This window comes from Homarus americanus, unplaced genomic scaffold (genome assembly GCF_018991925.1).
Source record: "Homarus americanus isolate GMGI-L3 unplaced genomic scaffold, GMGI_Hamer_2.0 scaffold50281, whole genome shotgun sequence".
Taxonomy (NCBI): domain Eukaryota; kingdom Metazoa; phylum Arthropoda; class Malacostraca; order Decapoda; family Nephropidae; genus Homarus; species Homarus americanus.
In genome coordinates, this window is record NW_024742338.1 from 5010663 (window position 1) to 5082751 (window position 72089).

General features: G+C 43.9%; 1 protein-coding gene across 2 annotated transcripts; it reads right to left on the bottom strand.

Annotated features, from left to right (window-relative positions):
• Nucleotides 1-768: 768 nt before the first annotated feature.
• Nucleotides 769-46277, bottom strand: LOC121876865 (proline-rich receptor-like protein kinase PERK2). 2 transcript variants are annotated; one of them, XM_042382364.1, is made up of 3 exons: nt 46193-46277; nt 42644-42956; nt 769-2516 (listed from the first exon to the last, which is right to left on the bottom strand). In XM_042382364.1, exons 2-3 carry the CDS (start codon nt 42646-42648, stop codon nt 1646-1648), a joined length of 876 nt encoding a protein of 291 aa, XP_042238298.1. In that variant the 5' UTR covers nt 42649-42956; nt 46193-46277; the 3' UTR covers nt 769-1645. The 2 variants fall into 2 exon arrangements, with proteins under 2 accessions (XP_042238298.1, XP_042238299.1); XM_042382365.1 differs by lacking the exons at nt 42644-42956; nt 46193-46277 and adding an exon at nt 21173-21484.
• Nucleotides 46278-72089: the final 25812 nt, after the last annotated feature.

A 72089-nucleotide genomic window follows, 5' to 3' on the forward strand; every position in this document is an offset into this window, starting at 1 on the left:
GAGAGTTTGGCTCTCTCATACCACCTACTGTCTCCACCACCCAGCTGACTTTCACACATCACGACCACCAAGCTGGCTCTCGCACACCACGACCACCCAGCTGGCTCTCTCACACCACGACCACCCATCTGGCTCTCGCACACCACAACCACCCATCTGGCTCTCTCACATCACGACCACCCAGCTGGCTCTCACGCCACGACCACCCAGCTGGCTCTCTCACATCACGACCACCCAGCTGGCTCTCGCACACCACAAACCACCCATCTGGCTCTCTCACATCACGACCACCCAGCTGGCTCTCGCACATCACGACCACCCAGCTGGTGGCTCACGACCACCAGCTGGCTCTCACACCACGACCACCCATCTGGCTCTCGCACACCACAACCACCCATCTGGCTCTCGCACACCACGACCACTCCAGCTGCCTCTCGCACAACCACCCAGCTGGCTCTCGCACACCACCACCACCCATCTGGCTCTCGCACACCACCACCACCCATCTGGCTCTCGCACACCACAACCACCCATCTGGCTCTTGCACACCACAACCACCCAGCTGGCTCTGCACACCACCACCACCATCTGGCTCTCGCACACCACCACCACCCATCTGGCTCTCGCACACCACAACCACCCATCTGGCTCTCTCGCACACCACAACCACCCAGCTGGCTCTCGCACACCACAACCACCCAGCTGGCTCTCGCACACCACAACCACCCATCTGGCTCTCGCACACCACAACCACCCAGCTGGCTCTCGCACACCACAACCACCCATCTGGCTCTCGCACACCACCACCACCCATCTGGCTCTCGCACACCACCACCACCCATCTGGCTCTTAATAGAGTTGTCATCATATGTGGTGCTATATCTCCCCTTCTGTGACGCCTCTGAAGTGTCGGGTGGTACAACACTGGCACTGACTCTCATGACACCGTAACCAAAGAGACCCCTCACATCTGCAACACCTCAATCATCAGTATTCCAGAATATCAGCCTGTAAACTTAAAAAAATAAATATTACTATCACTAGTTATTGTCACAGCTTGTCATTTCAGTTCAGAGATAATAATTTACATATATGCCAGCACATAAAACCATAACGCAAATAAAGTCATGATAAATACTAGTCACTTGATTGAGACCTTGGTAGGTGGCAAGTGGCAACACTACTTGGTAACATTGTGGCACTGTACAGTAGTTCGAAAACATTGGTTGGGTTATGTCCTTACAGATTACATTCTCCTATACTTTTCTGGTGTCTGGTACACTAGCGAGGCAGGAGTTGGTGTGGGGCCTACTAGACCCTTATGCCACCAGCTGGCAGCGTGTGTTGTAGCACCACCAGCAGGCAGCGTGTGTTGTAGCACCATCAGCAGGCAGCGTGTGTTGTAGCACCATCAGCAGGCAGCACACGTCATAGCACCATCAGGAAGATATGTGTACATTATTATCACACAGAGTAAGAGCGGGTCCCGACTGACCACAGTGTCTCCAGAGATGTCCCGGGCGAGACTTCCCTCAGGTGGCCGTGAGGCGGGGGCTCGTTTCCTCTTGTCTTTTAGTAACATGACTTAGTAAGATGAGGACGCTATATTTGCAATGCCCAAAGTTTTATAAGAGATTCGCCAGTTTTAATCACTGTCCTCAGGCACAAGAATAGTGCTATGGGGCGGCAGGTCATCAGCAGGTTCTACCCTGATGACGGGAGGAGGGTAGAGCGAGAGGCTGGTTTGTGTGCCGCTGCTGGTGTAGGTGTTGGCTGGGCTTGTTGTAGAAGACGTGGAGGGGAGAGGACCAGTGGTGTCGGTCTGACTGGTGGTGGGAGTATGGCTGATTGTGTCAGTGGTGTAAGCAGGGTGAGAGGAGTCAGGGGAGCTGGTACTGTCGTCAGGGGTAATGACGTTGTCTGGGTTGGTGGATGGAATAGGAATACTGGTGTCAGCAGAGCAGGTGGTGGGAGTGTTGCTGGTGGTGGGAACAGGGCAGCTGCTGTCACTAGGGCTGGTAAGGGCTGGTGGCTTTGTTGTGTAGGACGCATAAGAGGGAGGAGCGGATGATGAGTGCTGGAGGTGGTGGAGGGAGGCGGGGGAGAGGCAGTTGTCAACTTTGCAGGGGGTACAGTTTGGTAGAGGGAAGAGGTCCTCGTACTTGGGCGGTACGTCAGAGAGCATGGAGTACTTAGGTGGTGGTGTGATGCGGCGTGCCCTCTCTTGTTCCGGTGTAGACTGCTGAGAGAATGTATATATGGTAAAAACTTCACTACCTCGAGTCACCAGGGGAGAGTCAGTGATATTGTGAGGCAGCTGCGGGGTACGTTGCTGTCGGCTGGCGTGTGCTGGCATGATGACGGGTGTGGTGTTCCTGGGCAGCATGGACTGGTCATCACGGGTGAGCAGCTGGCGGGCGCACGCCAGGCGATAGCACACGAAGCGGATGACCACCGCTGCCACGATACACACCGCCAGGAACATTGACAAGAAGAACCCGTCCATTGGGGAGAACCTGCAACACATGACACTTATTAGTATTTATTAGACTGACATGTTTACATTGTTACAATATGTATAAAGTAGCATAGCTCAGGCATCATGTCTTCTAAGATTTGATGTTAGTATTTAAAAGGAAAAATGTCTGTACAGTACTCATAACATGAATTAGTGCCACTAGAAGACAATGAATGGGTCCCATAGGCCTGCTTGCCTGGTATGGGCACAGCAGCCGCATACAGCATACTAAGCCTTTGATGCACAAGGAGGCAGTGTACCCGGTAATGCACTCTATTGCTTAAGGGCGGTGTCACACTAGCACCTTTTCCGCCATATAACTGCAGCAATTTTCTAAAAAAAAAAAAAAAATCTTGAGCTTTTGCCATCACAGGCGCATAGAGAACTAGGGCGTCAGTTTTTCCGCGTTCGTCAATTGTAAACAAAGAAGATGGCGTTGTATGCCTTCCTCTTCATTTTTTTTTACTGTATCTATCGTCCCTTGAATCCCACAGGCAACGATGAGATTTAATGTTTTCTGTCATGTATTCTTGAGACAGGCGTGTCCACACAGGACTAGAGAGGCCGTGAAAAAAGTTGAACACATGGTTCAATGTAAACAAATGGGGGGCCGGTGGCAGAAGCGGTATCGCTCTTGCCTTGCAAGCAAGATGTCACGGGTTCGATTCCCGGGCCGGTGGTTGTTGTTTGGACATACTTCCTAACCCCCATTAGTCCCTGTTCACCTAGCAGTAAAGTAGGTACCTGTTGTAAGTCGAAAGTTGCGAATTCGTATTCAGGGAGTTGTTGGAGCTTCCAATAACTTGATGACATAAAACCATTGACTCTTCAGGCTTCTACGCCCTTGACTCGTGAGACATAAAGGCAAGCATGCTTCCCTGTTGGGCACTGTAAACACTTCTGCGCGTCACCTTACACAATGATGTAGGGGGGTGCCCAATAAAAAAAAAATGTAAACAAACGTATCAGATGCACAGTACAGTACAGTATTTACAAATATCAACATCAATAAAAATTTGACACCTAAGCAATTTATTAAAAATGCTGTACTGAATACTTTTAAAATTAAATTAAGTTAATTTACGTTGTATATTTGATATAAATACCCTCATTGTCGAGTATAGATCTTGACTTGACCGCAAAAATTGGCTCAAGCCAGTCACGCGGAAACGATACGTTTCGTCTGAGCGAGACGCCCCCCCCCCCCAAAAAGCCAATTCGTGGAACAAGTGACGGAAACCAGGAAAGTTGACGGAATAGAGTGCTAGTGTGACGCCGCCTTTAAATGCCCCGATTGGGTGGACTTGGGGTGCCCCAGGTGCTGACCCCTAGCAAGGGGCGAGTGCTAAAAGATTCATTATATTGTAATGTACAAACAGGCATTTATGTGGATTTTTGCATTGATTTTTAGTCTTATTGTATTATTAAAGTCCAGGAAAAGACAATAATTGATGGTTGATGGCTGCTGTACTGTGGTATGAAAGGGAAGATAGATTACGTAAAAATTATTAAACTTTTGAAACGCAACTACTGTAATCCTTACTCTGTTGTAATACACTCACAGTGGTGAGTCTATGTTCAGACTTATGGAGAAAGTATTGATGATAATGAATAAATATATCCATGCCGATGCACATGCATCGCGCAAAAAATTATGACCGTACGCATCGGTCACATTTGAGGTCTGGATCGGCCCTGATGTGATGAGAACCTGTAATATGGATATGCTGCCTGACTACCAACCATGGTGGTCCGGGTTTGAAACTCGGCACCCAGAGGTGAATTGTTTACGTAAGGGATACAAGATAAAGGCGACATTTATATTCTTCTAGTAACATTTTTAATATTTCAAGGTCAAGACCGGTTCTCCACACCTTTTGTCAACACTACAAACACGAAATGTTCAAAGCGGGTGTATAAGACATCCTTGATGTTCCCGTCACTTCTAAGTTTGTCTTATTGTTAATGCTCTAAATGTTGGCGTATAATGATATGGGTGACATAATTCAGCGACATCACCAAAAAACAACTGTACTACAGTAAAGTTCACTGGCATGAATCACAAGCTAATAATTAAGTACAATGAACAATGTTTTGGTTTGTAAACATATTGTGTGAAGCTTTTGTCCTCCACTATGACGGTGATCTGGTTGGTGCTGGGGGTGAGAGGGAGACGGTAATTCCCCGCCACACCCGCGCGCGTGTGCGTGTGTGTGTGTTACTCACCACAAGTAGATTAACTATTTCTTTTCCATTACGATCTTTTGATTAAAACCTCGTTCATCTCAATTTTTCCCTCTATTATGTTTACTGTGGCAAATATGGGCGGTTCTCCTTGTGCACTTATTAGTCACTCCTTTATTTCTGATCGGAGTCCAGCCAAGAGCAGTTTTATTCAGAGTAAGTTTGAGGATTTGACATCCTCATCAGAAATCTTTTTGGCCTACTGCCTCATCCACTCACACTGTAACTCCTCATGTTCCACCCCACAGGTAGTAGGAACACAGTGAGAGAGGCACAGGTAGTGAGAACACAGTGAGAGAGGCACAGGTAGTGGGAACACAATGAGAGCGGCACAGGTAGTGGGAACACAGTGAGAGAGGCACAGGTAGTGGGAACACAATGAGAGCGGCACAGGTAGTGGGAACACAGTGAGAGAGGCACAGGTAGTGGGAACACAATGAGAGCGGCACAGGTAGTGGGAACACAATGAGAGCGGCACAGGTGGGAACACAATGAGAGGCACAGGTAGTGGGAACACAATGAGAGGCACAGGTAGTGGGAACACAATGAGAGGCACAGGTAGTGAGAACACAGTGAGGCACAGGTATTGGGAACACAGTGAGAGGCACAGGTAGTGAGAACACAGTGAGGCACAGGTATTGGGAACACAGTGAGAGAGGCACAGGTAGTGGGAACACAGTGAGGCACAGGTAGTGGGAACACAGTGAAAGGCACAGGTAGTGAGAACACAGTGAGGCACAGGTAGTGGGAACACAGTGAGAGGCACAGGTAGTGGGAACACAATGTGAGGCCAAAGTATTACCTCCTGCTGGCCTCCCCAATTCCCCCAAGATTCAAGTCTCATTAATTAAGCGTTCACTTCCTTGGATTGAGCACTGCAACTCTGGTGAAATTATCTCCGGTGAGGCGGGGAAAAACTCACCAGACCTCTTGGATAGGTCAGGATAAGCTCTATTGATGACCCAACCTGCTATAATAATTACAGTACCTGTGTGAGTCATGTACTGTCCGGGCCAGCCCCCTGAGGCAACATAACCATATTACAGTGTTTTGTCCGCCCATGTGATCACACCTTGTGTTTTCCTTGTTTTCTTTTCCCGTTTTTTTTTTCAAATTACTGCCGTTCGTAATAACCATGTTTCTATTGTATGTCGTTTGCCTTGAAATTTGGAGTGTGTTCACCTTGGTCTATTACAGCCAGATGCTTCCGTCATTTTCATTTATTTAGAAGCTCGATCAGATTTTAACAAGTCCGAGGATAAATAAAATAGTCCAAATTTAGCAGAAATATACTGTGCAGTAATCACCTGAGGATTAGACACCCCAGCTTATTTTGCTTTAGATTAGACACCCCAGCTTATTTTGTCTGAAGATTAGACACCCCAGCTTATTTTGTCTGAAGATTAGACACCCCAGCTTATTTTGTCTGAAGATTAGACACCCCAGCTTATTTTGTCTGAAGATTAGACACCCCAGCTTATTTTGTCTGAAGATTAGACACCAGTTCATTTCGACTGAAGATTAGACAGTAACACTCCCTGGGGGGTTAGGTTAGGTTAATCTTAAGTTAAAATAAGCCAGCGTTAGGGATCACATGTGGAATAATGAAAGATAATATCGTTGTGTCTCGCTGTCTAAGTTTTTCGAAGTTTTATGTCAAGGTGATAGTTATTGGGTAATACTATATATTAGGTAAACTGTGATGTGTTTGTGCTTTTCTAGTTGCTGATTCTCCTCCTCCTCTTTTTCTTTTTCGTCTTCTAAGATCACCATCACCATCATCACTGCCATTCACCACCAGGACCTTCACCACCACCACTTCACTCACAAAAAAAAAACCGAATGCGTCGTAAAAAACGGTCGGGGATTTTACCAGGGTGACTCTAATGTCGGGTAAGTGAGACAGCCAAATACCTCTCTCTGTTCTGACTGTTCCCACTAACTTAAACTGACCAAACTTAACCTAAACTAACCTAACCAAACCAAACACACTAACTTCTCAAGGTAGCGTTAGGGTAGTTAATCTTCAGGTGATCCGAAGTGACTTCCACAATGTCAGCATCACAGCAGCTGCAATCTTGGTTTAAATAAAAAACTCATCTCAAGTCATACTTGACTCTGTACTCTGGTAACGCGACGCAACTAAAACCATAATTATAAATTGAAAATAAGAACGACAATGTTTAGGAGGATTGAAACCTATTTGAGGAAGTAGAAGCATTTCAATTTCCTCGTGTATAAGAAATAGGAGGATCATGAGGGTAAATCGTTTATATACTCTACAATAAAACAAAACGTACAGTATATTGAGCTTGGAATTATTAACGGACATAATTAAAGGCGGTTATTGTAAGGCGTTTTCGATGCACGGAATAGCTAACGCGTTAGCTATTCTGTATGCGCAGACGCTGCTTTTGATTTGTGCGCATCACAATTTAGCTAACATCTCGATGAGGCGTTGCTTTCGCAGGGCCCAAGCGGCACAAATAGCTAACAACCAATCAGCGATTTCTCCCGGTGAAAATAACGTGGATCATGGCTGCTTATGGAGAATATTTTTATTAATATTGAAGAGTTGTTGGCATTTAAGGCAGTAGAAAACTGTGATAAAAAATAAAAATAATTATATATACGGTAGTATAATGTATAGGACCTAAACAAAGAGTAAGGCATGAAAGAATTGAAAAGGATTGCGCCCCAAAAAAAATATAGTTGAAACCTGTTTAGGCTCTGCCCTCTTTACGTGGGTGCTGTCCGATTTCATTAGCCGTTGGTGACTTTGGTGTAACAATATTGATAATTACTCAAATATGATTAAAACTTTAATATCATTACTCATAAGATACTTTAAATACGGGTGAAAAGCTTATAACAGTTCTTTAAGTGCAAAAAAATTAAGACATAACGAACCTGAAATTCGTCGTATTGCGTGTTTATGTGCGAACAGCTGTAAACAATGAAGGAGCTAGACGAGAGCGTATGTAGTGTGGTTTAAAAGCTCCCACCTGGAGTCCGGAACCAACCTTTACAACTGGCCCGATTTTTTTTATTCGTATGTTGACTGATTGACTTTTTTTCTTTCTTTTTTTTCTTTCTTTCCATAATTTTCTATACATTTTCTTCACTATTTCTTTCCGTATTGTATCCAAATAACAGTTATCCTTATTTTATTTGTTTTCTGAGGACTGTGTTGTGCAACAGTTATTCCCAAGACGCAGTACATTGAGTACAATGTCGTATTTTTTAATGACAGTCTGGGAAAGCTAACGCGTTAACGATTCCGTGCTTCCTAAAACGCCTTACAATATACGCCTTATGTCTAGCAGGCGTTTACCCGGGAGCTTCACTCATACAAACCAAACTATAAAGACGTTATTGTAACTTCAGTAAATATGTACCATTAACACTCATTTCATTTTTCTTTAATTTTTTGTTCAACAAGTTATCGGCCATAAATAGTTCTGAGGTCAAGTTACGACACACGACTACTTAGTTTAGAGACAAGGTGTCCCACGCTATACCATGAGTAAATTTTTTCCCAGTTTATTTGTCGTAGTTGTTATTGTTGTGGCTGTTTGCTGTTTTTTGTTGTTGTAGTATTCGGTGTTACAACTTTTAAAAGACAGTTGAAAATTCGGTTTGTACAGATGTATAGAAGAGGCACGACCTTCTTGATGCCCCTCGCCCGCACCACGTGATAATAGAAAGTTGGGGAGGTGACAACCTACATACATACATACTGTACATACAGTGTAGGTATCGCACTATTAGATCCATACACTTGTGGTTGAATGAGAGAAAACACATTATGTTCTTTAAATTAATACTGCTCTCTCGTACGACAAATTGTTCTGCATGCAACCCACCTTCAGTGGTTAGAGAGTCGGCCAATCAAACGCCATCGTTTTTTCTATTGGATATGTGTTGTTTTTATATGACACCAGGGGATCAGTTTAAACCTTCTGGTGGTGTGACCAAGGTATTGAGAGTGTGGTGTTAATTCACACCGGATGCAGTTTTACAAGGTGTTGCATTACCAAGACATAATAACATAAGAATGGAGGAAACTGCAGCGAGCCTATTGGCCCATACTGGTCAGTCCCGTTTACACCCAACCCCTATTGCTCATATAAGCATCCAACCTATGTTTGAAGCTATTCAGCGTATTCGAGTTAATGATGATATTTGGTAACTTGTTCCATTCATCCACTACTCTGTTTCCAAACCAGTGTTTACCTATTTCACGCCTAAATCTAAATTTGTCTAATTTAAAACCATTGTTACGAGTTCGCTCCTGGTTGGATAGTTTGAGTACCTTTGTAATGCCCCCTTTGTTTGGCCCTGCCTTCCACTTATACACCTCTATCAGGTCGCCCCTCGCTCTACGTCTCTCGAGGGAGTGCAAATTAAGATGCTTTAACCTGTCTCTATACTCAATGTTCCTAATGCCCGGGATTAGTCTTGTCATTCTCCTCTGAATTCTTTCCAAGGATTCTATATCCATTCTGTAATAAGGTGACCAGAACTGAACTGCGCAATCCAGGTGTGGTCTCACAAGAGCAAGATACAGTTTTAGGATGACCTCGCTAGTCTTGTAACTAACACTCCTTTGTATGAACCCAAGTACTTCATTAGCCTTGTTTAGAGCAAAAACACATTGTTTACTTGGCTTAAGGTTCCTACTTATCATTACTCCTAAATCTCTCTCGCAGTCGGATTTCTCTATGGCATCGTTGTTCATCTGGTATCTGGTTTCCCTGTTTACATCTCCTATACTGCGTACTTTACATTTGTCCACGTTGAATTTCATCTGCCATTTTTTAGACCATTCGAAAAATTTGTTTAGATCTTCCTGTAGTTTTGTGGAGTCCTCGTCAGATTTAATAACACGTCCTATTTTAGTGTCATCAGCAAATTTGCTTATGTTGCTGTCTATGCCGATATCTATGTTGTTTATGTTTATAATAAATAATAATGGTCCAAGTACTGAGCCTTGGGGAACTCCACTTGTGACGTTGCTCCAATGGGACTAAGTGCCATTAATGCTCACTCACTGTTTCCTGTCCTGTAACCACGCCCTAATCCATTTAAGGATATTACCTTTGATGCCATGTGCTTCTACCTGTCTAATTAGTCTTTCGTGGGGGACTCTGTCGAAGGCTTTGCTAAAGTCGAGATATACCACATCATAATTGTGCCCCTCGTCCACCGATTCGAAAACTGATGAAAAGAATGTTAATAGATTAGTTAGACATGAACGTCCGCTTGTGAAGCCATGCTGGGAATCTTTGATCAATCGGTGCTTCTCCAGGTGATTTCGAATAGAGTTTGAAATGATTGCTTCCAGTAATTTGCCTACTATTGATGTTAGACTGATTGGGCGGTAGTTAGAGGATAGTGATCTATCCCCCTTTTTGAAAATCGGTATTACATTTGCTCTCCTCCAGGATTCTGGTACTGCACCTGTTTTTAAGGACATGTTAAACAACTTTGCTAAGGGCATACCAAGCTCTTCCTTACATTCCTTTAATACTCTGGCAAATATCTCATCGGGACCAGGTGACTTATTAGGCTTTAGTTTGTCTATTTGCTTACTAACATCGTTACTAGTCACTACTATCTCGCTTAATTTGTTTTCTTCACTATCTCTGAATAAAGTCGATGCCCCGGGTATCATGTTTAAATTTTCGGTGGTGAAAACTGTTGAAAAATATTTATTTAAATTATTGCTCATTTCTCTGTCGTTATCAGTGAGCTCGCCGGTGTCTGACCGCATTGGTCCAATCTTTTCTCGTGTTTTAGGTTGATACATTTGGTAGAATCGTTTGGGGTTTGTCTTTGCCTCCCTTGCTATCCTTACCTCATTATTCCTCTTGGCTTTCCTTATCTCAGTTTTAACCCTACTCGCCAATACCCTATAATAATCCCGGAGGTGAATTTCGCCACGATTTATCCTTCTACCTATAACCTTCCTTTGGCCAACGACTTTCTTTAAATAATTATTTATCCATTTAGGGTCATTGTTGTCTGATCTGAGTTTTTTGTATGGTATGTTCTGCCTTTGTGCATTAAGTAACTCACTATTTAAATTGTCATGGAACTCGGCAATCTCAGATCTCGTTATCAGGTCGGTGTCATCTGTCAGGTTCATGGCCAAGCGCGACACTCCCTCTCTCAGCTGCCTCTTTAAACTGTCAAAGTTTGCCCTTCTGAAATCTGGTACTTTAGTGGAATTTTCCTTACGTCTGCCCTGAAAATCTAACTGGAATCCAATTTCTTTGTGATCGCTGTTTGCAAGTTCGTTCCCTACCTCGACATTGCTAATTAGGTTTTCTCTGTTTGACAGAACTAAATCGAGTATATTATTACCCCGGGTGGGTTCGGTTATATGTTGACTTAGAAAACAGTCCTGGATCGTCTCGAGAAAATCCTCTGACTCTGAGTTACCTGTAAGGTCAGTCCAATCTATTTGGCCAAGGTTAAAGTCGCCTACTATACAGACTTTGTTGTGTATGGAAGCCCTGCGCATTTCATCCCAGATAAGTCGCTCATTGACTCTATCAAGATTGGGAGGTCTATATATTACTCCTGTGATTAATTTTTCCCTACCGTCGATTAATTCTATCCAAATTGTTTCTGTATTCCTCTCAGTTTTTATTTCCTTATTTATTTCACATTTCAGATTATCCCTAACATAGATTGCTACTCCGCCTCCTTTCCTGGTCTGCCTATCGGTATGGAACAGTTTGTAACCCGCAATTTGGTATTCGACCGGTAACTCAAGTGTGTCTAAGTTGATCCATGTTTCAGTGAATGCTATTATATCGATTTTTTCGGTACATATCAAGGCCCTAATATCATCCATTTTGTTTCTCATACTTCTACTGTTCGCGTCATATACATTTAAGTTTGTCGTGTTCTGAGTCCTCCCCTTACCGCGTTTAGTTTTAAACTCCCTGTCTAATTTAGTTTGGTTAGGTTGTAGAAGCAGCGTCAGCCAGAGCCTAGTATAACGTCAATATTCAGTACGCCTCTACCAGATGGATACACATAACATTATTTATTTGTGATCCCGGTTACTGAAAGTCTTCGTGGATATACGTATGCCGAGGAGGAGTCAATGGGAGAGCACCAACACACACTGCCCAGGTCTTTTTACACGTTGGTCACTTGAGAGGGAAATAGATTCAGCGGGCACGATTTTTTTTACACTACATGATACAACCTGAACTAATAATAGCAGGCTATCTGTTTAAACATTTCAGCACGAAGAGTGGCGAGATAACACGAGAAAATAAGAAGTAAAGATAAATTAGTTTCTTCAGTTTTCGTCTTGTTTTAGTGCGTAATGACATTGCATTACTGTAGTGTTGAAGTAAAAGGAATCATGGTCGAGTATATTTAGGTCCAGAGAGTAAGCTCTTCTGGCGTGTATTGCAGCGGTTCCTCAAGTGTCAAGGTTGACCGTAAAACCAGCAATGCTGTGACTGTTACTTGAGCGTCAAGGGTGACAACACAACCAGCCCTTTGTAACCGCCCTTGAAGAACAACGTCTCTGTACTCACAGTGTGTACAACTTAAATTAGTAATTCAACAATAAGTTGTACAGCTGTGGAGGGGATGACCTTTCTACTGCCCCAGTCCAGTGTGTGGTGGCCCTCGCTGGTACACCTCTACAGTATTCTACCACGCAGCGATTTTTACTTTTTCACACAGTTCCTACAAACGAAAACAATAAGCCTCATGAATTATTAAATAAATGTAATCACGTGAGATACAAATGTTATGAGAGGTAAAGGTTAGAGAAGTGGAGTGAGCAGCATCACTCGTTCCGTCAAACATCACGTGGCTCAGGTAACCCATTCCTCAGCATGTAAAAGAGTTAAATGTGACGGAAAGAAATATGTTGTGTGCAAGAAAGAGCTGGTCAACTGACATAGAGATCCTGTTTCTGCCCGAACCCGAAGCCGGGAGACTCGTTTAATATACTGTAGTGTACAGCTCACCGGAGCCCAGGATCTGGCGCCCGCCAACTGGCTTTATATTAGTCACCAACCAGGGAGATATTGACAATGATGAATCAAAAGATTAGTTAAGTCTTCCCAGTGATAACTGTTTCTCTCAAACAATTTTCTTTTTACAATTTGCCCCCCGAGGGAGCTAGTTTATTGGGCACCTTGTATCCTGTGCAAGACGAAGAGCAAAAAGCATTACAGAGCCCAACAGGGAAGCATGCAAAGTCCATGCTTGCCTAGTCGACTCTTGCATTTAAGAGCGTAAGTGCCTGATGGGCCATGGACTTCACCGGCAAGTTACATATAGTGACAGGATGAGTGTGTGGAGGGAGAATTCCAGAGACAATAGTTCTATTTATGGTAAGGCGTGGCAGGTCCCTAATAAGTCAAATGCCAGGCCTGTCTGCAGGAGAAGGGATATTGGTCAGGAGGAAGGGGTGCTGGTGACGGCTGGGGACTGTGCCGTGGTAGGTGGAGGGAGGCACATAGGCATTGACAGTAGACAAACCTTTTATTGTGAGTGTGTCGGTAGTTGCAGCGACGAGGAGGAGGTCGGGAGGTTGATAGGGTACGTCCTTTTTGGCGGAGATACTTAGTCCAAGTGCATATCATCGGTATGGTCCAAAGGCACTGAGAGCTGGAGAGGGGGGATATCGGATCCCGCGTCCCCTGGTCCAACAGAGAGCCCTGGTGAAGACAGCCCAGAGACAGGAGTAGGCATGGAGTGTGGTTGGAGAACTTGGCTATCAAGGTCACCATTGACATCTGGAGGTGTACCAACAACACGTGTCGTGGCGTCACCCGGACTACTTGCACCTCATCCAGTAGTTATCAGGTTCCGTCATGCTGGACCCATCTTTTTATTCCTAGGAAGGAAGGCAATGGACAACCGGGCTTCAGGCTCAGTCATAAAATGGAATTTCAAGATCACTCTGTCAATTACGAGTACTGTAGTTGTCCTACAGCCAGGGAGGTAGTGTACAGTACAGTACCTCCCACCAACTAAGAGATGGCACGTGGTTGTGTACAGTACAGTCAAAAGTTCCACTTCCAGGAAAGATGACCCAACAACCACTTTAAGTCACACAGGCCTCCACAGTATCATATTACTTCTAAATATCGTCTTAGCTGAGGCTAAGACGCACACCAGACGACTGATGATTGCATCATGAATCACTGGACGAGCGGGTAAATCCAATATCCCAGAAGGCAGGTGATATACCAGTATGGCTCCGAAACCAAGAATCTCCACCTTCAAGTTGGAATCGACACTTACATGAACTAGAACAGGACCAAATAAACCCCTTAAAACGCAACATTAAGAAACCTCCACAAATATATTGAGCCAAAACCTGATCTTTACAATAGTTTATCAACATTTGTCATTAAAAATCACTTGAGTCACAAGAATTATCTATATAACCGAAGCATTAACTCGTAGAACAGAGATCACGGACATAATGAGTCGTACCGTAGTGCAACTCGAGCCAGAGAATATAAGTGCCAGAAAGAACTGCCCTTGCACAATGCAGCAGCAGTCATTGTCAGTCAAGGGAGAGGAAGACAGCGAAAACAATATGTAATCAAGCCATGGATAAACAGATGAGGATCATGATATAGTGACGGTACTATTCATACCTCGTCTGTCCATCTGGCCGTAGGTCAGGACGGAGGACCTTCACCCTCCCTGACGAGGAGGCGCTGTGCAGTAATAATAAAAACTCTACTAAAAACTGACACAGTGAGCGTGTGATGAGAGTCGTCGGCCTGGGGTACAGTGCACATTATTATAATCACAGATGTATAAATCCGTCAGAGTGAAGGCAGATCAAGCGTAATATTATACCCAACATGAGCGCCAGGTGTAGTTATAATTGCAAGAAATAATAAGGGAAATAATACAAAGTGAGAAAAATTTCATAATTATATGATTGAGGCAAGTTCCCCGGATACATAACATTATCCTGGAAGAATTAGCACTCGGGTGGAGGGTCTTATAGGTAACTTTACATGGCTGACACAGTGTACTGGGAGTACCAAGTCGTGGCACGTAGTAATGTGTGTCGTACACTGAATATTAGTCATGATTCATACAGCACCACAACCTGCTTTAAATATCCCCAAACGTTTTTATTTGCTTTATTTTTGTTTCAGTGTTGTCTTAGAGGTGTAACGCTAAAACTAGACACACAGGTACTGTGAAGGTCGACAACATGAGTTAGGTTTCTCCTGGAAACTCCCAGCTGCACATACCTGTATTATAATGTTCACGGAAAGTGCAGTTGTGGACAAAATTCCCGGAGCATTTTTGGCATTATTATTCAGATTATTATTTGCATTACTGAATGATGTTTTTGTGCTATTTCTAACATAATTTGTATTCATTAAAAATAGCGTTCACCATATATATAATAATCACGTACGTAACTCACAATAGGTGCCTGATAACGGTTATAGAATTTTAGTAACAAGAGAATGTTCGGCACGGAATATAACGCTCTTTCGGAAAATCCCGTTGATGGAATTTGTTAGATAAGCATTTCCCGAGCAGTTTACTACAATAAGTAGTCTTTAGTTTCATGTGTTAGAGATTCTTTTCGCATGAGAGTAAGATATGGTGAGTAAGAGTGAGAGAAAGCGGTGATACGAGTGGTTAGCTAGCAGATGACGCTGACTGAACAACGAGAAGAGGCGGGAGAAGGGGCTTAGATATTGCATCTCAATTCTCTGAGTTAATTGTATATCACTAGATCTCTGGCGTCACACTACTCAAACATTTCTGTTGTAGAAAGATATTTTGTGCGTTGATGCATAAAGATGGATAGATTTAATGTTGACTCAGAATAGTGGAAAGAATTCGGAAGACATCTGATTAAAAAAGAAAGAAGATATAGATATAAAACGAAAAGGACAAAATACAGTTTGGTGGAAATTGAATATAAACAGGAGTGTGGTCTGGGGTTGGCATCGTGTAAAGAATCTAAAGGAGAGTCATAGGAATTTATATATGGCAGAGGACGATATATGAGTTGAGGAAAGTTGTTTGTGAATGTGATGGAGACATATGGTGAAATTAAAAAAGGAGAGGAGATGGGAACATTTCGGTCGTTATTCGTCATGGTGTGTAGAGAATGGTAATATTACAAGGCTTCGAGTTATATTCAAACTAATGACGCGGTTATGGGGGACTTAAACAGTGGTATGAGGAGCTGGGGAAAATGGGAGCAGTACACGGTGGGTGAAGACGACAGATGTGTGTGTGTGTCAGACAGTACTGCTCAGCACCCTGGCGTCTTGTGCTGTTCATAGCCCCTGAGATCAACACTAGCACATGTTCAATAGCCTCTACATGTCTAATTCCTGCACGCACTGTACCGCACACACACAACCTGGAAGCTGCCGATCAGAGGAGATGGCAAAGAACGCAGAGGATGAATCGGAAATCGTGAAACTGAAGTAGTGAACAAGTTTAGTTATCTTGGAGCAGAGTGATGAGCTGAAACTTAGAGTTTAATGTGAAGTAGATAGTCACTAAATCTGTCTGACCAAAGTTAACATGCAGTTAGTTTATGTGTGTGTGTGTGTGTGTGTGTGTGTGTGTGTGTGTGTGTGTGTGTGTGTGTGTGAGGTAGTAACAGTCACCAGGAGAGACAACACACAGCCAATATAAATAATCAGTGCTACTATAGTATGCGGTCTACTTAGCTGGAGTTGTGCCTACCGGGATATTTTCACTGTAGCATCCATTAACTTAAGAACATAAGAACATAAGAATGGAGGAAACTGCAGCGGGCCTATTGGCCCATACTGGGCAGTCCCGTTTACACCCAACCCCTATTGCTCATATGAGCATCCAACCTATGTTTGAAGCAATTCAGCGTATTCGAGTTAATGATGATATTTGGTAACTTGTTCCATTCATCCACTACTCTGTTTCCAAACCAGTGTTTACCTATTTCACGCCTAAATCTAAATTTGTCTAATTTAAAACCATTGTTACGAGTTCGCTCCTGGTTGGATAATTTGAGTACCTTTGTAATGTCCCCTTTGTTTAGCCCTGCCTTCCACTTATACACCTCTATCAGGTCGCCCCTCGTTCTACGTCTCTCAAGGGAGTGCAAATTAAGATGCTTTAACCTGTCTCTATACTCAAGGTTCCTAATGCCCGGGATTAGTCTTGTCATTCTCCTCTGAATTCTTTCCAAGGATTCTATATCCATTCTGTAATATGGTGACCAGAACTGAACTGCGTAATCCAGGTGTGGTCTCACAGGAGCAAGATACAGTTTTAGGATGACCTCGCTAGTCTTGTAACTAACACTCCTTTGTATGAACCCAAGTACTTTATTAGCCTTGTTACGAGCAAAAACACATTGTTTACTTGGCTTAAGGTTCCTACTTATCATTACTCCTAAATCTCTCTCTCAGTCGGATTTCTCTATGGCATCGTTGTTCATCTGGTATCTGGTTTCCCTGTTTACATCTATACTGAGTACTTTACATTTGTCCAACGTTGAATTTCATCTGCCATTTTTCAGACCATTCGAAAAATTTGTTTAGATCTTCCTGTAGTTTTCGAGTCCTCGTCAGATTTGATAACACGTCCTATTTTAGTGTCATCAGCAAATTTACTTATGTTGCTGTCTATGCCGATATCTATGTCGTTTATGTATATAATAAACAATAATGGTCCAAGTACTGAGCCTTGGGGAACTCCACTTGTGACGTTGCTCCAATGGGACTTAGTGCCGTTAATGCTCACTCGCTGTTTCCTGTCCTGTAACCACGCCCTAATCCATTTAAGGATGTCACCTTTGATGCCATGAGCTTCTACCTTTCTAATTAGTCTTTCGTGGGGGACTCTGTCGAAGGCTTTGCTAAAGTCGAGATATACCACATCATAATTGTGCCCCTCGTCCACCGATTCGAAAACTGATGAAAAGAATGTTAATAGATTAGTTAGGCAAGAACGTCCGCTTGTGAAGCCATGCTGGGAATCATTGATCAATCCGTGCTTCTCTAGGTGATTTCGAATAGAGTTTGAAATGATTGCTTCCAGAATTTGCCTACTATTGATGTTAGACTGATTGGGCGGTAGTTAGAGGATAGTGATCTATCCCCCTTCTTGAAAATCGATATTACATTCGCTATCCAGGATTCTGGTACTACACCTGTTTTTAAGGACATGTTAAACAACTTTGCTAAGGGCATACTAAGCTCTTCCTTACATTCCTTTAATACTCTGGCAAATATCTCATCGGGACCAGGTGACTTATTAGGCTTTAGTTTGTCTATTTGCTTACTAACATCGTTACTAGTCACTACTATCTCACTTAATTTGCTTTCTTCACTATCTCTGAATAGAGTCGGTGCCTCGGGTATCATGTTTAAATTTTCGGTGGTGAAAACTGTTGAAAAATATTTATTCAAATTATTGCTCATTTCTCCGTCGTTATCAGTGAGCTTTCGCGGGAATCTGACCGTATTGGTCCAATCTTTTCTCGTGTTTTAGTTTGATACATTTGGTAGAATCCTTTGGGGTTTGTCTTCGCCTCCCTTGCTATCCTTACCTCATTATTCCTCTTTGCTTTCCTTATCTCGGTTTTTAACCCTACTACGCCAATACCCTATAATAGTCCCGGAGGTGAATTTCGCCACGATTTATCCTTCTACCTATAGCCTTCCTTTGGCCAATGATGTTCTTTAAATAATTATTTATCCATTTAGGGTCATTGTTGTCTGATCTGAGTTTTTTGTATGGTATGTTCTGCCTTTGTGCATTAAGTAACTCACTATTTAAATTGTCGTGGAACTCGGCAATCTCAGATCTCGTTATCAGGTCGGTGTCATCTGTCAGGTTCACGGCCAAGCGCGACACCCCCTCTCTCAGCTGCCTCTTGAAACTGTCAAAGTTTGCCCTTCTGAAATCTGGTACTTTAGTGGAATTTTCCTTACGTCTGCCCTGAAAATCTAACTGGAATCGAATTTCTTTGTGATCGCTGTTTGCAAGTTCGTTCCCTACCTCGACATTGCTAATGAGGTTTTCTCTGTTCGAAAGAACTAAATCCAGTATATTATTACCCCGTGTGGGTTCGGTTATATGTTGACTTAGGAAACAGTCCTGGATCGTCTCGAGAAAATCCTCTGATTCTGAGTTACCCGTAAGGTCAGTCCAATCTATTTGGCCAAGGTTAAAGTCGCCTACTATACAGACTTTGTTGTGTGTGGAAGCCCTGCGCATTTCATCCCAGATAAGTCGCTCATTGGCTTCTATCAAGATTAGGGGTCTATATATTACTCCTGTGATTAATTTTTCCAGACCGTCGCTTAATTCTATCAAATTGTTTCTGTATTCCTCTCAGTTTTATTTCCTTATTTATTTCACACTTCAGATTATCCCTAACATAGATTGCTACTCCGCCTCCTTTTCCTGGTCTGCCTATCGGTATGGAACAGTTTGTAACCCGCAATTTGGTATTCGACTGGTAATTCACGTGTGTCTAGGTTGATCCATGTTTCAGTGAATGCAATTATATCGATTTCTTCGGTACATACCAAGGCCCTAATATCATCCATTTTGTTTCTCATACTTCTACTGTTCGCGTAGTATACATTTAAGTTAGTTGTGTTCTGAGTCCTCCCCTTACCGCGTTTAGTTTTAAACTCCCTGTCTAATTTAGTTTTGTCATCATTCCTAACACTATTTCCCTGTAATCTTTCGCCTTGTTTACCCGCTCCCACTGCAGTCTCCTCCACCCCCGTGCCCATATGTTCTCTTAGCAGTTTAAAGACTTCGATATCTTTTGAACTGCCCCCTCTAGAGCCCCAGCCAGGGTTGCTACTCCATCCCTAGACAGGTGCACCCCATCCCTAGCATAAAGGTCCCTTCTGCCATAGAAGTTGTCCCAGTTGTCAATGAATGTGACTGATATTGACTTGCAATATCTGTCAAGACGGTCGTTGACACCAACTGCCCTTGACAACCATTCACTGCCAACTCCCCTTCTAGGCAGGACACCGCATATGATAGGGATCCCTCCCTTAGTCCTAATACGATCTATGGCTGCCTTGAACTTATCAAGAAGTTCCTCGCTCCTACACCGGCCAATATCATTGCCTCCTGCACTGAGGCAGATAATGGGTTTGTTCCCATTACCAGACAAGATATTGTCCATCCTGTCAATTATATCCCCCACCCCAGCTCCTGGCAAACACACCCTCATCCTATTTTTGTTTTTACCACAAAAGGCCCTGTCCATGTACCTTACCTGTGAGTCACCAACAATTAAAGTTTTTATACCTTCCTTGTCATCCCTGCCCCTGACTGTACTAACGTCCAATTCGTCTATCAAGGGACTGAACGGGTTGGTACACTTAGCTGTTGTTGTCGTTGTTGTCGTATCCTTCGTGTGCTTCTTCACCACCAGCTTTGTCTTCCCACTACTCACAATTTTCCACTCGCTTGATTTTTCGTCAGACACTGGCTTTACTCGTCCAGCCTCTCCTTTTAACTTCGCCAGCTCTTTCCTTAATTTCAGGTTCTCCAACGTGGCCCTCTCAATTTCTAACTTGGCCCTCGCCAATTCTTCAATGGACCACTCCAGTTTGGTCAACAAACTCTCATACCCAAGACCGCACATAGCACTGGCCATATCTGATAATTATCCCTCCGGAGCTAACCCTGCCGTGACCTTTCCCCTAGTGAGGTCAGAACACAACTTAACCTAACCTAACCTAACTTAGGTTAGGTTCAGATAGGTTAGATTAAGATCGGTTAGGTTAAGTTAGATTGGGTTAAGATATATTAGATTAAGTTAGGTTACGTTAGATTAATAGACGCTAGTGTATAAATATCCCAGTAGACCAACTCCAGCTCAGTAGACCGCATACAAGAGTAGCATCAAATCAATCAGCAGAGCGAGCACCATGTAAGGCTACCTGCGTTGTGTCCTGTTGTATCTGCCACTCTACAGGGGTGTACATAGTCCTCGTTTACAGTAGTTACACTAGTGTGTACCCCATCACCCTCTGCATCTGTGTTGTGACTTATACTTACAAATAGGGTGGTGGACGAGTGGAACAAGCTTAGCAACTTTGTAGTAAGTGCGGGAACTCTGGAAAGTTTCAAAAGGAGGCTAGATAGATTCATGGATGATAGAGAGTGGTAGTAACTCTCGACAGGAGCTGCCATGCACAGGCCAACCGGCCTATTGCAGACTCCTTATTTTCTTATGTTCTTATGTTCTTATGTTACTCAAGGGCCTGTCGACATACAGATAAAGATATTTTTTTGTAAACACCTTGTACATTTGCCACCTTCATACCTTCCAACACTTGCGTGTAAGTTGATCCTCTGTTACCAACACCTGCACACTGTTCATCTCTTTATACATACCTCTTCACTGGCCGCTGCACTGTGTAAACCCGCCCTCGAGTATGGGTGACCAGGTAAAGATGAACAACTGGAGCAGCAACAATGAGTCTCGAGAAACAGCAACAGCTGGAGGAGGAGCTGCAACACTGGTGTGAGGAAGAGCAGGGAGATGCTGGCACAAAGGGGTGCTACAGTACGGGCGGGGTCCCATCATCACTACTAAACGAGCCTAACGACATCAGATGGCTCAAGGCATAATTCCTCTCAATGATCAACTGCAGCAAGATCTGCGCCTCCAGGGTTGGACTCCTTGGTCATCTATGGTGGCATCAGGGGAAGAACACAACTCATCAATCATCTCATCTGGAGCAACGTCGTCATCGACTTTGATGGACTGCCATAAGTAAGCTAAGTGTGTGTGTGTAATAATAATAATAATAATAATAATAATAATAATAATAATAATAATAATAATAATAAACGGTTTATTGAAAAAGTTTGCAGCCCGAAGGCTGAAAATATAAATTGGACATAAATGACTTATTACAGTGAACATACAGATTAATGTTTACACACGTAGATCATGTGAGCTGAGGTGCTGAACAGCAGACACATAGTGTAGTAATTCCCTCACAGATGGCGTTATGAGGGGCATCACGTGGAGTACTAGTTCCCTCACAGGTGGTGTTATGAGGGGCCTGACGTGGTGTAGTAATTCCCTCACAGATGGTGTTACGAAGGGCCTGATGATGTCGTAGTTCCCTCACAGATGGTATATGAGGGGCCTGATGATGTAGTAATTCCCTCACAGATGGTGTTATGAGGGGCCTGATGTGGTGTAGTACTTCCCTCACAGATGGTGTTATGAGGGGCCTGATGTGGTGTAGTAATTCCCTCACAGATGGTGTTATGAGGGGCCTGATGTGGTGTAGTACTTCCCTCACAGATGGTGTTATGAGGGGCCTGATGTGGTGTAGTAATGCCCTCACAGATGGTGTTATGAGGGGCCTGATGTGGTGTAGTAATTCCCTCACAGATGGTGTTATAAGGGGCATCACATGGCGTAGTAATTCCCTCACGGATGGTGTTATAAGGGGCATCACGTGGTGTAGTAATTCCCTCGCAGGTGTTATGAGGAACTTCACATGATGCTGTAGCAACTCATTCACTATGCGGTGTCGTGCATAATGGGGACACCACGTGGTCCGTTGTCACAGGAATTCCCTCACTCAAGTGGGTGAGGTGTGGTCCCAGGCCTCTCTATCGTGGAGTCTCAGGGGAATTATCACTGGGTACCTGGGACCTCACTGTGTGAAGGTTAGCTTGGCTCAGACTCAACTGCCGAATTGTTTTTCACTGACTTAAGCACTGTGTGTGTGTGTGTGTGTGTTTGTGTATTTGGGAGGATATATAGGTTGTCATCTTCCAAGTTATAAAGTTCGTGAAATATATTTCAGTAAATATGGGAAATTTATTTTGTTTTACGATGATCAGAAAATATTCACACATCGAACACCATAAAAATGAACACTGGACATTACTGGAGTACACTGGCGGCAGCCAGTTGGCATCTATTGCACGTAGTATACCCGGTAAATGGCGCAGCTGTCTGTACAGTCGATGTTGTGTTGTATATCCCAACTGTTGTTACACCTTGTACAATGTACAGTATACTGCTCCATGATGCATTGATATACATTGCCCTGTGACTGACCCTGAAGTCGTCACACACAAATGTGAAATACCTTGTTGTAAGAAGTGACGGTAAGCATCATGTTCCTCCCATCCTTCCTTACTACTGAAGGTTTGGTCTGCCTTACACTCTTTAAATATAGTAGCTCAGGATCAAACATACGGGTTATATTCCTTCAGGTGACAAGGAAGGGAGCAGTTAGAGGCAGATCAAGATATACTCGGGGGTGCAGTACTTGGTCCATAGTCGTCGTAGATGAGGTGAAGTATTCAGGAACCGATGTTTGCACTCAAGAAGGTCTGAACACTTAACAAATAATTAGTTCTCACATGATGATGGGCACAAATTGAGCTTCCTTGATTACCTGGCACTGTATAATTATCAAAGTGTAATTAAACTTTTCTGTATATAGTTCTTGGTATATGGTAAGTAATAGTGCGGTTGGGGACGCCCGAGGTATTTGTTTTTTTCATCCTTGTACTGTAATCAGAGGGAGGATCAGTGCCAGATTTAGACCTGTGGAGGCCCATGGGCAGCCTCTTTGTGGAGGCCCCCCCTCATTATAACTACCCAAGAAGGTGGGGTGGCGAGTGAAGCGAGCCTAAACATCTGGGAGTTCCAGGGGGTGCTGTAAGCCCCCCGGGAAAATTTTGAAATTTGAACACTTCTTTGGAGAATTTTGTAGCCATATGCAGTTATATTGAGGAAATTAGAACACAGCGCCCTTATGGCATTCGTAATGGAAGTGATAATGAAAAAAATATTTTATCAGTTTTTTTTAATCTCAATTTCGTTATTCCATGTAGTTCATTTTTAATCAATATATGTTTGTGGAATTCTAAATATATTATTAGCAACACAAACAATAGCATTCATTAAAAATATACTGTTCATTGGAAAACCAGGTATTCATGAATTTCAAGGAGTAGCTAGCCTAATTTCTATCACGCTTCTTGCTTAACATAGTTTTACGTGATGGAATAGATAAACATGAATTTTAAAGAATAAAAATAAAAATAATCCAAATGAATAAACAAATAAATAAAATATTGTAATATGTGGAGGCCCCCAGATTGTGGAGGCCCCTGGGCAGCTGCCCACTTTGCCCACTCCTGAATCCGGCCCTGGGGAGGATAAATGCTTCCTAGTATAGATTGTTTTTTTTCTGAACACGAATATTTAAGGTAACATGTTATTTTTGGAAGTATTGTGTCTGTTTTATATGAAAAAGCCAAGGCGTAAAATTCATTGCTAATTTCTTGAAGACGGAGAAATGTATCTGAACAGATTATATTATTGATGTGTCATATTGTAAGCATTAGTGTGACACTTTTAACGAAATAATTATGAGAACTAACTTGTTAATATCATGACAGCCTTTCTGAATCTTTAAGAAATAAATGAAACATGAGCAGGGTCGCTTACATTCCTACACGGTACCCCCGTCACGAGGGACCGCGCTGAACAGCATAGCCTATATTGTGAGTATTTCACGAGCGTAAAACCCAATTAGAGTGAGGTAACTATTTTTTCCTAGTGAGGTGGGCAGCAGGCTTAGTGACATCCGAGTTACGGATACTGTTGACCACACCCGGAAATACTTCATCACTTTCGTGCCAGCCGTCTGACCAGTTAAGATAACGACGCCAGTTAACTGTTATATTAGTCATGTCTTTCTGTGATAATAATGACTAATGTTTTGTTGTGTAGCGTAACCCACACGCACACACACACGCGCGCGCGAAAGCTAATTAAGTTTACATTCTTAGGTCAAAACTACTGTACTTAATATTTCACGTTATTTTTATATTAGCTGACGTATGACAACAGTGTATCCATGACGGTCAGTGTTAAGTGCAGTCGTCCCTTATGTTGCTACCGTGTGAGCGGAGAGTACCAGGGGCCAGCATCTTAAGGGCATGCCCCAGGCAGTAACGACAAGACCTTGGACACACGGCACAGAGAACACCTATCTGATAACACCAGCCGGTAATACCACTGTAATCGAGAGAGACGCTGTAGTGGTCACTTTATGATTGATCTTTGGTGACTAAAACAAACACACAGGAATAAGTGAAACATATCTGAATTATGTATATTTTATTAGGTTTATATTAATATTTTGTATATAAAGTGTACCGCAAGGGCAGTAGCATCTATATATCTACGAGAGTTGTTGCTGCTAAATCCAAGGTTCATCCAAACTTTGGTAGTACCAGTACCCTTTGCAGCATACTAAAGAAGGATCACGAATAGATCTGTCATTTACTCTAACACTAACCTGGGCATCTGTCATGGTTTCCTTGATATGGTTCACATGCAAAACAACTCGTGTGTCTGCTTCCTCACAGCCAAGTTCCGGTACAATCTGCCGAAACACCGATCCTCTTTCTACGTCAAGTTTATAACATTCTTCTTTTAGTGCTAGATATATTCCATGACCGTCTAACATTTCTTTGTAGGTGTCCTTTTCCCATTCAGTTGCAAGGAATTTGAAGAGCGATGTCTTGAATAGACCGGATGACAGTGTTTTAACTGTTTTTTTTGGGTCGTTTCTGTTCAGGGCCAGCAATAACAATGTTGACCTCAGTTGCACCACGCATGTGTCGTTCAGTGTCTTTGATTGATGGACTTGTACAAGTATCACACACAAAGTCCACACGTCTGGCATGAGCACACAACTTTGACAGCAGAACTTCAGCCACCTCGCCATAAGTAGCAGGGAGATCCGAGAAAGATGTGATGATAAATATATATATATATATATATTTTTTTTTACGGGAATTAGCCCACCCGGGCACAGGTCAAACTACCCACAACGGGCATTAATGACACAAGCATCAACTGTGGAAGGTGGCTGACTGTTTATTTTCGTTTCAAGTTTCTTTAGGAGTACTGTACAGACTTTCCCGGTTTATTGATTAATCCATTAAGATGTGCCAGATGCAGGCACAGGGGTGATGGGGTAATTCAAAACTAGAAAGATCAATATCATTTTTTGTGGCTAGGTATAATAACCTTCCAAATAGGTCTCTTATTGCTTGTAACTTCATATATTTCTCAGTTAACTTGACCTTTACTTCCTCTGTTGCAAAGTTCTTCACTCTACGCCGTGGTAATGGTTTTTCAAATCTACCAGCATCATTAAAACAGCATGTTACGAACTCATCACACCACTCCTGGCCAAGATCAATACACTGTATAAACTCTCCATTCACTTTTTCTGAAACTGCACAGCCAGTTGAAATGCAATTCAGATTTTCATCACTAACAGCTTCATAGTGGTATCTTATAGAAATAAAGAACAGCATTACTGACAAAACCTCATCACTCAGTTATAGTACTGACCACTGAATTATATTTCAATATTAATTATATAGAATGATAAAAATATACGGAAATGGTTAATCTTGACAAGTTATTCCTGTAAACATAGAAAATATAGCTCTCAGACTGGTATGTAATTTTTTTTAACCCTTTGCCATAGGGTTTTGGTCAGGCTGTATCAAACCTTTTGGTCTCAGACGGGTGATTAACACCCCCAGCTCTTGGACTAAACAGTTTTCTTTGTAACCTGTGTAGATTCGTGAAGCTTCAGTTTTTGGTGGCCGAGGAAAAAGACACCCAGGGTTGTGATGTAGTGCGGAGATCAGAGAATAAAATAATTGACTCTTGTCTCCCGACTTCCTGAACACCTTCACCATCAATGTTGTAGTTATTTCCGCTCTGGATTTTGCTGAGGACATACTTGACCTAAACCCCTGTAAAGATAATGCACAGCACTCACCGTCCCACCTGTATATAGTATACCGTTGAAGATATATGGTGGTTGTTGGAGCCACCACACACGTCCACCACCAACCTAGCACATGAACAACCCAAAACATAAGCATGTTCACTCCACCTGACGCATTATCATTATGCCCTTCCACACATAAGAACATAAGAACAAAAGAATGGAGGAAACTGCAGCGGGCCTATTGGCCCATACTGGGCAGTCCCATTTACACCCAACCCCTATTGCTCATATAAGCATCCAACCTATGTTTGAAGCTATCCAGCCTATTCGAGTTAATGATGATATTTGGTAACTTGTTCCAATCACCCACTACTCTGTTTCCAAACCAGTGTTTACCAATTTCACCCCTAAATCTAAATTTGTCTAATTTAAAACCATTGTTACTAGTTCGCTCCTGGTTGGATAGTTTGAGTACCTTTGTAATGTCCCCTTTGTTTAGCCCTGACTTCCATTTACACACCTCTATCATGTCGCCCCTCGCTCTACGTCTCTCGAGGGAGTGCAAATTAAGATGCTTTAACCTGTCTCTATACTAAAGGTTCCTAATGCACGGGATTAGTCTTGTCATTCTCCTCTGAATTCTTTCCAAGGATTCTATATCCATTCTGTAATACGGTGACCAGAACTGCACTGCGTAATCCAGGTGTGGTCTCATAAGAGCAAGATACAGTTTTAGGATGACCTCGCTAGTCTTGTAACTAACACTCCTTTGTATGAACCCAAGTACTTTATTAGCCTTATTACGAGCAAAAACGCATTGTCTACTTGGCTTAAAATTCGGACTTATCATTACTCCTAAATCTCTCTCTCAGTCGGATTTCTCAATGGCATCGTTGTTCATCTGGTAACTGGTTTCCCTGTTTACGTCTCCTATACTGAGTACTTTACATTTGTCCACATTGAATTTCATCTGCCATATTTCAGACCATTCGAAAAATTTGTTTAGATCTTCTTGTAGTTTTGCCGAGTCCTCGTCAGATTTAATTACATGTCCTATTTTAGTGTCATCAGCAAATTTACTTATGTTGCTGTCTATGCCGATATCTATGTCGTTTATGTATATAATAAATAATAATGGTCCAAGTACTGAGCCCTGGGGAACTCCACTAGTGACGTTGCTCCAATGGGATTTAGTGCCGTTAATGCTCACTCGCTGTTTCCTGTCTTGTAACCACGCCCTAATCCATTTTAGAATATTACCTTTAATGCCATGTGCTTCTACCTTTCTTATTAGTCTTTCGTGGGGGACTCTGTCGAAGGTCGCGGCAAGAGTCTGTTAGTCATTTATACAATAGATTAGTTTTCTGTTGATAGCCCTCCCTACCCCTCCTTTCCCTCCCTACCTTATTTCACCAGACTGTACCCTCAGCCACGGCCTCCCGGAAGTACTGTACAGTGATACTCGTGGAAAGTGTGACGTCATTAAGTCACTACGTTCGACATTCAATATTTATCAGTGTCCTCCTGTGTGTGTGTGTGTGTGTGTGTGTGTCCTTGTGTGTGTTTGTGTTTGTACATATGTGTGCACATATGTGTGTACAATGTGTGTGTGTGTGTGTGTGTGTGTGTGTGTGTTGTAGACTACAACTTGCAGTTAAAAATGGGTAAAACACCACGAGTATCCCATTATTGTGTGTGGTGGCGGTGGTGTCGTTGGTAACACTGTCTGGCCACAAGGTCAGTGCTGCCAGCGTCCCCACAACACTTCCCACGCCACGAACAAAATATTTCGCTTATTTGTTAATTGTAAAGGTCCGTTTTTGGTTAATTTTGATGGAACTTAAACATCTTGGAAGAAAAATAAGCTTAAATATTCGGAATTTATTTTAATTATATTTATTTCGCAGAGACAACAGTTGATAGTACCGTACCATTAGACTGAGAGAATGGAGGTACAGGTATATGGTAACACAATAACCCCCAACTTATTTCACCTTAACATTAACCACCCTAACACCAACCTAATTTAACGTAACGTAACCTAACCTAACAACGTAATCTAATCGAACTTAACCAAACCTAATCTAATCTAACCTAACATAGTTTAATCTAACCTAACCTAATAACCTAACCTAATCAAACCTAATCTAATTAACATAACCTAACATAGACTAATCGAACCCAACCTAATCTAATGTAATATAACCTAACCTAACAACCTAACCTAGCTTAATCAATTCTAACCTAACCTAACCTAACCTTTACTCACTTAACCTAATCTCCCAGGTAGCGTTAGGGTGTTTAATCATTAGGTGAAATACTGTAAATGATGGGCTCATCTTGAGGTGATTCATCCAGATAAATAACATGAATTTGTTCTAACTGCTGATGATCTCGAGGCCAAAGTGACTAAGTAATGGCAAGAAACACTATGTCAAAAATCTACCAAGAAAATGTGATTTAATAGAGATACAGTACTGGCGTTTGGGAAGCAGAGCGGCCGTTGGGAAGCAGAGCGGCCGTTGGGAAGCAGAGCGGCCGTTGGGAAGCAGAGCGGCCGTTGGGAAGCAGAGCGGCCGTCGATCTTCCTCCGCGTTACCTGCCGGGGGGGGGGAGGGGGGAGGTTTGGGGCACAGCCTGACCTTGACCAGCCTCAAAGATCACGGATTATTATAGTCACTGCATCAACTCCAAACCCCCTCGACGCCTCTCTCTCAACGTAACTTTAAGATTATTGTGAATTTGAACTCTGTCTCATGTTGACTAAATATCGTGTTCACCACCACAGTCTATACTAGTTCTAACACCACAGTATAATAATGGTTGTCCTTCGTGTAACGAGGATGGCCGGCCCAAGGGCCACTTAGACGTGAGTTTGTTTAAGGTGTAGAAGGTTTCACCAACACAACAGCCACACCCTAAGTTGACAAGCGGCATGACCCAGTGTCAAAGAACAGTCCGAGAAGACCGGACAACTTGCCAACTGCACTGGCTAACCATAATCCCAGAACACGATCCGCAAATCATCCAGGTTCCCAATAATAGTACTGTCGGGTAGACAGAGGCAAATGGCGTAAAGAAACTTGCCCATAGTTTCACCACAGTATACACTAGTTCTAACACCACAATATACACTAGTTCTAACACCACAATATACACTAGTTCTAACACCACAATATACACTAGTTCTAACACCACAATATACACTAGTTCTAACACCACAGTATACACTAGTTCTAACACCACAATATACACTAGTTCAACGTACAGTACAGTTTTGAAGGCTCTCTCCTCGCAACTCCCACAAGACACTGCCAAGTATATCTTAATATAATCGACCTTTATTACTGTATTTGATTTTCTGTTGACATAATTGGTTTGTTTATAAGATTGATAAACTTAATGTTATGAACGACCACTTACAAGACTGAGCTGCAATGCCTAAGAATTATTTACGTTGATTTTTTTTCATAATAATGTAATGTAATTTTTTCCTAGTTATAAACATTCAAGTAGATACCACATGTTGCTAAGTGTCTAGAGAATTTGGGCCACAACACACACACACGCACACACACACGGTGTCTCCATGACCCCGTGAGGTCCTTCATATCAACACCCGAGGACGAGTTACTGAACCACGAGGCCCATATGACCTCACACAGTATGGCAAGAGATCAGTCCGGACCATCAGCTGTAAACTATAATAATTTCTTTGTTCAATTCATGTTCCTTCTCCTTTCAGTAATGAAAGCATTTGTTAAACGACCCACCTACCCCATGTCTTTGGATGTAATATTTCATTTTTGTCTACTGTATATTTTCAGCCTTCGGGCTGCAGAACTTTGTCAATAAACCGTTAATTATTATTATTACACACACACACACACACACACACACACACAGTACAAGGAAGCAGGGCCGGACGAGGAACAAGTTTTTAAAGAGGAAGAGAAGAGCAGGAGTAGGAAGATGTGAGTAAGAGAGACAGGGAAGGAGGACACACACACACACACACACACACACACACACACACACCACACACACACACACACACACACAGTATAAGGAAGCAGGGCCGGACGAGGAACAAGTTTTTTAAAGAGGAAGAGAAGAGCAGGAGTAGGAAGATGTGAGTAAGAGAGACAGGGAAGGAGGACACACACACACACACACACACACACACACACACACACACACACACAGTACAAGGAAGCAGGGCCGGACGAGGAACAAGTTTTTTAAAGAGGAAGAGAAGAGCAGGAGTAGGAAGATGTGAGTAAGAGAGACAGGGAAGGAGGACACACACACACACACACACACACACACTTTTGCTTTCACGTGTGTGTGTGTGTGTGTGTGTGTGTGTGTGTGTGTATGGGGGAGAAAGTGTGTAGAAAGTGTGCGTATGTGTGGATGTGTGATGGCGGCCACAGAAACACGGAAGACAAGTTCAGGTCGGGACCCTCACACCCTCCCCTCCTCCATCCTCCACTCCTCATCCACCCTCTCCCTCCTTCCTCCTCCACCTCCCTCACTCCTCCTCCATCCTCTCCTTTCTTCTCCACCCTTCCCCACCTCCACCACTCCTCCTCCACCCTCTCCGTTCTCCTCCACCCTCTCCTTCCTCCTCCACCCTCTCCTTCCTCCTCCACCCTCTCCTTCCTCCTCCACCCTCCTCCATCCTCTCCTTCCTCCTCCACCCTCTCCTTCCTCCTCCACCCTCCTCCATCCTCTCCTTCCTCCTCCACCCTCTCCTTCCTCCTCCACCATCCCCCACCTCCATCACTCCCTCCCCCACCTCCACCACTCCTCCTCCACCATTCCACCACCACACTGTAACGTTTGTATTATATTCAGATAAGTGACGGACACAACGCTGTACTGCTCCTGCTGGCGCCACCCACCGTGTCATGGTAAAGACCTTTTGAACTGTCTCACCCGGGGCAGGGAGGCTACGTGTTGCCAGATAAATCTTACACACACACACCTTCACGGGCAGTGTTTTTCTGCTGTGTGGGCAAAGTGGGGACACTCCTAGAGGGGGGCAGGGTGGGGGCGCCCTTGATGGGGGTACCTGTGGGTATTGGGCGGGTCATTTTAAATTTGTCTCGCACTATATAAGAACATGAGAAAATAAAGACTCTGCAATAGGCCGGTTGGCCTGTGCATGGCAGCTCCTATCGGGAATTACAACCACTTTCCATCATTCATGAATCTATCTAGCCTCCCTTTAAAACTTTCCAGCGTTCCAGCACTTACTACAAAGTTGTGAACCAGTTTCTTCCTATCTCCCTCCTAAACCCAAACTTATCTAACTTAAATCCGTTGCTACGAGTCCTATCCTGCTCGGATATTAAAAGAACTTTCTCTATATCTCCTTTATTGATTCCTTTCACCCACTTAAATACTTCTATCATATCTCCCCGCACTCTTCGTCATTCTAGGGAATGCAAGTTTAGTTTCTTTGATCTATCTTGATAGGTTGATAGGGAAGGTTTCTAAGTCCCTGAATCATTTTCGTCATTCTTCGCTGCACCGACTCCAGTGAGTTGATATCAATTCTATAATAAGGGCACCGGAACTGAACAGCATAGTCGAGGTGCGGCCTGACTAGCGCAAGATATAATTGCAATATGACCTCCGCACTCTTATTACTTACACTTCTATATATAAAACCTAATACTCTGTTTGCCTTATTTCGAACATTAGCGCACTGTTTTCTAGGCCGAAGGTCCGGGCTTATGAGTACCCCTAGGTCTCTTTCACAAGTCGAATTCTCTAGTTCGATGTTGTTAAGGCTGTATACGTTTACAGTATTTGTTCTTCCAATATTAAGTATGCTGCACTTCCTGGTATTGAATTTCATTTGTCATTTGCCATTACAGAGCAGAGGTTCACAGAGGCTCTTTATTCTGGAGAATGTTCTGTACTGTGTGTGTGCGAGAAGCTTCACATCGGCCAGTGAAACTCTAAGCAAGTTTGTTTACGTCATTTGCCTCTGTCTACCCAGCAGAAATTGGTGGCTTGGATGCTAATCGATTTGTGGATCGAGTCCAGGGTAATTGTTAGCTAGTGCAGTTGACGAGTTGTCCGGTCAACAAGCCATGACAACATCCAGCGGTCCTGTGATCTTATTGTTAGGTTCTGTTTGACCGTCCAGGATGACACTCAACAGTTTCTTTATTAGACGTAAATTTATGTTAGGCCTCAACTATGTCGTGCTCTCAGGGTCCGTGTGTGAAGGAATCCGCAACTACTTGATCCTCATCCCTTGGTCAGCCAGGCGAGCTTATGTCTGTCTTACTGTAGGGAGAAGTTTGTGGCATTTCGAGTTAATATTTTTATGGGGACCTGGGTATGGCCAGATTGGGGCACTACCTAGCGTGGGAAGAGTGGGTGTACCCCCTAGTGTGGGCAGGGTGGAGGTAGCCCTGAGGAGAGGCAAGGTGAGTGGATATAACCTGTAATAGCAGGTACACCAGGTTCACAAGTCAAGGCTAACAAGAGTGGGAGGAAGGGTGGGGCGGGGGTGACTCCTGGCGAGAGAAGGTGGTGGAACAAGAGAATATACGGTAAAAAAGTTGAAGAAATGGAGGGAGTAGTAGTATTAGTAGTTGTTGTTGTCAACTTACTGTAGTGTTTTCTCTGCTATCATTAGGAGAAACACTCTTACACCTTCTCTGCTTGACTACAGACAGGAACACAGGTAAACGACACACCTGACGTAACTTTATATCGTATTATTCCTTACAAGAGTCATTCACCTTTTTCCTCGCAAACGTCGACTCACAGCTCTTTCTCCCAGCACCTATACAGCCACTGAATATTCTTAACACCCACACTATCACCACAACCTCTCCGACAACCAACACTGTGTATCTTAGTTATTCTCTCTATTGTTATTCAAAACGTTAATTATGTTCTCGACAGCTTTAGGGAGATGTTACCAACACTCATAACAAGATGTGACACTAAGGTTTCTCATGTTAGTGTTACCTCTTGTTATCTACCTAATTCTTACGTTTTTTCTGGGTTTAATATTTTTGTTCTCTATTGCTTCATCTATACATCAATGACTGGATTATACCGAGTCTTTTCCTGTGCTTCAAGGTTCAGTGTTGGTCAATCAGGTGTCTCGGCATTACAAGTCTCTTAATCACCAATCTTAACTCAGTAGGAATATCCTATTATATTTAATGACAACAAGACCATGAACGCTTGAAGGAGCTCAATCATGTCGGGTGGTGTTTCTTTACAAGCTGTGACCTTGAACTTTGACATTTAGATGCTAATTTTATCTTAATTTTACTTCATCACGTAATTTGCTAACAAAACCAATGGCTCCTCCATGCTATCTCGCCCACCCACCATTCAAGTCTAAGAAGGCAAGCATGAACTGCGCTGCTGCTTCCCTGCTGGGTGTTGTAAGCTTCACCTTCTACAGGATGTGCAGGAGGAAGCGCTACATGGGGCTAATATGAAATTCTGAAATCTGCTTTCTGTATTGTATCTTCACACACACACACACACACACACACACACACACACACACACACACACACACACACACACACACACACACACACACACACACGATCCATTGGTGTGGGGAATTTTACACTATGCATATTTTCAGTTTTCAGGGAACAGGTTAACTATCAGGTGTGGTTATGCGAGAATATATTATTGTGTATAAAGAATGTGTCAGGTCCTGGTAGCATCTGACCAGAGATTAACGCAACAAGTACAACACAACACAACCATCTCTTCTGAAGGAAAAAGGCAGAAGTTGAATCTGGGATGCAGTTTACATCATAACATATTCTGTGAACACTCAATGACCATTTATTTCATTTATTATCATATTTAAGGCTCAGTTTACTTGGGAAATACTGTAGTGTAATATCATGTACCACTTTACTGAAGGTCTGCTGCTGCTGTATCTCTCAGTATTTCACAGCCTGTATACAGCATCCACTTACAGGCAGCCATGCACCGCCTCAGGTCACTTTACTGACGAGTTCTCTTTGGAAATATTTTGAAAATTTCCTTTTAAATTTGTCAGCGGCTGTATCAAGATTATTTATTTTAATTGTTCAGCAAAATTTGGTGGTGTAATTGGGCGGTGTGTGTGTGTAAACACTGCATGGCGGGAGTGTCAGTCATGGCATAAAACAACACTCTAGGCGTTACCAACTCGACTATCCAGGTTGATTTTAAAAAATGGTTAACACTTAAGAATCCGTTTAAGTCTATTCATTCATATCATTACTCAAATGTAACTAAACGCTGGACGTAGTGGCCCTGTAGTTTACCCTTGCTTTACCTCGTGGCCGTCAACACTACACTTAGGCTGGGAGCCACCATGTAGTTTCTGGACCATCATCACCACCGCCGCCGCCGCCTGAGGCACGGCCACAACATTGCTCGTCTCTTGTTTCTTTGTAATGTTCCAGGGGAAATCATGCTGCGTAGCTGCTATGTTAAGAAAAATGTTTCATAAGCGTATTGGAGTTTCCGGAGTGAGACAATGGCGAGGGAGGTGAGGCGGACGGTTCCTGTGTTCATTGACAAAAATGTTGTACAGTGGTGGGTAAACCGGAAAGCTGCCAGCCAAGCCATTCATCTTATGTTAATACTGCCACCATCACCATCAGTTATAAAGGAGTACATTTACCTCCATCTCCAGGTATATCATCCTAGAGGTGTTGTAAAGTTTTACTATATCTAATTTCAGTGTTGTTAATATAAGTTGTCTTTATTTACTGCACTGCCATCGTTTAGGTATATAACTACTGCGGTAACTGATGATATAGATATAACACTTACTTCTTAAATCACTACACTACACTTTCGTGTGTACAGTATCTCTGACTCGTCGACCAGTGGGCAGTGGACTCACTCTTTGACCCAGAGTAGCAGGTCTTTCCCAGCTGTTTGTGTTGTGTTGTTCTGCCGCAGGGAATATTCTTACGAGACTCTGGACGAAGGGAGGACAAATATCAGAAGGATGAGCACCGGTTTCCCCATCCCTCTGGTCAGGTGTGCCCACCTGGACAGGAACACCAATATCAATGTCAGCAAGTCTTTTGTCTGCCTCACCAGCGGGTGTGATGACGCCAGGAAGTCAAGTGGTCTACTACGGAAGTTAATCAATATTACAAATCTTTAAGTTGCTATTTCCTTGATGATTGCGTTCGCAGGAGTTGAGGTCTATGATGACCAGAGAGGCCACCCATCCTTGAGTTTCGTCATTGCCGCGTACGTACCCAACACCATCCACATATTTGGACTCAAGCCGTCTGTGAATATGCTTGTAGGCTTACTGGGGAAAATCCCTGCTTATTATATTTTTTTTTATTTTTCCCAAACCAGATCCATGTTGTGATGTATTGCACCTTCAGTAGATTCGGGCTACTGCCACCCGCCACCTACCAAATCCTTCACTCACTCACTAACAAGGATTGTTCATTAGGTCAAGGAACGAGGGTAACCGAAATAACTAAGAAACTCATCGTGTCAATATTAGGTTCATGATTGATGGAAGCCGTTTCAAGAAATACTTACTATAATTCCTTTTACCACATAATGTTTCTCGAAAGTTTTACTGAACGAGAACTAGAGCAGACGAGACACACGACTCAGTCAGAAAATCAGTGAACATGTCAGTTGACTACAAGTGTTGATGGGACAGAGACAAGATGCATGAAGGTTCATAAGAAGGTTATTTATCAAAATGAAGATGTAACACTGTACTTAACAGCGTAAAAAAAAAAAATAATAATAATAATAATTAACGGTTTATTGAAAGAGCTTGGCAGCCAGAAGGCTGAAAATATACAGTTACATATTTGGGGAATGGGTTTCGAATTACAAATAATATACAAGTAACATAAGTGATACAAATAAGATATATAATAACTAGATGGGGAAAAGCTCAAACTACAGTGCATTTCAACATAGTGACAGTGCAAGAAGTAGTATTTACTGGGAGTGAATACACTGGTTTATTACGAGTTATTGATAATTTTTACAGTGGTTGGGACTGGGCTGTTCTTATAGCGATCAGTTCGTGTACGTATGGGCTGGATGCGGTTGTGGTGTCGAACAGCAATTCTCGGGCTAGGGATCTCAGGTGGTAGTAGGAGCCGGTGTCGAGGATGGTGTAGATGGTGTGTGTGTGTGTGTGTGTGTGTGTGTATGTGTGTGTGTGTGTGTGTGTGTGTGTGTGTGTGTGTGTGTGTGTGTGTGTGTGTGTGTGTGTGTGTGTTTCATGGCATTCATTATACCCATATGGCCATAAACACTATAATCTCCTACTGTATAAACACACACACACACACCCAAACTTACATATGCGTCACCAGCCTGGTCGTCTTCTCTCAACTCCACCCAACAACGTCAGCTAGAGAAGGTACAGCAAAGAGCCTGCAGAATCATGCTCGGCGCAGAATACTCTGGCTACACCAACGCTCTCTCCACCCTGGAAATGCCATCCCTCAGTGACCTCCACCACCAAACACTGGAAAGGTTTGGCAGTGGACTACTGCACCACCCTCGTCATCGCCACCTCCTGCCACCGGCAGCCCCCCACCCAACTCGCACAGTCCGCCACTACAACAAAATTCAGCCCATAAGAGCCCGCACCGATAGATATAAGAACAGCACCATCCGATCTATTGTTAAAATAATAAACAACTCCTGATTTATGTACTGTACAGCCCTGTAAATGTATTCAATGCATATTATATCATTATGTCTAAATCAAATGTAAGTGTATATTTTCAGCCACCGGCTGCAACTCTATTAATAAACCGTTAATTATTATTATTATTACACACATACACAGGCCAGAACCAGTACCGTGCTATGACCCCGGGAGTGTGTAGCCTATCAGTGTTCATCAATGATACACTGCGTAATAACAAGGTTAGGGACTGTTGTTGTTGTTGTTGTTGTTGTGATAATGGAGGTGGTGACCTTGATATCTGTTATTCGTATTAATATAACCTTGAGCATAAGGACACCGAGGGTAAAACACACAGGAGTAAACAAAGGCACTTACCAGGGGTAAATAAAGACATACCAGGGGTAAGACACACAGGGATAAACAAAGACATACCAGGGGTAAGACACACAGGGATAAACAAAGACATACCAGGGGTAAGACACAGGGGTAAATAAAGACATACCAGGGGTAAGACACAGGGATAAACAAAGACATACCAGGGGTAAGACACAGGGGTAAATAAAGACACAGGTGTAAACAAAGACATACAGGGGTGAACAAAGACATACACCACTTTAACCATTATTACCACCACGTCAACCACCACCAACAGCCACAATTCAACCACTATCACCACCACCTCAACTATCAAACACTATTACCAACACCACATCAGCCACCACCAAGTACAGTTATTCATCTACCACCGCTATCTCAACTACCGCTACCTCAGCTTTCACCATCTCAATTATCAACAACACTACCACCACAATTATCACCACTAACCCCACCACCACCTCATTTACCACCGTCGTAACCAGTTTTTTGTCATCAAGCCTTGAACTTTTCCCGGGAACTCATGTAAATACCAAGAGTTTAATCCTTTCATCTCAAGGAAGATTAATAAGACTAACACAGACGTAAAGAAGGAAATACTGTGACGGCGACTTGTGCTTAGGTAGTGAGCCATCCTCTTGTCACGTGACGGATAACTTTCAAGTTTAGACTGACGAACATTCTGTCAACCTGTCAACACACACACACCCACACACACAAACAAACAAACAAACACACACACACACACACACACACACACACACACACACACTGTCACTATGTTGAAATGAACTGTAGTTTGAGCTGATCCCCATCTAAGTTACTATATGTCTTATTTGTGTCACTTATGTCACTTGTATATTATTTGTAATTCGTAACCCATTCCCCAAATATGTAACTGTATATTTTCAGCCTTCTGGCTGCCAAGCTCTTTCAATAAACCGTTAATTATTATTATTATTATTATTATTACACACACACACACACACACACACACACACACACACACGAACACTGCTTCCATCATAATCTGTGTGGCATACCATCGGCCTCGCTCACCCACCAGAGACACTCTTATTAATCATCTCATTACCACCTCAGACCACCTCAGAGTTAGGTACCCATGTGCCAAGTTAGTATTATGTGGGAATTTTAATGAAATTGACACCGCTGATATCCAGGACCAGCTATCACTATCACAAGTTGTGACCTTCCCCACACACGGTCAAAATACCCTTGACCTTATCTTAACTGACTTAGCGGACCAGTACCAACCACCTCAACCAATGCCTCCTATCGGGTGTAGCACACACTTATCAGTGCTCTGGTCCCCAGCTGCCACTCCCACTCAAGTACAGAGACCCTACATCAAGACCTACAGGCCGATTACTGACTCTGCAGTGCGCCTCTTCGGGCAGTGGATAGTTCACCATCCCTGGACTGAAGTACTTAGCGTGGATGACGTGGAAACCAAATGGATAAATTATACCAACACCACCACGGAAGCTCACCACCACTTCTTCCCCGAGAAGTCCGTCAGATCTCACCCAGCTGACTTGCCCTGGATCACACCTCGGATCAAAAGACTTATGCAACAGAGAGACAGAGCCTTTCATCTCAATGACCACATCCGCTACAGGTCCCTTCGCAACCGAGTCATCCGCGAAATACGCACTGCAAAGAAGTCCCACTACCCAACCAAATTACAACACCTGAAGCAGACCAACATCAGTCAATGGTATGGTAAGCTTAAAGAACTCTGTGGACTAAACAATAAGACACACCCCCTCCCCTTCCTTAGCCATCTCACTAATGTTGACGCAGCTGAGCAAACAAATAACCATTTCGCTACTATATGCCAGACGCTCCCCCGGCTTGACACAACCACTCTCCCTGCTTACCTACCAGCCCCCCTTCCCACTGACTTAGTAGAAGAATTTGAAGTAGCAAAACGCCTGGACAAACTAAAATTAAAACGCTCTACCACCCCCATTGACTTACCAATGAAACTCTTCAAGGAGTTCTCCCCGGAGCTTGCTAAACCCCTATGCTCCATCATCAATGCTTCTCTCAGTCAAGCCAGATGCCCAGCTGACTGGAAGACCTCTTATGTATCACCAGTGCCCAAGTCAACCAGCCCACAATCCTTAAATCAGCTACGACCTATTGCAATCACCCCAATACCCAGCCTAATCTGTGAAAGTTTTGTGTTCGACTGGGCTTATGCTGATATTGCAGGAGTCGTAGACCCTCAGCAATTTGGCAACATGAAAACTTCCTCCACCACTCACTGTCTTGTCAGCTTTCTCGATTACATATACCGCCATCTCGAGAAACGAAAAACGTCTGTAGCTGTCGCCTTCATTGATTTCACTAAAGCATTCGACCTAGTCGACCACAATATAATCATCAACAAAGCTATTGACCTCGGGCTTCGGAGAAGTCTTATACCATGGCTTACAGACTTCCTCAGTGACCGACGCCAAGCTGTACGCTTCCGAGGGGCTGTCTCCACCTTTCAGTCACTCACCTGTGGCGTCCCCCAAGGCACCAAGATGGGACCACTCTGCTTCCTTATGCTCATCAATGATGCTCTAAGAGAAACCCCTGCTCGCTGGAAATATGTCGACGACTCCACCATTGGGATCAGCGTCAACAATTCTGCTCCCAACTATACCGCCCTTCAGGATTTATTGAACAGTCTCCAAAACTGGGCCACCAACAACCATGTCACCATCAACCATACCAAGACCATGGTTATGCACATCAACCTCTCCTCCAACATTGTCCCACCTCCTTCCATTACTCTAGGTCCGAACACACTCCAGGTTGTAGATTCCACGAAGCTCCTCGGCGTCACCATAGACAACAAACTAAATTGGAAACCACACGTCAGTGAAGTTGTCAAATCCTCCAGTTTCCGTCTCCACCTCCTCCGCCGACTCAAGTCCCTCGGAGTTCCTGCACCCAAGCTCCTCAGTGTTTACACAACATTCATACTTCTCAAGCTCACCTATGCCTCCCCCACCTGGTGTTCCTCCCTAAATGCCACACAACATAAACACCTAGAAAAAGTGCAAAAGAGGGCATGCAAGATTATTCTCTCCCCTTCCTACTCCACATATCAAGAAGTGCTCAACACACTGACCCTTTCGACTCTCACTGACCATCACCACGACCTCATCTGCAAATATGGTAAGAAGCTTCTACACCATCCTCGACACCGGCTCCTACTACCACCTGAGATCCCTAGTCCGAGAATTGCTGTTCGACACCACAACCGCATCCAGCCCATACGTGCACGAACTGATCGCTATAAGAACAGCCCAGTCCCAACCACTGTAAAAATTATCAATAACTCGTAATAAACCAGTGTATTCACTCCCAGTAAACACTACTCCTTGCACTGTCACTATGTTGAAATGAACTGTAGTTTGAGCTTTTCCCCATCTAGTTATTATATGTCTTATTTGTGTCACTTATGTTACTTGTATATTATTTGTAATTCGAAACCCATTCCCCAAATATGTAACTGTATATTTTCAGCCTTCTGGCTGCCAAGCTCTTTCAATAAACCGTTAATTATTATTATTATTATAACTTAGACGAGCATGCTAAATAAACTGTTTCAATTCAATTACTTTCACAGGATATCAGGAACTCATGCCCCTTTACAGCTTCATTGTCTTAACCTAACGTAACATCTTATTTCTTGTAAAAAAAGGCAAACTGTTGCCCTAGACAGATATTCTCGTAGAATTCAACAATAATATCGCATTAATTTCCAGAGCTTGAGTGTGAGAAGGATGAAGGAGCGTCTTCCTTCCAACATCCCCAAGTGAGTCGCTGTCTCCCTGGCGTGTGTTGGAACTGGATAAACACGACCAACGATTCAAAAACCCTGGCTAAGTCGCTCGCTGTACAGTGTCCGGATTCACAGAGGTTCGTACGTTGAACTTTCTTCGTAACAGGTGAAGGAATAACGTATCTAACGTATCGAACTGATACCAAAATTACTCTGACTTGACAAATTTCACGGCCGTAATGTTGATGAAGCCGAACGCTGAGCGTGCAATGTTCACAGCAAGGATATGATTTTTATCACTACCTGTCACACGCGTTGGTGTGGAGATGTATTAAACGAGCAGTAGTATGTGGCCCCGGACACCAACCACACCCAGCCAGCCCCGTGACCTCCGCTTGGACCCGTATACCGCCTTAACACTACACATGGTCACATCTCCCGTAAACTTTACAATGTTGATTGGTACAGACTGAACACCGGCTCTTGACAAACATATGAGTTTTTTTATGAGTTAATTCATTGAATTGCGAAAAGGTGTTAGGTATAGGTGTGCTCATGAGAAGCTTAGTAGCTGAGTGTAGCAGTGTTTGACCCACTCTTCCGCTGCCTAAAACATTAGTAACATCATGAATGATAAGGAACATAAAGTTGCCATTATATAACAACTAAATTATTGTAACAGCGTCATTGTGGGAGGAGTGGAAGACGCTTTAACTGAGATACGTAATCTAATATGCTGATAAATTACATCATTGTACTGTATTATATAATGATGCCAAAAGCAGAGTTTGCGTGTGAACCTCGGCACTACTAGTATTATCTCGTCTATAACGGTTCACATTGTTCTTACAACAAATTCGTCGTTTGTCTGACGGTAATAAAATTATTAACGCGACTTTAAGTAATGTGTAAACATATTCATAATATTTTATCCTCTTGGTTATATGTCATACAGTATAAGCTAATGACCCCCAACATCCCCAAGCTTTTCAGATGCACATAAGTCATCACCTAATCATTTAAGGTAACGTAAACCCAGCCAGCCAGAAGGTTTACACTGAGCAGTCTGGCTCTCACACGGTATGATAAACATAGAACGGTAATGGAGACAGAACGAAGGTGAGAGTTGAGGGGCAGCAGACGTCCTGTAGTGGACACCGGCAGTCATAGTGAAGGGTAACACTTACCCCATGGTGGAGAGTCGAGGTCACTCAGAGAATCACTTGGTAACACCCTTCAACCTGCCCGCCTCCACAGCTTGTTCAACACACTGCTACCGGTGTAACACTTGGCCAACACACTCAAGTAACACTTGGCACAGACACTGGTAACACTTCGTATGAACCTTTAAGGTAACACTTGTCACAAGACACTAAAGTAGCACTTGTCATATATCACTGAAGGAACACTCAAGGAAGACTCGTGAGGTGCTCTTGTACGGTGTGTAACACTCGTGCTTCAGGGGTTAGTGCAGGCTATGTTGAGGCGTGGTCGTCCAGGCTGGAACACAGAAACCTTAACGTTAGTCACCCAACAAATTGATAATAAAGGCACATAGTATGGGCGCCGGTAAGGTAGGGGAAATACCTGCATTTAGATATTGTAAGTGATGTAGCCTGAGTGTCATGAACAGCGAAAATTAAATACAATTCTAGACCGTAAAAATGTTTTGACAGCGTGTGGGGGAAACAGTGAATGAAGAACAGTGTAGAGTGATGTGCTGTGCTGTGTGTACATCTACTGTACGTGCATGACATAACTGAAATGAGTCACTGAAGCGTCCTTCGGTGCGTGGGAACCAGGAACACCTCGACACAACCTGACACCTCTCGCTCAACTTATCTCTTCTTTTCTATATATATATATATATATATATATATATATATATATATATATATATATATATATATATATATATATATATATATATATATATATATATATATATATATATATATATATATATATATATATATATATATATATTATTTTTTTTTTTTTTTAAACCTTCATAAGTACCATTATACAAGTTGTGAGGTAACGTTAGTGTTTACACGCGGTTTAGCATTGTTGTCATGTCGAGTTTTGTAAATGAGACGTCTGTTATCAGTAGGCGGTGGAGGTTGGGAACATTATGCACAAGGTCTTGAACACATAAATTTGTTGACATAAATTGCTGTTGTCCGGTGCTGCGGCCGACGTGCGTGTGTGTACGTACAGGAGACGTTAATAGTCTCCCGCCCTAGAGATTCAGTGTGTCTTGACCCTAGTAAGTCGTAATTAGTTAGTTACCTGTAGATTGTACACACCAATAATGTCTCCTGTACACACACACACACACAAATAATTAACACTTCAGCACCATGTCACCTGGGACACCGGAAGTGGCTCTTCAAGTCTTATCCTAACCCATCCTGCCGTAAACTGTGTTGTGTTGTGAGGCTAAGACAAGTGTTAGTTAGTTAACCTTGGGAGGCCGGCGGAGGAAACAACACCCATTATTGTATGTCCTAACACAATGAAGGAAGAAAAATAGTTAAGAGTTTTAACAAAGATGTGAGACGTGATAGTGTATAAAGATGTCGGGAGATAAACAGTTGCCGTCCATGGACCAATACTGTTGAGACTCCACTACTGTTATCACTCTCTCTTGTTATTTATATTTATTTTGTATACTTAGACATACACACAGACAAACAATCCCTCTGTGGCGAGTTGATTTTGATAGCATTACGGCTCTAATGTTAAATAGTTTCCTGAGGCGAAATATGAAGGCATTAATAAAAAAAATACATACTTACATCCCCATTCATACTTCATAATATACATAGTCATATTTCATAACATAAAAACACACAAACAAGCAAACATATAATCAAACAAACAAACAAAAACATACAAATAAATACACTTCCCACTAACACTGCTTCACTGACTGCAAAATAAGGAACAAAAATAATGATAATAAAATGAACAGATTTGGTATATAGCGATGATGATGCTGATGATAATAATAATATCCGATAGTGATAGTGATAATGGTAATGTTTATTGTGATGTTAATGATGATGAACATTGACTATGAACAGTAAACAGTGATGATGAACAGCAATGGTGAATAGTAAACAGTGACGATGAACAGTAAACAGTGATGCTGAACAGTGAACAGTGATGGTGAACAGTAAACAGTGATGCTGAACAATAAACAGTGATACTGAACAGTGAACAGTGATGGTGAACAGTAAACAGTGTTGATGAACAGTGAACAGTGAGGATGATGAACAGAAAAGAGTGATGATGAACAGTAAACAGTGATGCTGAACAGTGAACAGTGATGGTGAACAGTAAACAGTGATGCTGAACAATAAACAGTGATACTGAACAGTGAACAGTGATGGTGAACAGTAAACAGTGTTGATGAACAGTGAACAGTGAGGATGATGAACAGAAAAGAGTGATGATGAACAGTAAACAGTGATGGTGAACAGTGAGGATGATGAACAGTGAACAGTGAGGATGATGAACAGTAAACAGTGATGATGAACAGTAAACAGTGATGGTGAACAGTAATGGTGAATAGTAAACAGTGACGATGAACAGTAAACAGTGATGCTGAACAGTGAACAGTGATGGTGAACAGTAAACAGTGATGCTGAACAATAAACAGTGATACTGAACAGTGAACAGTGATGGTGAACAGTAAACAGTGTTGATGAACAGTGAACAGTGAGGATGATGAACAGAAAAGAGTGATGATGAACAGTAAACAGTGATGCTGAACAGTGAACAGTGATGGTGAACAGTAAACAGTGATGCTGAACAATAAACAGTGATACTGAACAGTGAACAGTGATGGTGAACAGTAAACAGTGTTGATGAACAGTGAACAGTGAGGATGATGAACAGAAAAGAGTGATGATGAACAGTAAACAGTGATGGTGAACAGTGAGGATGATGAACAGTGAACAGTGAGGATGATGAACAGTAAACAGTGATGATGAACAGTAAACAGTGATGGTGAACAGTAAACAGTGTTGATGAACAGTGAACAGTGAGGATGATGAACATGATGAACAGTAAACAGTGAGGATGATGAACAGTGAACAGTGAGGATGATGAGCAGTAAACAGTGATGATGAACAGTAAACAGTGATGGTGAACAGTGAAGATGATGAACAGTAAACAGTGATGATGAACAGTAAACAGTGATGATAGTAAACAGTGATGATGAACAGTGAACAGTGAGGATGATGAACAGTGAACAGTGAGGATGATGAGCAGTAAACAGTGATGTTGAACAGTAAACAGTGATGGTGAACAGTAAACAGTGTTGATGAACAGTGAACAGTGAGGATGATGAACAGAAAAGAGTGATGATGAACAGTAAACAGTGATGGTGAACAGTGAGGATGATGAACAGTGAACAGTGAGGATGATAAACAGTAAACAGTGATGATGAACAGTAAACAGTGATGGTGAACAGTGAAGATGATGAACAGTAAACAGTGAGGATGATGAACAGTAAACAGTGATGATGAACAGTAAACAGTGATGATAGTAAACAGTGATGATGAACAGTGAACAGTGAGGATGATGAACAGAAAACAGTGATGATGAACAGTAAACAGTGATGATGAACAGTAAACAGTGATGATGGACAGTGAAGTGATGATGAACAGTAAACAGTGATGGTGAACAGTGAGGATGAACAGTAAACAGTGTGGTGGTGAACTGACCAGGTAACGGGCGTTAACAGGTAGGCCACACGGTGTAGGTCGAGAGAGAGACACACACACCACCCTTCTGTGAGGCAGTCAGCGGGCAACTGAGCTGACATCTCTGAGCTGAAGTGGGTACTAGTGTTACCTCCCTCCCTCCACCACTACCCTGGCCCTCCACCACTACCCTGGCCCCCCACCACTACCCTGGCCCTCCACCACTACCCTGGCCCCCCACCACTACCCTGGCCCTCCACCACTACCCTGGCCCTCCACCACTACGGCCCTCTTCCACTACCCTGGCCCCCACCCTCCACCACTACCCCGGCCCTTTTCCACTACCTGGTCCTCCACCACGACCCTGGCCTCCACCACGACCCTGGCCTCCACCACTACCTGGCCCTCCACCACTACCCTGGCCCTCCACCACTACCCCAGCCCTCTTCCACTACCTGGTCCTCCACCACTACCCTGGCCCTCCACCACTACCTTGTCCCTCCACCACTACCCTTGCCTCCACCACTACTCCCCTCCACCACTACCTGGCCCTCCACCACTACCTGGCCCTCCACCACTACCCTGGCCCCTCCACCACTACCCTGGCCCTCCACTCATCCCTGGCCCTCCCACTACTACCTTGTCCCTCCACCACTACCTGGCCTCCACCACTACCTTGTCCCTCCACCACTACCCTGGCCCTCCACCACTACCTTGTCCCTCCACCACTACCTGGCCCTCCACCACTACCTTGTCCCTCCACCACTACCCTGGACCTCCACCACTACCCTGGCCCTCCACCACTACCTTGTTCCTCCACCACTCTCTGGCCCTCCACCACTACCTTGTCCCTCCACCATTACCTGGCCTCCACCACTACCTTGTCCCTCCACCATTACCCTGGCCCTCCACCACTACCTGGTCCCTCCACCACTACCCTGGCCCTCCACCACTACCTTGTCCCTCCACCACTACCCTGGCCTCCACCACTACCTTGTCCCTACACCACTACCCTGACCCTCCCACCACTACCCTGGCCCTCCACCTACCCTGACCCTCTACCACTACCTTGTCCCTCCACCACTACCTGGCCCTCTACCACTATCTTGTCCCTCCACCACTACCCTGGCCCCACCACTACCTTGTCCCTCCACCACTACCTTGTCCCTCCACCACCACTACCCTGGCCCTCCACCACCACCTTGTCTCTCCACCACTACCTTGGGCCCTCCACCACTACCTATCCCTCCCACCACTACACTGGCCCTCCACCACTATCTTGTCCCTCCACCACTACCTGCTCCGTCCACCACTACCCTCCTCCACCACTACCTTGTCCCTCCACCACTACCCTGGCCTTCCACCACTACCTTGTCCCTCCACCACTACCCTGGCCCTCTACCACTACCTTGTCCCTCCACCACTACCCTGGCCCTCCACCACTACCTCCCTCCACCACTACCCTGGCCCTCCACCACTATCTTGTCCCTCCACCACTACCCTGGCCCTCCACTACATTGTCCCTCCACCACTACCTTGTCCCTCCACCACTACCTGGCCCTCCACCACTACCTTGTCCCTCCACCACTACCCTGGCCCTCCACCACTACCTTGTCCCTCCACCACTACCCCTGGCCCTCCACCACTATCTTGTCCCTCCACCACTACCTTGTCCCTCACCACTACCTTGTCCCTCCACCACTACCTGGCCCTCCACCACTACCTTGTCCCTCCACCACTACCCTGGCCCTCCACCTATCTTGTCCCTCCACCACCACTACCCTGGCCCTCCACCACTACCTTGTCCCTCCACCACTACCCTGGCCCTCTACCACTATCTTGTCCCTCCACCACTACCCTGGCCCTCCACCACTACCTTGTCCCTCCCACCACTACCTTGTCCCTCCACCACTACCCTAGCCCTCTACCACTATCTTGTCCCTCCACCACTACCCTGGCCTCCCACCACTACCTTGTCCCTCCACCACTGCCTTGGCCTCCACCACTACCTGGCCCTCCACCACTACCTTGTCCCTCCACCACTACCCTCCCTCCACCACTACCCTGGCCCTCCACCACTACCTTGTCCCTCCACCACTACCCTGGCCCTCTACCACTATCTTGTCCCTCCACCACTACCCTGGCCTTCCACCACTACCTTGTCCCTCCACCACTACCTTGTCCCTCCACCACTACCCTGGCCCTCCACCACTACCCTGGCCCTCCACCACTACCTTGTCCCTCCACCACTACCTTGTCCCTCCACCACTGGCCCTCTACCACCTTGTCCCTCCCACCACTACCCTGGCCTCTACCACTATCTTGTCCCTCCACCACTACCTGGCCCTCCACCACTACCTTGTCCCTCCACCACTACCTGGCCCTCTACCACTATCTTGTCCTTCCACCACTACCTTGTCCCTCCACCACTACCCTGGCCCTCCACCACTACCCTATCCCTCCACCACTACACTGGCCTCCACCACTATCTTGTCCCTCCACCACTACCTGCTCCCTCCACCACTACCCTGGCCCTCCACCACTACCTTGTCCCTCCACCACTACCCTGGCCTTCCACCACTACCTTGTCCCTCCACCACTACCCTGGCCCTATACCACTACCTTGTCCCTCCACCACTACCCTGGCCCTCCACCACTACCTTGTCCCTCCACCACTACCCTGGCCCTCTACCCTATCTTGTCCCTCCACCACTACCTTGGCCTCCACCACTACCTTGTCCCTCCACCACTACCTTGTCCCTCCCACCACTACCTGGCCCTCTACCACTACCCTGGCCCCCCACCACTACCTTGTCTCTCCCACCACTACCCTGGCCCTCCACCACTACCTTGTCCCTCCACCACTACCCTGGCCCTATACCACTACCTTGTCGCTCCACCACTACCCTGTCCCTCCACCACACACATACATTATATGATCACATTGTCTCTTGTGGACATTTTGATGTTTTCTTTGAACAAATGCCAGATCACTGTACACATTGTTGTCACAGTCAGGACATTTACATAACGACCATTAACATTAAGTGATATAACAAATAAGGAAAGTTAACACTAACATGTGCCCGCGTGAGTTACCTGCAGACGTGTATCCTAAGTTGAGTCTCAGCGTCACAGAAACATTTAGTGCACCAACTTGGTTCTAATGAGAGATGCAGTCAGTTTCAGTTGGTGACCTGTACAGTATATTGTTCCGACTGTCTGTCTATCTTGTTGTCTCGTATTTCATCTGGATAACTTGGTACAATGAAACTTTTATATAGCGAACTTCTCTCTCTCAATATAATTCGTTAGATGGAAGTTTTCACATCTAACGGACCTTTGATATAACGGACTTTCATCTTTTTAAAGCCCGGTAAATAGAAGTTTTATCGTAGTGAGATATGATGTGCTCTGGGCTGTTGAACAATACTGAAATGTTCTGTATCTCGGCAACCACCCTTTTGTTTTTCAGAGTCTCGTGGCCGGGTTAAGTGAGATAAGAATAAAAATATTGTGTTAATCTTCCTCGAAAGGTAACCTAATTCTCCTTTTTGGGAATAATGAGGGAGGGCGTGCAAACTCCTATGTCTTCTCTCCCTCCTCACTCTCCCACCCTGGCCCCCCTCACTCCGGCTCACTCTCCCCCTCACCCCAGTTCACTCCCCCTTCACCTCAGCACACGCTCTCCCTCACCGCAGCACTCTCTCCCTCACTCCAGCACACTCTCCCCCCGCCCCCTCATCCCCCTAACCACGGACCTCTAAAATCGCAAGGTTACTGATAGCTGACCTTCACGTTGGTCTCCGTCAATCAGTTGTACACTTTAGGTTTTTCCGTATTGACAAAAGGTTTATCAACACCACACAGTCATGATAACGTCAGCAGTGGCCGCGGGTGACGGTCTACGAAGGTTATTTCATCATCCTCGCATTCCACTAATTATAATCAGTGTTTTAATCACTAATGGAGGGTGTGGGCAGGGGGAAGGGGTGGTGTATTAGGTCCCAGGACACAACACTGTAAAATCATTACGTATTTGACGGCCATACACTCTTGACCATCACTACCTTGAAGATTCGATAAAGATCTTAAAGTTGTTCTCACGATGAACATAACAGCATGAGAAGTGACACCCAAGCATTATCACGTTACCTAACTGAGAAAGTTGAAATCACATCTGAGAATAAGAAAAGGAGGTTGATATCACATCTGAGAATAAGAAATGGAGGTTGATATCACATCTGAGAATAAGAAATGGAGGTTGATATCACATCTGAGAATAAGAAAAGGAGGTTGATATCACATCTAGGTAAAAGAGGAACAGACTTTAAGAGTAAATGTGTGGGCTGCCAGTTACCCGAGCGACCGTATTTTGTTCTGGTCGCCGTGCTTCTTCGTCGTGTTTTTTTAGTCTTTTTCCTTCAGCTTACAACACACACACACACACACACACACACACACACACACCTTGTTTTATCCTGGTTGTCACTTGTCCCATCAGTACAGCACCTGGTCGGATGGTCGTTCACTTTCCTGTGCTCAGTCGACAAGTGCTGGTTGTGTACTGTAGGGTTTGAGTGTTCTAAACAGATGCCAGTGTTGGTCAAGTCTGGCCTTAAGGACATCATACTCGGTGTCATCACAACAATCTCTGACAGGTATTACAAGAGTCGCAAGATTCTTTACCTGAAGGCTGAGGGGGGAGGTCCGCTGAATGGATAAATACATTTTAACACGGCAGTCGCGCGGTCGTATACGCTTATGTTAAACATTTATCAGCCGTAAACGTTGTGGTGTCTCTTGCTGCGTCAGTCTGGTCGCTCCCTTTTGGACGTATTTTATCAGCTGGCAGCCTGGCCTGGGCGACCAAATACAACTGTAGTAATACAGGTGACGCAGAGCTCCACCTTGCTAGTGCTACACCCTACTATGCTACACCTTGCTAGCTCTACACCTTGCTAGCACTACACCCTACTAGTACTACACCCTACAAGTGCTACACCTTGCTAGCTCTACACCTTGCTAGCGTTGCACCCTACTTGTGCTGCACCTTGCTTGCGTTGCACCCTACTTGTGCTACACCTTGCTACTCGGTGAGCCTTAGTTACTCTGAAGGGAACACGTAATTAACTCACTGGAAGGTGATCTTCTGCCCTTCGTTTTATACTCGTCTCTCAGTAAATTGTGGAAAGTGTTTTAGTCGAACATGTTGTTCCTACAGGACAGTACTGGTGCTGGTCCCTGGAGCCTTAACTAACTAGCACAAGAAATTATTAAACAGTCTCCCCCAGCCGACAACACATCATCGGCAAGGTCGTTACTGTTTTGTGGAGAACTCGAGTTACTGACACACACACTGCTAGTCACGTCTCTTGATCCACATTGACGCTATACTGAGGAAAGAACTAGTTGACTTGACCAGAACTGACAACACGACAGGTGAGAGAGACATTCATAACACCTAACCTAACCTAACCTAACCTAAAAAAAGTACTACAGCATTACGCACCTCAAACCTGACAAACGGTAACCACAAGTGACTATTAACTACAAAAATTATAAAAGATTTGATGCTTTTAACACATTATGGAAACATGTATACAATATTGACCTTAATACATGAGAGAGAAGAGAAACTGAAGCTCATACGGTACTACACATATACATTCTAAATCAATCTAAACTTATGTGGTCTAACCAGAGTAGTTTTTGAACGTTTAAGGAACTGTAGTGGATAGAGCGTAGGGTAACAGGGAGTGTAGGCCAAGGAGACCGTCGACTGGATGCCACAGGATAAGGAAAGACCCGGAAAGAGGCCAAAGACAAGATATAGAGAAGAAATTAGGAAGTTTGGAGGTGTTGTGTGTGTGTGTGTGTGTGTGTGTGTGTGTGTGTGTGTGTAGGCAGTCAGTAAGGTGTTGTCTGGGGTGAGGAAGGTAAATTATATTGACGAGCTACAACAAGCCGGTAATTTATACCAATGAACAAAATGTCATCACTTCCTAACTGCTGACACACACACACACACACACACACACACACACACACACACACACACACACACAATGTATATTTTCAGCCTTCGGGCTGCAGAACTTTTTCAATAAACCGTTAATTATTATTATTATTATTATTTACACACACACACACACACACACACACACATACACACATCTAACTTGACATATTTTACGCATTCTCTTAATCGGGATTTTTTGTGTCACCTGTATATTAGGCACCTCAGTTTATTTCACCTGAAGGTTAACCACCCTAACGCTACCTGCGGGATACATTAGGTTAGCTTAAAGTAGGTTAAGTTAAATTAGATTTGTTTAGGGGTATAATAGGTTCGGGTATATTTGGCTGGGTTAGGTTAGGTTAGGTTAGAGTGAGTGATCTTAAGGTGAAATAAGCTGGGGTGTATAACCTTCAGGTGATACAATTTCCCTCTACCTGTGTGCAATAATGGGGCAGGCAAGTGGGCGGGACAGCGGTAGGGGGGGTTCTTCCTCCCAGTGGATGGACGGAAGGACACCCTTCCTGGCTCGCCTGGTCTGGTTTTTGTTTCTCTTACCCCGACCTCCTTCCACTCACCTCCTCCTCTTCCTCCTTTACACTTCTCCCTGGTGTCTCCCTCCCTCGTGTTCCCCTGTCTCCCTTTCTCTTCCCCCGTGTTTCCCTCCTTCTCCTCCCTCATGTCTCTCGCTCCCTCTCCTCTCCTCCCTGCACATTAGCTGTGATGATAAGCTCCCGGGCCTGACGTCTCTCTGGGGACTTGTTAAAACTAATCTAATGTCATTACGAGTTTGAGTCGTCCTCTCCTCTTCTCTCACCATTTATTGTTCACTTTTCCCTCAAACACAACACAACACAACACGGCACGATGTAACTTCACTATAACTCAAGCTGAATTACTATTGTAAAAAAATAATAAGCGAGACATTTTGAAACACAACAGAATGAAAATAAATCTGGTAAATATGGTGTTGGATATTGATGTACCGGAAGTAACTAACTCGAAGTGTCATTGAAACGATCCGAAGCATAGTTCAGCTTCCCCAGAGGTGTCATGGCGGAGGTATAAATAGATCGAGAGATATACTGTACAAGTGTACATACATACATACATACATACATACATAAATACATACAAACAAACATACATACAAACAAACATACATACATACATACATACATACAAACAAACATACATACATACATACATACAAACATACATACATACATACATACATACATACATACATACATACATACATACATACATACATACATACATACATACAAACATACATACATACATACATACATACATACATACATATATACAAACAAACATACATACATACATACATACATACATACATACATACATACATACATACATACATACATACATAGAACATAAGAACATAAGAAAGTGGGATACTGCAGGAGGCCGACTGGCCCATACAGGGCAGATCCCTTTCACACCCATCCCAGCACTTCCATGTGCCTATCCAACTTCGTCTTGAAGCTCCCTCGCGTCCCCGATCCTACTATAGCACTCGGTAGCCTATTCCACATATCCACAACTCTATTACCAAACCAGTGCTTGCCTATATCCTTTCTGAATCGGAATTTATCTAATTTAAAGCCATTTGTTCTAGTCATTTCGTTATTACTGAGCTTCAGAACATCTTCCATTTTACCCTTGTTAATTCCACTTACCCACTTGAACACCTCTATCATATCTCCCCTAACTCTACGCCTCTCTAATGAATGCAAGCCTAAGCTTTTCAGTCTTTCTTCATATGGAAGGTTTCTAATATTATGGATCATTTTTGTCATTCTTCTTTGTACTCTCTCCAAAGAATCTATGTCCATTCTATAATAAGGACACCAGAATTGAACCGCATAATCCATGTGTGGCCTCACTAATGCTAGGTAAAGTTTCAAGATAACGTCAGCAGTTCTGTTACTCACACTCCAAGATATGAACCCAAGAATCCTGTTTGCCTTGTTGCGAACGCTAATACATTGTTTTCTAGGTTTTAAGTCGTTGGTAACAAATACACCTAGATCTTTTTCACAATCTGAGTTTTCTATTTCCGTGTTACCTAGTTTATACTTAACGTTTGTATTCGTCTTCCCTATCTGTAGTACCTTGCATTTATCAGTATTAAAATTCATTTGCCAGTCTACTGACCACTCATGTAAGGTATCTAGATCTCTTTGAAGGTGTTCAAAGTCACTGTCTGAATTTATCACTCTCCCCATTTTGGTATCATCTGCAAATTTACTAATCCTACTAGTTATATCTAAATCAAGATCATTAATGAATATAACAAACAGCAGAGGGCCTAATAATACAGATCCCTGGGGAACTCCGCTTTTGACCGCACCCCAGTCTGACTTAAATCCATTTATGCTGACTCTTTGTTTCCTACCAGTTAACCATGACCTAATCCATTTTAATAATGATCCACCTATTCCATGTGCTTCTACCTTCCTTATCAATCTCTCATGAGGGACTCTATCGAATGCTTTACTGAAATCTAAATAAATTATATCATATGACTTATCATTATCTACCGCTTCATATACTTCTGAGAAAAAGCTAAGCAAATTTGTGAGACAAGAACGTCCCTGGGTGAACCCGTGCTGAGAAGAATGAATCAAGTTGAATGTTTCAAGGTGGCTTCTGATTTTCGTAGCAATAATTGACTCTAGCAACTTGCCTATGATTGACGTGAGACTAATGGGACGGTAATTTGATGCAATTGATTTATCACCTTTTTTTAAAATTGGAACTACATTTGCAAGTTTCCAAGCTTCTGGCACTAGGCCCGATTCTAATGACTTATTAAATATAACTGCTAATGGATTACTCAACTCATCTCTACATTCTTTTAATATTCAAGCATATACTTCGTCTGGACCAGGCGATTTATGAGGCTTCAGTTTGTTAATTTCTTTAAGCACATCGTTACTAGTAATATTGATATTCATCAACATATTTTCGATACTGTCGTTATATACCTTATGAACTTCTGGAAACTGTGCTAGGTTTTCATTTGTGAATACTGAGCGAAAATGACTATTTAACGTACTACACATTTCTAACTCATCATCAGTCATTTCTCCTGTCGTAGTTTTAAGGGGACCTATTGTATCTCTCACCTTTGATTTATACAGTTGATAAAAAGCTTTGGGGTTATTTTTTGATTCGTTTGCTACCTTGATTTCATAATTTCTCTTTGCTTTCCTAATTTCTGTTTTTACCTGTCTTGTTAGGTTCTGATAGTAACCAAGTAAGTGATTTTCGCCTTTCTTAACTTTTCTATATACTCCTTTCTTTTTCCCTAGAAGATCTAAGAGTCTATTATTCATCCATTTTGGTTGGTTCCGTATCGATCTGAATTTTCTTTTAGGGATGTGTTTATATTGAGCATTATGGATTGTCGCAATAAATTGTTCATAAGTAGCTGCTAAATTAAATTCGGGGTTCTCCCGTCCTAAGTTGACAGTTTCCGGAGGTGTGGGGGGGATTAATCTTTTGACCATAGGGTCATCCCTTAGGTCTCTCCTTAAGCTACCGTAATTAGCCTTCCTAAAATCCGGGATCAAGGCCGAATTTTCCTTCCTGCCATTCCATATTATGTTAAAATATATGGCTTTATGATCACTGTTTTCTAGTTCGTCTCCAATCCCAACATCTTTTACTAGATTTTCATTATTACTGAGAACTAAATTGAGGATATTATTTCCTCTAGTGGGCGAGTTTATGAATTGATATAAAAAACTATCTTGTACTACTTCTAGAAAATCTTCAGATTCATAATCGCTAAGTTGATTTTTCCAATCTAAGCTTGAAAAGTTGAAATCGCCTAGAATACATACATTGTTTCTATCAGATGCCTTCTTTATTTCCTCCCATAGCAATTTACCATCGTTCCTACTCAAATTAGGTGGTCTATATATAACACCAATGACTACGGACTCATTGCCCTCACCAATCTCTACCCAAATACTTTCATTGTCGCTATTTGTTTTAATGTTTGATTTATTGCAGCTTTTTAATGACACCCTGATATACACTGCTACACCGCCCCCTCTCCTTCCTACTCTGTCAAATTTAAATAGGTTATATCCTGGAATATGAAATTCTGCTAAAAAATGTTTGCTGTTTGAATTTATCCATGTTTCCGTTATTGCAATTATATCTATGTTCTCTTTGCTAACAATGGCTCTGAGCTGGTCCATTTTGTTACACAAGCTTCTACTATTAGTATAATAAACACTCAATATATTTCTTCCGTTTCTATCTGTTATACATTTATTACTTTGATGTTTGTTATTATGACTAACTATATTTTCAGCATTATCTACTTCTGTTTCACTGCTGTTATTTTCACATGGTATTTTCCTCTCTTTACCATTGATGGGATTTGGACATATTAAAACCCCACCCCTACCACCCTGTCAACTATCTTCGCTAGCACGGCCACCCTCTTCCTACTTAAATGCACCCCATCCCTTGCATACATACTATCATTACCATAGTACAGGTTCCAATTACACTGGTCAACATAAAAAAAAATTCTCATGGTTCTGGATCAAAACAGTCTGATTCTATTGTAATTGTATGTGCTGAACTCAATTATGACATTCGTATAGCTGTATCAGGCGAGAAAGATATTTAGCTCCTGTTTGAAATGATGAATGTATGTATCTTTATATAATTTAGCTAAATATCTTTCTCGCCAGAAACGGTCATCCCAACAATTATGAATAGACTCATTTAGAAATACATCATTACTTCAGGACGAAATCGAACAGATTTGCAAAAGTCAATCAACTGTAACTCTTGAGGAGGGGGCGGGGCATCTTTTCTGAGCTGGGAAAAAACGCGCTATACTACTATCAATATATTATACTGTATCTCCGTAGTCGCCTTAGTGTGTGCAACTACCCTTGGCTAAAATATTAAAACACTGGGTTGGGAAGGGTGTGGCAAGGCGGCCTTGACGTGGTCTCTAACAACTACCATCTATTATAAATGGTGAGGTGACCCTGACAATGCGACTGTGGTGGTAATGATAAATGTGACATGGCAGTGTGGCAAGAGGTCAGTGGGTCACGTCACCTGGGGTCATCTCCAGAGAAGGTCATTAACCACCTCGCGGGGCAAATTAAAAAAAAACAAAGAATGTTATCCAGTCACACCTTCCTCACTCAACAACTTTACAAAAATCACCTGAAGATAAGACACCCAAGTTTATTTCATCTAAAGACTAACCACGCTAAATCGCTAATGATACCTTGGGGTTAAATTAAGGAAGCGTTAGAGTGATTAATCTTCAAGTAAAATAAGCTGGGGTGTCTAATCTTTACACTTCGGACATCGAATTCTCAAAGGAAAGGAGAATATATCGACGCTGCTATTTAGTCTTCACGTTTTACACAGTAGTTCTGACAAAATTTTATGACAAGACACAAAAGGGCAGATCTCACAGACATTACAAATGTTAAAGGAGATGGAAAACGTGAATCAGGGCCATTATTTGTGATATCACACACCACCACCACCACCAAGAGTACACAACATCACTCGCCACGGTGTCACGCAGGATGAACATAAGGATGGTAGACACAGGGAACACTTTAGTATGACCCTATAAGCTAAACACCCGTTCTCAACTTAGTCCTTGTTATATTGTATGTTACCAAAATTACACTGAAACTCTACCTTAACTCGATACGTTCTCTTAATACTAGGAAGAGAGAGATACATTTAGCACCAAGACGAGAGGGATGCACTTAGCAACAAGAAGAGAGGGATACATTTAGCACCAAGAAGAGGGGGATACACTTAGCACCAGAAAGAGAGGGATACATTTAGCACCAAGCAGAGAAGGATACACTTAGCACCAGGAAAAGAGGGATACATTTAGCACCAAGTGAGGGTCAGCGGTAGAATTTAACAGGGGCTTACATGAGAGCTTCGGTTCACAAGAGACTCAAACCAAAGTCTAATCATACCAAGTCAACCCACTTCCAGTCGAAAATTCGTCCTTTGCCACTCATGACGTCATATGGTCATTGGTCAACTGCCTGTGGGGTGGCCTGGGATGGGACCTCAGTTACCAGCTGGCCGTCGTGGTGTGAAGATCTGTGACATTGCCTGTTAAATGTGCTGTATCTGGATGTATATCAAATTACAGACTATATGATAAAAGTTTGATATTTCATCGATTTCCAAAGGATGAAAAACAGAAAAAGTTGTTTTTATTGTGCATACAGCCAATATATAGGGTGCAGCAGGAGGAAGGGCAATACTTGAGAGCCGTTGGCAGGTTTAAATTTAAATTCCCTAAAGTCTAACGTTCAGCTAGGGAACTGGATGTGGAGAGACAAGTGCCTAATTGTTGCTTGGAACCATTGTATAGTTTAGTCATCTGTAATATATCCTGCAGCCATAATGATAAATTGAAAGCCTCTACACATATATACTTGTATTCGCTGATTTACTGGAATAGCCTGGGGGGAGAGAGAGAGAGAATGATGATAATTATAATCATTAATAAAGTTTATTATTTTCTTGAACTATTTTATTTCATTTTTGTATTTCTTTTGCCCCCACCCCCAGTAAACAGCTAGACCATATGCCTATGATTACTTAATTGCTTTTACACTGATACTGGCAGCAAAATCTTAAAGAGTATAAATAATGCTAAAGAGAGGAAGAAGATTATACTATGCAACAAATTAAAAAAAAAAGTCTGTAACACGGTTCAGATCAGCTTTGTTTTAGTAATTTCGAGGTGCTGAGTTCAAATCTGGCAATAAAAATTATCTGGCACGTACAATTTATTTGTTATACAAAAAATTAAATCTTACAAATACAAGAACTGAAATACCTATACTATTTTTCCTGTTTTCCCTGTTACTTTTTTCCACCTCATCACACCAAAATTCAATAAAGAATGAAAGCCGTAATAAGAAGACACAAAAAGTATTACATTAGCCACTGTTTGGGCATTTGATATTTTATTTCATCCTTTCATGTGTTGTATTGTCCTCCGATTGTAAACACCAGCAATAGTCCCCCATCATGGCAGGATCCCATCTACCCTGGTACCTTTCCTCCATACGTCTAATGACCTGATGAAATCACTCTCCCTGTTCATCACTAACCGACCCCAGATTTTCAGGAAAAAGTCCAAGTGCGAGTGTAGGAGTGTATAATATGGACACAAAGTAGTACCTTAAGTTGTGTATTCTTATATTACTCTATTAATTATGTATAGTAAAGTATTACAGAACATGTATTAATCATATGTAATATTTCCATTTATTATGCACCATGTTATGTATGTGAATTATCATATTTACATATTATGTATTCAACTTGTGAATGCTGGCATCTGTACATGCCAGCGCGGAGTGATACAGAGAGTTGAGATCACTAGTCCTTATGGTGTGGAAGCCAGTTTCTTTGTTCCTCTGTATATCTCCCATACGAGAATAAGAACCTATTTTCAAGATAACGAGTGTTTGTGTGTACCCTCAGTAGTGTAGAACATTTTGGGGGTATCAAAGACAAACACAGAAGGAGGTAGACTTTCAGGGACATCCTGCATCCTAAGTTTTTGCATTTTTTTACAAGTTCCTCTACATGTTGGCAATAGTTTTCTTCCTTCTTGTTTCCACGAAACACCTTGACTACAGATGTGAAGGATTTCCATGCAGCTAGTTCATTTTCCTTGAGTTTGTTTTCAAAGTTGTCATCACGAAGTAACTTTCTTATCTGTGGGCCAACAAAGATACCCTCTTTGACTTTAGCATCACTGAGCTGTGGGAATTTTCCCCTCGAGTACATGAACCCATCACCTTGTTTGTCCACAGCCTTCACAAAATTCTTCATTAGTCCCAGCTTGATGTGTAAAGGAGGTAGAAGAACTGTACATCGTTTGGGTCTACCAAAGGACTATATTTAGCGTTGCTTTTTCCCTGAACAAACTCTTCTCTCTTTGGCCAGTCGTTTGTGTTGTAGTATTTATCTGTTGCTCTGCTGTCCCATAAACACAGAAAACAGCAATATTTCGTGAACCCTCCTTGAAGGCCGAGTAGAAGGGCGATAACCTTCAAATCACCGAAGATCTGCCATCTATACTCCTTGTATTTAATAGCGGTCAGTATTTTCACCATACTATCATACGTTTCCTTCAAACTTACAGAATGAGCTACTGGAACTGAGGGCTTCTGGTTCCCATTATACAACAATACTGCCTTCAAACTAAACTTGGAGGAATCTATAAAAGCCGCCGTTCCTTTGGGTCATGCTTTTCTCCCAACTCTGACATCAGTACACACACAGAGGGAATCCTGCATACTGTAGAGTGAGGTTAAGGACAGCATTTACTTCCACTTGCTGTTCAGTATTGTTAACCTTGCATTTGATATATCCCTACCAACACCTGTACCTATCTTATATTCCTAATTTACATATACACATATATCATAAAAATAGTACATGACTGACATTTTTTATTGCCATATTTGAAATCAGCACCCCAAAATTAATAAAGCGCAGCGTATTTGATCCATGTTACTGAACCCTTGTCAACTAGTGTTATTATTAATAATATTTTTTTTAATAATAATAATAGGAATATCTTAAAAATAATGATTGCATGAGAAATTCAAGTGGTTAACTGAAAGGTAGTTTGTTAGGGGATGAGAAAATCAGGAAATGTGGCAAGAATATCGTCTAATATAGTTGGATGGTCTTGCCGTGATGATATACGAGTCCTCTCTTACTTCCAATTTCTTCGATTACTGCCAATGACGTCACATAATTAGCTTCGCCTCCTGCGCATGGGTTGACTTGGTATAATTAGACTGACTCAAACCATGTCAACACTGTATTTTTGTTGTTATCGACGGTGCTGCATGATGGAGGACGAGCTGGTAAACTTCTCTTGAGTTCCTGTAGGTATAATAATATTAACATTACTTCCGCAGTCACTAGTAAAGTCAAGAGGTGCATTGACTTGGCAGGTTATGTGTGTGTGTGCATGTGTGTGGCGGAGAGAGGAGTAACCCGGATATACTTCCGAGGTGAACACATACACACACACACTGTAGTTTCCTCCACCTCTTCCTCCTTTCTCTCACCTATGATTTATTTGTGAGATTTATAGCATAATGTGTGTAACACACTCGTCACCTGCCAATGTCTTATTTGTTACTTTTAAAAAACAGGAAGGCAACAGAAGTAGGCTTTTTATCCACGGGCATAACGGTGGAGAGGTGGGGAAGGACACTTTCAGTTTCACCTTGATTTTGTAAGCTTTTGTGTTTGTTTGTGTGGCAGTATGTGTATAAAGGAATATACAAACACCTCGTGTGTGTGCGTTACTTCCTTCATTGGAGGCAGCTGGGAACGGAAGCACACATGGACACTTAGACAACAATCCAGCTCAACCTCAACCTTTGGACGCAACTTGAAATCTTAAAGGTGGCTTTAGGTGGGGCCAGTTTTTGTTTCACTGCACCACCACAACTGACCGGAGGGGGGCTGGAACTCTTACAAGAGGACAGTATAAATAAACGTGAGAGGAGGAAGGGAGAGCTAAATTAATGTATTTCTTTAGTGTGTGTGTGTGTGTGTGTGTGTGTGTGTGTGTGTGTTGTAGCGTAGTTAAAATATGTTGACGTGTGATGGATCATGGAATAAGACCTCGCAGTAAGCATTAGGGTGATTAATCTTCATCTCCGTTCATTCCTCGGTAGACAGGTTACGTATAAGGTTGTTGACTCTTATAAAGTTAAGTGTGAGCAGTAGTTGTGCCGTGGAGGGAGGTGGGGTGGGGTGTTTACATCAATGATTCATACTGCCCTCGTCAGGCCTCTGGGACCCACTGCCTCCAGTAACACTGATATGGTAGTAGTTGTGGTTGAAGTAGTAGTAGTGGTGATAGTAAGAGTGGTGGTGGAAGTAGTACTGGTGGTGGTAGCAGTGATAGTAGTAGTGGTGGTAGTAAGAGTGGTGGAGGTAGTAGTGATGGTGGTAGTAGTGGTAGTGGTAGCAGTGGTGGTGGTGGTAGTGGTAGCAGTGGTGGTGGTAGTAGTAGTGGTGGTGGTGGTAGTAGTAGTAGTGGTGGTGGTGAAATCCTCCTCCTCGGTGGTAGTAGTGGTGGTGGTAGACTGGTAGTAGTGGTGGTAGCAGTGGGTAATTAATCAGTAGTAGTCAATTGGTGGAATTAGTAATTAATTGGTGGTAGTAGTAGTTGTATTTTAGTAGTAATTAATTAGTAAGTGTGTGTAGTAGTGGTGGTGGTGGTGATGGTAGTAGTAGTGGTAATTGGTGGTGGTAGTAGTGGTGTTAATTGGTGGTGGTAGTATTAGTAGTGGTGGTGGTGGTGGTAGTAGTGGTGGTGGTGGTAGTAGTAATAGTGGTGGTGGTGGTGGTGGTAGTAGTGGTGGTGGTAGTAGTAGTGGTGGTGGTGGTGGTAGTAGTAGTAGCGGGCGCGTGGCGTGGGTGTCGTGGAACGTCTTCCCTGATCTAAAGTGTTATTGGTGGGGACATACTCGCTGTGTTGGAGCGGCAATTTAACAATGTGTCCGTGAATATCGGATGTCACCCTAAGCATTGCCACCCAAGGTTTCTTCTCATCCCTTACGGCATAAATTGTAAATATTCCGTGTGTTCACCGGCTATCACCAAGCGAGTGGTGACCTGACGGTGCTGGGTCGGTGGTGGGATAATGAGGAGGCTCGGAGCCAAGGTCAGTGTCGATAGGCCTAATTTGACAGGGGTGGTCTCGAGACTTTCGCCCCTATGGGGCCGAGAGTGCGGCCACCAAGGAAATGATTCGGGAAATGATTAGTCTCATAACTGAGTACACTCAAGACCGCCTCCTTGCCCCGTTAGTTCTTCATAAACTGGCAATAATACCACATCTATTCTGTCAGAGGACACACACAAAGACTAAGCACAAAGAAAATGCGGCAGCAATGAAGAGAAGATTGACACTGTGGCAGAAAGGGGCCCTTGATGATCTCCTATGTGAAGTAAGAACGCTGCAGGAGAGACTAAAATCTGCAGGAGACGGAAAGCAAAACACAGATGATGCCGCAAGGAAGTTTGGAAACAAAATGCGTGTGGGAAAAGTGTCTTTGGCGGTAAGATCTCTCACAGAGGAATCCACCGGTGGGGTCCTGCCAATAAACAAAGAGACATTAAAACAACTGAAAGAAAAATATCCCTCTGCAAGTGATGACGAAGGCATCAGGTTTCAGGGTGCCTATATCCCACCAAATGCTGTCCTGTTCGAGAAAATAACAGGAGGGATGGTGTGGAAAAAGGCACTGAAGACTCAAGGGAGTGCGGACCCTTCAGATCTGGATGCAAACGGATGGAGAGTCATCCTCAGCACTAACAAGTTTGGCCCCGCAGCAAGAGTGATCTGCTCGGCCATTGCCGTCCTTGCAAGAAAGCTGGCATCATCATGCCATCACCTTCATGCTCTGACGGCCTGCCGCCTCATTCCCCTGAATGAAATCCGGGATGTAGGCCAATAAGTGGGGGAAGTGCTGAGGCGAATCAGCGGAAAATGCTTAATGGAGGTGAAGTAAGGACGATGTCAGGGCAGCAGCAGGAACCTGCAAGTTTAATGCCAGGCCAACAAGCTGTAGGGAAGCTGCCATTCACGCCATGAGAACGATATTTGAGCAATGTGATTGTGAGGCCGTTCTCCTGGTCGACGCCTAAATGCATTCAACATGCTTAACCGCAAGGCCGCACTGCACAACATCAAGATCAAGTGTCCAAGCTTTGCAATGTACGTTGAACACTCCTGCCGTCCATCTCTATATAGTAAACAACAAGGCCCTACGAGGTGATACCATGCCACAGTCAACCGAGGAACAACACAGAGGACCCACTGTTGCAATAGCAATGTATGCAATTGGCTATCAGTGTAACAAGAAATAAAATTTGAAACAACTGGGGTCAAACAAGTGGCATATGCTGACGACCTTACAGGAGCAGGAAAAGTGGAGGACATCAAAAAGTGGTGGGACTTGTTAGCATCGCAGGAATCCACAAATAGGGTACCACCCACAAGCCAGCAAGTCCTTCCTCATCATGAAGCCAGTACATTATGAACGGATAATGGAGTTTTTGGCGGAAGTGAGGTCAAAACAACTAAGGACGACCCAAAAGACATCTAGGCGCACAGTAATTAGCTACAGACTTCAAGACCGAGTACGTAGCGGGAAAGGTGAATGAGTGGGTTAGTGAAATCCAAGCACTGTCTGAGATTGCCGCACAGAGCCATATGTGGCCTTTGCTGCATTCACCCATGTAGAGTCAAGCATCGTTGGAACTGCCACAGTGCGTACTATCCCTAATCCGGACCCTCATCCACCCTCTGGAAGAAGCTATCAATGTCAAGTTCATTCCCAAATTAGTAAACACACTCACTTAACCACAGCAGAAAAGAGCACTTCTTGCACTTCCATCAAGACTGGGAGGATAGACTAGCAGTAGAGGTGCAGCCACCAGACATCAAAATTCATAGCTCACAGCAGCCCTCACGGACCCATAATGGCCTAGAAACGCAATAACAGGGGGAGGTCAGAGACCAGTGAAGTAGACAGATACATCAGGTCCCATACGACAGATCAACGCTTTCCTGCCAAAATGATAAGTTACAGCAACTGTTGCTGCAGGTACAGAATTTGAAAAAAAAAGTAGCTATAGCTGGGGAGGTGGGCGCCTCGAACTGGTTAACTACATTACGATAAGGGCAAATGGTTTTCAGTCTTAACAAACAATAATTTACAGATGCCGTGCTCCTAAGTACGGTCGGCCATTAGAGTTTGCCCTCCCAATGCGTGTGTGGCTCTTCTTATGACGGCGATCACGCCATGGTGTGCAAGAAGCTCATATGCATGAAGGCAGTGAAGCGATAAGGGACCTTACAGCAAATGCTGAAGGAAATCTGCCAGGATGTCATGGTGAAGACCGACCACTCAGCTTCATTGGATGGTGAGATCTTCCAGCTTGCAGGACTTCAAACACATCTAACAAGCCCGTGTTGACGTCAGTGCTCGAAGATTCTGGATGCGGGACAGCAGGCTTTCTTCTACTTCAGGATTTTTTATCCATGGCCGCATGTCTGCCGTAACCTAGCCCTCGATGCTGCACATAGGAGGAACGAGAACGACAGAATGGGCATATGGAGAGAGAATCAAAACACATTTGATCGAGGCAACTTCCGCTCCTTGGCAACTTCACTCCTCTATGTTCACACCCTCTCTGGTGGGATGGGACCAAGTGCAAATGCTTCTACGCCAGACTGTGATCTCCGGACAAGCAGCAGCCCAGAAGTTATTTACAGCCTGGATGATGTCGACTGTCTTTCTCTCCTTCAGGGCGGCTTTGCTCTGCCTCAGGGAACGAGCTTGCCCCAACTCAAACAACTGCAAATATTGACTATGAGGCTACTGTCACTGAATGCCGCATAGATCTGCGGCTCAACTAATTAACACAGAGAGGATAGCTACTTGTATTTGAATATTTAATATTAAGGTGAATTAAATGGTGGCAGGTGTGTGTGGGGGAGGCTGGATGGTGGGTGGGTGGTGGTGGTGGTGGTAGTGGTGGTGAGGTGATGGTGGTGGTAGTAGTAGTGGTTGTGGTGATGGTAGTGGTGGTGGTGGATGTACTAGTGGTGGTGGTGGTGGTGGTAGTAGTGGTAGTGTGGTGGTGGTGAGGTGAGTAGTAGTGTTGTGGTAGTAAGTGGTGGTGGTGGTAGTAGTGAGGTGGTGGTGGTGGTGGTGGTGAGTGGTGGTGGTGATGGTGGTGGGTGGTGAGTGGTGGTGGTGGGTGGTGGTGGTGGTGGTGGTGGTGGTGGAGTAGTAGTGGTTGTGGTAGTAGAAGTGGTGGGTGGTGGTGGTAGTATTAGTGTGGTGGTGGTGGTGGTAGTGGGTGAGGTGGTGGTGGTAGTGGTGGTGGTGGTAATAGTAGTGGTGTGGTCGTGGGTGGTAGTGGTTTGGTAGTAGTAGGTGGTGGTGGTGGTAGTAGTAGGTGGTGGTGGTGGTGTAGTGGTGGTGGTGGTAGTTGGTGGTGGTGGTGGTGGTGTTGGTAGTGGTAGTGGTAGCAGTGGTGGTGGTAGTAGTAGTGTGGTAGTAGTAGTGGTGGTAGTGTGGTAGTAGTGGTGGTGGTAATAGTGTAGTGGTAGCAATGGTATTAGTGGTAGTGGTGGTTGTATTAGTTGGTAGTAGTAGTAGTGGTGGTGACAGTAGTAGTGGTTGTGGCGGTGGTGACAGTAGTAGTAGTGGTGGTGGTGATAGTAGTAGTGGTGGTGGTAATAGTGGTAGTGGTAGCAGTGGTGGTGGTGGCAGTAGTAGTGGTGGTGGTGATAGTAGTAGTGGCTGTGGTGGTGGTAGTAGTAGTGGTGGTGGTAGTAGTAGTGGTGGTGGTAGTAGTAGTGGTGGTGGTAGTAGTAGTGGTGGGGTAGTAGTGGTGGGTGGTGGTGGTGGTAGTGGTTGTGGTAGTAGTAGTGGTTGTGGTAGTAGTAGTGGTGGTGGTGGTAGTAGTAGTAGTGGTGGTGGTAGTAGTAGTGGTGGTGGTAGTAGTAGTGGTTGTGGTAGTAGTAGTGGTGGTGGTAGTAGTAGTGGTAGTGGTGGTGTTGGTAGTAGTAGTGGTGGTGGTGGTGGTGGCGGCCTTTGCTGCCTTCACCCATGGAGTCAAGCATCGTTGGAACTACCTTTTGCGTACTATCCCTGATATCGGACCCCTCCTCCACCCTCTGGAAGAAGCTATCAGTGTCAAGTTCATTCCCAAATTAGTGAAACACCCTGACTTAACCCCAGCAGAAAGAACACTTCTTGCACTTCCACCAAGACTGGGAGGGATGGGACTAACCAATCCAGAGGAGATTGCTGCCGTTGAACATCAAAATTCACTTAAGCTCACGGCAGCCCTCACGGACCACATAATAGCCCCGAATGCAACAGGGGAAGTGGATACCAGCGAAGTAAATAAGATTCATAGGTCCATTACGACAGATCGACAGCACTGCCAAAATGATAAGTTGTAGCAACTGTTGCTGCAGGTCCCAGAAAATTTGAAAAAAAAGTAGCTATAGCGCAGGAGGTGGGTGCCTCGAACTGGTTAACTACGTTACCGATAATGGCAAATGGTTTCAGTCTTAATAAACAAGAATTTACAGATTCCATTGCTCTAAGGTACGGTAGGCCAGTAGAAGGTTTGCCCTCCCAATGCGTGTGTGGAGTCTTCCTATGATGGCGATCACGCCATGGTTTGCAAGAAGGGCTTCATATGCATGAGGCATGACGAGGTAAGGGATCTCACAGCAAATATGTTGAAGGAAATCTGCCGGGATGTCATGGTAAACCTACCTCCTTCCATTGGATGATGAGATCTTCCAACACAGGACTTCAAACACATCTAACGAAGCCCGTGGGACGTCAGTGCTCGAGGATTCTGGACGCGGGGACAGAGTTTTCTTCGACATCAGATTTTTGATCCCATGGCCGCATGTCACCGTAACCTAGTTCTCGATGCTGCACATAGGAGGAACGAGAACGACAAGAGAAGGGCATATGGGGGGAGAATTCAAAACGTTGATCGAGGCAGCTTCACTCCTCTAGTGTTCACAACCTCTGGTGATGGGACCGTGCAAGATGTTTCTACGCCAGACCTGCGAGGTGATCTCCGAACAGAAGCAGCAGCCCAGAAGTTATGTTACAGCCTGGATGAGATGTCGACTGTCTTTCTCCTTCGGTCGGCTTTGCTCTGCCTCAGGGAACGAGAGCTTGCCCCAATTCCGACAACTGCTGCAGATATTGACTATGAGGCTACTGTCACTGAATGCCACAGATCTGCGGCTCAACTAATTCAACATAGATAGGATATCTACTTATGTATAGGATATTTAATATTAAGGTAATAAAATGGTGGCGAAAGTGTGGCTATTGGGGAGGCTGGAGGCCATTTAAAAAAAAGTGGTGGTGGTGGTGGTGGTACTAGTAGTGGTTGTTGGGTGGGTAGTAGTGGTGGTGGTGGTGGTAGTAGTAGTGGGTGGTGGTGGTCGTTGTAGTAGTAGTGTGGTGATAATAGTAGTGGTTGTGTTAGAGTAGTGGTGGTGGTGGTAGTAGTAGTGGTGGTAGTAGTGGTTGTGGTGGTAGTAGTAGTGGTTGTAGTAGTAGTAGTGGTTTGGTGGTTAGTAGTAGTGGTGGTAGTAGTAGTGGTGGTGGTGGTAGTAGTAGTGGTGGTGGTAGTGGTATTCGTAGTGGTGGTGGTGGTAGTGGTTGTGGTAGTAATAGTGTAGTAGTAGTGGTGGTGGTGGTGGTAGTAGTAGTGGTTGTAGTAGTAGTGTGGTGGTGGTGGTAGTAGTAGTGGTGGTAGTAGGTAGTGGTGGTGGTGGGTAGTAGTGGTTGTGTAGTAGTAGGTGGTGGTGGTGGTAGTAGTAGTGGTGGGTGGTGGTAGGTAGTGGTGGTGGTGGTGGTAGTAGTGGTGGTGGTGGTAGTGGTGATCAGTGGTGGTGGTGGTAGTAGTAGTGGTTGTGGTAGTAATAGTGGTGGTGGTAGTAGTAGTGGTGGTGGTAGTAGTAGTGGTGGTGGTAGTGGATCTGGGTGGTGGTGGTGGTAGTGGTTGTGGTAGTAATAGTGGTGGTGGGTAGTAGTAGTGTGGTGGTGGTGGTGGTAGTAGTAGTGGTTGTGGTAGTAGTAGTGGTGGTGGTGTGGTAGTAGTGGTGGTGGTAGTAGTAGGTGGTGGTGGTGGTAGTAGTAGTGGTTGTAGTAGTAGTGGTGGTGGTGGTAGTAGTAGTGGTGGTGGTAGTAATAGTAATAGTAGTAGTAGTAGTAGGCCCGGGCGGCGTGGGTGTGTTGGGGTGCCTTCCCTGATATAAAGTGTTATTGGTGGGGATATATTCAGTTTGTGGGGGCGAGAATTTCACAGTGTGTCGATGAATGTTGGATGTCACCTTGAGCATCATCGCCGACGGCTCTTCTCATTCCTTACGACATTAAACGCAAATATTGCGCGTGTTCACCGGCGATCTTCAAGTAAGCCTGTGAGTGTTTGAATGGTGAGTGGCTGGAGTTGCCAAGTGTCAGTGCCAGTGTGTCGATAGGCCTACTTTAGCAAGGGTGGTATCGCGACTCTCGCCCCTATGAGGCCAAGTGCCTCGCGCTTTCGGTCGCCCCCCCCCCCGCCTCCCCACCTCAAGTAACGGCCACTTCATGTAGTGTCGGCTGACCAAGTGAGTATATATAACTCATATTACATCAGTGAGACCATAGAAATAGTGGTTATCTCTGCCAAGGTTACATAAACAAGTGTTAGGTGTGATAATTCTTGCTCCCAGTGGATTATTCTCATGTGTGGATTGTCGCCCACATGGGGGGTGCCCGACACAACCACACGTGCGCGTATGCCCCTACTACTCGGACACCGCAGGCCAGGCCGTCACCTCTGTGCCCCATACGCATAAGATCTAGTTTCTTCGTCCGTATGGGCCCAATAGCAGAGGTCGGAGGCGGAAGTATCTGTCGCCCAAGGTGCTGTTCACTATGCCTGGTAACATTCTTTGCTGCGTCTGTGCTAACCCGAACCAAAACTGCACAAATTGTGTTTGTGCGAGAAACAACCGACCATGTGTGGATTGCAAGAAGCGAGACCAGTGTCGGAACCCACGTCGCAGGGAGCCGACACAGGTGGCCACAGTGGATATCGCCGGGACCAAACCACCCGATGATATCCGAAATGATAGCAGTGAGTTTACTCAACCCGAAAATGTAGTACTAATTAATGCTGCTCCCTTAGTAGCAGATGTCCACGAGGAGAATGAGAGACAGCCACCTCAGTGGAATGGCATGTCGATGGAAAATGCAGACATATGGGTCAAAGAAACCTATTCAGAAATTGTCAAGTGGTCGCCCGCTAACTTATTTGAACCACCCAAGTGTGCGGCCACCAAAGAAATGATTCGGGAGATGACTCGCCTCATGACTGATTACACTCAGGACCGCTTCCTCGCCGCTTTAGCTCTTCAAATACTGGCAATAATACCACATCTATTTTGTCAGAGGACACACACGAAGACTAAGCACAAAGAAAATGTGGCAGCAATGAAGAGAAGATTGGCAATGTGGCAGACTGGGGCCCTTGATGATCTCCTATGTGAAGCAAGAACACTGCAGGAGAGACTAAAAATTACGGGTGACGGAAAGCAAAACACCGATGACGTGGCAAGAAAATTTGGAAACAAACTGCGTGTGGGAAAAGTGTCTCTGGCGGTAAGATCTCTCACAGAGGAATCCTCCGGTGGGGTGATGCCAATAAACAGAGAGACATTAAAACTACTGAAAGAGAAACATCCCCCTGCAAGCGAAGATGAAGGCATCAGGTTCGAGGGTGTCTATACCCCACCAAACGCTGTCCTGTTCCAGAAAATAACAGGAGAAATGGTGTGGAAAAGGGCACTGAAGACTCGAGGAGGAGCCGGCCCTTCAGGTCTGGATGCAAACAGTTGGAGAGTCATCCTCAGCAAAAACAAGTTTGGCCCTGTAGCAAGCGCTCTCTGCACTGCCATTGCTGCCCTTGCAAGAAAGCTTGCATCCTCTTGCTGCCATCACCTCCAGGCCCTGACCGCCTGCCGCCTTATTCTTCTGGAAAAGAAACCAGGATGTAGGCCTTTAGGGGTGGGGGAAGTGCTGAGGCGGATCATCGGAAAATGCATAATGGAGGTGGTAAAGGATGATGTCAGGGCAGCAGAAGGGAACCTACAAGTGTGTGGTGGCCACCAGGCTGGCGGGGAGGCCGCCATTCACGCCATGAGATTGATATTTGAGCAGCGTGATTGTGAGGCCGTTCTCCTGGTGGATGCTTGAAACGCATTCAACATACTTAACCGCAAGGCTGCACTGCAGAACATCAAGATCAAGTGTCCAAGCTTTGCAATGTATGTTGAAAATTCGTATAGGAATCCATCAGAACTCTATATAGTAAACAACAAGGCTCTAAGAGGTGATACCATCTTACAGTCAACCGAGGGAACAACACAGGGGGCCCCTGTTGCAATGGCAATGTATGCAATTGGCCTATGAGTGCTCCAACAAGAAATAAAATTTGAAACAACTGGGGTCAAGCAAGTGACATATGCTGATGACCTTACAGGAGCAGGAAAAGTGGAGGGCATCAAAAAGTGGTGGGACTTGGTAACATCGCGAGGTCCACAAATAGGGTACCACCCAAACGCCAGCAAGTCCTTCCTCATCGTGAAGCCAGAACATTATGAACGGACAATGGAGGTTTTTGGCGGAAGTGAGGTTAAAATAACTAAGCACGGCCAAACACATCTTGGCGCAATAATTGACACTGCGGACTTCAAGACCGAGTACGTAGCGGGAAAGGTGAATGAGTGGGTTAGTGAAATCCAAGCTCTGTCTGAGATTGCTAACACAGAGCCATATGTGGCCTTTGCTGCATTCACCCATGGAGTCAAGCATCGTTGGAACTACCTGATGCATACTATCCGTGATATCGGACCCCTCCTCCACCCTCTGGAAGAAGTTATCAGTGTCAATGTCATTCCTAAATTAGTGAAACACCCTGACTTAACCCCAGCAGAAAGAGCACTTCTTGCACTTCCATCAAGACTGGGAGGGATGGGACTAACAAATCCAGAGGAGATTGCTGCCACTGAACATCAAAATTCACTTAAGCTCACGGCAGCCCTCACAGACCACATAATAGCCCAAAATGCAGCAGGGGAAGTGGATACCAGTCAGGTAAAAAAGATTCGTAGGTCCATTACGACAGATCGACAGCACTGCCAAAATGATAAGTTGCAGCAACTGTTGCTGCAGGTAC